At 44.3% G+C, this 60948-nt stretch overlaps 1 protein-coding gene across 2 annotated transcripts; it reads left to right on the top strand.

Annotated features, from left to right (window-relative positions):
• The first annotated feature begins 1116 nt into the window (after positions 1 to 1116).
• Positions 1117 to 33277, top strand: Ly96 (lymphocyte antigen 96). 2 transcript variants are annotated; one of them, XM_052718200.1, is made up of 6 exons: positions 1117 to 2406; positions 2527 to 2592; positions 7935 to 8024; positions 20855 to 20983; positions 31437 to 31489; positions 33147 to 33277. In XM_052718200.1, the coding sequence occupies exons 1-6, from the start codon at positions 2400 to 2402 to the stop codon at positions 33243 to 33245; spliced, it is 444 nt and encodes a 147-aa protein (XP_052574160.1). In that variant the 5' UTR covers positions 1117 to 2399; the 3' UTR covers positions 33246 to 33277. The 2 variants fall into 2 exon arrangements, with proteins under 2 accessions (XP_052574160.1, XP_052574159.1); XM_052718199.1 differs by lacking the exon at positions 1117 to 2406 and having other exon boundaries at positions 2417 to 2592.
• The last annotated feature ends 27671 nt before the right edge of the window (positions 33278 to 60948 follow it).

Raw genomic sequence — 60948 nt, 5'->3', positions numbered from 1 at the left:
TTTTTTTCAAGACAGTTTCTCTGTATAGCTTTGGAGCCTGTCCTGAATCCCGCTTTGTAGACCAGATCCACCTGCCTCTGCCTCCCGAATGCCGGGATTAAAAGTGTGCGCCTCCACTACCCAGCACTGCTTTTCTTTGTATTGAGGGTTCACACCCATAAAAGTAGAAGGGTACAATGAACCTGCAGGCTCTGCCATCCAGATTTGTAATAATATCCTGGCTGTTCTGGAACTCACTATGTAGACCAGGGGCTGGAATTTGCCTCTGCCCCATACCTGGCTCAAGTGATAATATTTTTAGACAGAATCTCACCATGTAGCTCTGACTAGCCTGGAACTCACATTGATCTGTCTGCCTCTGCCTCATTAGTGCTTGGATTATGGCATGTGACACTCTTAGCTCTCTAGTGACAAATTTGTAGCTGATATTGTTTCTTCTAGACCCAGGCCACTTACTCTACTATGTTATTTTATTTTTTTACTATGTTATTTTAAAGCAAATCCCAGTCAGAGTATTTCCTTCTTAAAATTTTAATTTTTTTTAATTACAATTTTTTTTTGTGGGGCTGGAGAGATGGCTCAGGGGTTAAGAGCACTGGCTGCTCTTCCAGAGGTCCTGAGTTCAATTCCCAGCAACTACATCATGGCTCACAACCATCTATAATGAGATCTGGTGCCCTCTTCTGTCATGCAGGCATACATGCAGACAGAACACTGTATACATAATAAATAAATAAATCTTTAAAAAAATTTTTTTTGTGTGCCGGGCGGTGGTGGCACACGCCTTTAATCCCAGCACTCGGGAGGCAGAGCCAGGCAGATCTCTGTGAGTTTGAGGCCAGCCTGGTCTACAGAGCGAGCTCCAGGAAAGGCGCAAAGCTACACAGAGAAACCCTGTCTTGAAAAAAAATTTTTTTAAATTCATTTTACATACCAACCACAGATCCCCTCTCATCCCTCCTCCCACTCCCCCCAGCCCCCTCCCCCCCAATCTCCTCTTCCAAAAGGGTAAAGCCTCCCATGGGGAGTCAGCAAAGCTTGGTACATTCAGTCTTGAGACAGGGCCCAGCCTTTCCCCCCTGCATCAATGGTGAGCAACAGTTGGTAATGGGCTACGGAAAGCCAGCTCATGCACCAGGGGTAGATCCTGGTCCCACTGTGAGGGGCCCCTCAAGCAGACCAAGCTACACAACTGTCTCCCGTATGCAGATGGCCTCATTAGATGGCCATGCATATTCCACAGGTGTTGGTCTAAAGTTCATGAGTTCCTACCAGCTTGGTTCAGTTGTCTCTGTAGATTTCCCCATCATGATCTTGACCCCCCTTGTGCCTGTATGGACAGTTGTGAGCTGCCATGTGGATGCTGGGAATTGAACCCGGGTCCGCTGGAGGAGCAGTCAGCGCTCTTAACCGCTGAGCCATCTCTCTTTTCTATTGCTCTGCTTTCAATAAAGTTTCCTTGCTACTTTTACAGATCTGTGTGGGCTGTTCAGTGTTACCACCAGAACAAGATTGTAGGCCACAATTCCAAGCCATTTTGGTTGCTAATCCTAAACTGGTATTCTCTGAAGTAGCAACACAGCTGAAGGAAGAGGCATTTTTTCTAAAACTGAATTTTGACATGATATGCATCCCAGAACAAAGCAATCCCATTTTATTATTGGGATTCAAACTTTTACCTCAAAGTGTTACTCAGTGGGGGAGCACTTATTGGCAGGCAAGCACCAATCCGAATCCAACCCACCCCAGCTTAACACCACTGCCTCAAACTCAACTTCCTTTTGAGTGTATTCTCAAGACTGATGAGGTCCCAGCTGGGAACTGCAGCTGACATCCCTGTGGGGGGGTATCATCTAGCCTGTCTATTTTGTGGTTGAACCTGCTTGTTTTTGGGTAGAAATCTTTTTCAAGAGACCAATCAGCTCAGATAGCTAGATGCAGCTTTCTAGGTCTGGAGAAACCACTGTATGAGCCTGCAGGAGAGAATAGCGTGTACACAGAAAAGTAGTGAGAACCACGGACCTTCTTTCTTGAGATTGGGTCTCACCATGTAGTTCTGGCTGCCCTGGAACTCACTCTGTAGACCAGGTTGGCCTGGAACTCACAGAGATCCACCTGCCTCTGCCTCCCAAGTGCTGGGTTTAAAGTCATGCACCAATACACCCAGCAGACTTTCTTTTTAAGACAGGGTTTCCTGTAAGGCTTTGGTCTCACTGAAAACTTGCTGTGTTTTAAGTGCTAATTACTCTAATTTACACTAAGTGTTCAGAAACAGTGTATTCTAGGTCATTTTTTTCTCTCTTGCCTTGCAGCAGGAAGTGCTCAGATATTGAAAACACACACACCGTCACACGTGCGAATAAAATGAGGAAACAGTTTGATGGGAACTTGGAAATCACATGACTGGTGACTAAGTTCAATCTTTCCTCCTTACTGTCTAGTCCGAAGATCTTCCTCGAGTGAAGTGTTGGCAATATTAAATCATGCTGCCATTTATCCTCTTTTCTACGCTGCTTTCTCCCATAGTTACTGAATCTGAGCAACAGTGGATCTGCAACTCCTCCGACGCAACTCTTTCCTACAGTTACTGTGGTAAGTGACGATGCAACACCACCTTAGCTGCCCACTACTGAACCCGAAGCTGGAGGGCGGGGGAGAATGCCTCTGCGGCTCGGCTGTGGGGGCTGCTGAGGTCTGGGGTGGGGGTGGGGGTGGGGCGGTGGGGGTGGAGCCATGCCGATCACTTCCGGATGTGGAGCTAACCCCCCTCCGCCCTTACAGATCTCTGAACTGTTTGTTTTTACCTCCTTGTGTTCCTGTTGCTGCTGTGCTCAGCCCCCTCGACTCCAAGCCCCGTTTCAAGCTCTCAGTTCCAGCAGAACTGTTTGCTTCTGAGTCCCGGCCCCGGCACAAACTGGTTCCTTCTGAGCAGGTGGCTGCTTCCTGATCGGGTTTTCTGCTCCAGCCGGTGGTCCTAGAGGGCTCCTGGGAGCATCTCTGTTCTTGGGGTGTTAGCCTGCTCTCTCTCATCCATTGTATGACCTTGAGCAAAGTACTTAGACATTCTCGGCCTCATTTTTTTTTTTTTTTTTTTTAGTTGCAAAATGAAAGTGAATTTAGAGTTCACTTCATGAGGCTTGCTAGAGTGAAGAATTTTACCGCAGAGACACTTAGAAAAAGTAATGTTGATTTTGGATTTAGGTAGCAATTATTACTCTATTATTTGTTTTGAGACAGGATCTCACTATGTAGCCATGGTTGGCTTGGAACCAGGCTGGCTTAGAAATCACGGAGATCTGCCTGCCTGTACTTACTGGGATTAAATGCATTCATCACCACACCCTGCATATTTTATTATTTTTTAGACAGGGTATCAGTATATAGCCCTGGGGTGGCCTGGAACTTGCTATATAGACCAGACTGGCCTGGAACTTGAAGAGATTTCCCCCTTCCTCTGCCTCTTGAGTTATTTGCTTATTTTTGCCTGGAACTCACTATATACACTGTGCTGGCCTCAAACTCAAGCTCCCTGTAGCCTCAGGCTCTTCAGAGCTGGACCTGCAAATACTTTTCGGTTGAGCTAAACTCCGCTGCTAATGGTTCATAACCAATGCTATTGTCACTGCTCAGCTGCACATGAGCAGATGCCTGGATCTGAAGACCTAGCACAGAGGACTTGAGAGCTGTTCCAGTTCGTTTTCTCTTTCCTTGATCACTGGGTTGGTTGTCCATTTTTTGCCCTGTCCTGAAATATCTGGATGGTTGCAGTGATGCCTTCCAAAGTGCCAGTTCCTTGAAAAGCAGGATCTGCCGCCTAGTTGTCCGGAAGTGGAGCAGGGACCCTACAGATGCACTCTGAGAACCCCTGCAGTACTGAGGGCTTCCGTGGTAAAGAAGCCTGCCTAGTAACAGCATTTCCAGCTTGATTATTTTGGGGGACTGACTTGTGAAGCCCTCTGACAAAGGCTAGTGTCTAATCTCTTCTGGGGTATTAGGAAGGTCCCCAGTCTGCCAATCTCTGTTTTCCTTTCCTTTTTGGCCCCCTACTTTGTCAATTTACGTGTGTGTGTGTGTGTGTGTGTGTGTGTGTGTGTGTGTGTGTGTGTACCCAGAAGTCGGAAGAAGACATCAGACTCCCTGCAACTGGAGTTACAGGCTACTTTGAGCTGACTGATGTGGGTGTTGGGAATTGAACCTGGGTCCTCTGCCAGTGCTCTTAACCACTGAGGCACCTGTGCAGTCCCTAATCTCCCTCTTTTGGTACTACACAGTGACTCTTCATATGCCTATTAGTAATGTATAATAAATATTATTCAACTTTACTCTTTTAGTTACAATTTAGCTCCCCTTTTCTTTGGTTGCTTGGTTGTTTTTTTTTGACATAGAGTCTCTCTATGTAGCACAAGCTGTTCTGGAACTTGGTATGTAGACTAGGCTGGTCTCAAACTCAGAGACCTGCCTGATTCTGCCTCCTAGGACTAAAGGCGTGGGCTACCGCACCTGGCTTCTTTTGCTTTTGACGAGACTTTCTGAGGTGCAACCTTAACCCCTTTCTTCTGTAACACCAACAAATCCGGTGGGCTTTCCCTGGAGCACCCTGATCCAAGGCTGGGAGAGAGCAACAAGGGTCTCTACCCTGTGACCCCGCAGGTTACCACTCCTCTGTCTGGGAGAGTCCACTAAGACAAAACAACTCCCTTTGAGAAGCATTAATTCCTCTAGAATCGGTAGGCAAGTATTAGTAACAGGGCCATCTGATTCAGTCTTGACTGTGAGGACAATTTCCAAGAAAGAGGAGATACATTTTAATCTGGGCAGGCTTACTTATTTTGGCTTGCCTGAACAAATCACGATAGAGCCAGGTGTGGTGGTACATGCCTTTAATCACAGCACACTGAGGCAGAGGCAGGCAGATCTCTTCGAGTTCGAGTCCAGCCTGGTCTACAGAATGAGCTCCAGGACAGCCAGGGCTACACAGAGAAACCCTGTCTGGAAAAACCAAAAACCAAAACCAAAAAAACAAAACAAAAAAACAACCAGCTAATAAAACAAACAGACACCCAAATCACTATAGTTTGGGAGGCTTAAACAAGAAACATTTATTTTTGAACTGATCTGGAATTCAATATCAAGATTTTGGCACATTTGGATTCTCCTTGGCTTGCTGATGGGGTGCTGTGGTTTTTGAAAGTGTAAGCTCTGCCAAACACATGTCAAATCTATTTGTCCTTGTAATAGCAGTAAGAAGTGGAGCCTAGCCGGGTGGCAGTGGCGCACGCCTTTAATCCCAGCACTCGGCGGGAGGCAGAGCCAGGCGAATCTGTGTGAATTTGAGGCCAGCCTGGTCTACAGAGCGAGATACAGGACAGGCACCAAAACTACACAGAGAAACCCTGTCTCGAACTGCCCCCCCCACAAAAAAAAGAAGTGGGTCGTGCGGTGGTGGCGCACGCCTTTAATCCCAGCACTCGGGAGGCAGAGCCAGGCGGATCTCTGTGAGTTCGAGGCCAGCCTGGGCTACCAAGTGAATTCCAGGAAAGGCGTAAAGCTACACAGGGAAACCCTGTCTCGGGGGAAAAAAAGAAGGAGGAGGAGGAGGAGGAGGAGGAGGAGGAGGAGGAGGAGAAGAAAGAAGAAGAAGAAGAAGAAGAAGAAGAAGAAGAAGAAGAAGAAGAAGAAGAAGAAGAAGAAGAAGAAGAAGTGGAACCTTACGTTTTTTGTTTTTTGAAGCAGGGTTTCACTGTAACCCAAGATGACCTAGAACTCACTCGGTAGTGCTGGCTAGCCCAGACTAGCCTTAAAATTCATGGATATTCTCCTAGCTCAGGCTCTGGAGTGCTAAGATTAAAGTGTATGCCATCACATCTGGCTTACACAGTAACCTTTTAAGGTCTACGAAAAATCCTACTTGGATTGGGCATGGTGTCTCATGCTTCTAATTCTAGCATTCATGAGGTCAAGGCAGGAAGATTGTTGCAGTTTTGAGGCCAGCCTGGTGTGGTGATATATTGTGTACCCTAATAAATTTGCTTGGGGATTGGAGGACAGGGCCAGCCGCTAGATTAGACATAGAGGTCAGGCAGTGGTGGCACACACCCTTAATCCTATCACTTGGGAGGCAGAGATTGTCTGGATCTCTGTGAGTTCAAAACCACTCTGGGAACAGAGCCAGGCATGGTGGCACACACCTTTAATCCCAGCACTTGAGATCTCATGTCTTTGCTTGGGAAGGACACATGCCTTAATCCCAGGAAGTAATATGGCAGGAGACAGAATGGTATATAAGGTGAGGAAACAGGAACTCACACTCTTGAGACTGAAGATTTTGTAGAGGTAAGAACATGGCTGGCTTGCTCTCTGATCTTTTAGCTTTCACCCCAATACCTGGCTCCAAGTTTTTTTTTTTTTTTAAATTAATAAGACCTTTTAAGATTCATGTTACAATCTGGTCTACATAGTGAGTCCTAGGCTAGCCTGGGCTAGAGAGTAAGATCCTGTCTCACAGAACAAAAATGAATATATAAAATAGTTTGTCCTAAAGAGTCTGCCTGAGTAACTTGAATTTACTGACTTATTTTTCATAGATTTATTTGTTTAGTGGTGCTGGGCCTGAACTACATGGCTAGGCGTGCATTTTTATTTTGAACTTACATTCTTCACCCAACCTGAATTTATTTGGGACAACATCCACCCATTCTAGCAACATCTGTTCTACCCCAGGTAGATAGATTGTGCTTTTACACCCAGTCCATTGTGCACCACGAGGAAGAGGAGAGACAGCACTTATGGGTTCCAAAGATTTTAATAAATCACTACGTAAGCAGGTCACTGATGGATCAGGGCTGCAGGACAAGGACTCGGGAGTTTTGTTTCTCCTGGCAGCCCTGAGCAGGGGCAGAAGTGGGGTTCATAAGCATAAAATCCACAAACATTTGTTGCCAAGTTACAGTTACATTTTTCACCAATCAGAAGTCAAAGATTAGGGACTTTCCTTGTGTGTTCCATCATTGTGAACCGACACAAAAATGGGAGCTTTTCAGTCCAACCAATCAGATTCATTTGTTCTTTCTGTGTTGGGAACAGCCATAATGTTTTAGAGAACTAAGGGGCATAGCAGACTATTTCTATTGTTTAAGGAAGAGGTTGGTCACCCAATGGAAAGTTCTCAGCTCCCCTAGGGCTTGGGAACTTGAACTGTGTATCACCCTACAGGTAAAATGGAGTCTGAAGTCAAAATGACAGTACTCAGGCCAAGTGCTTGTGCCTGTTCCCTTCAGTGTCACCCACATTCGTCAGAGTTCCAGGACTAGTGAGATGGATCCCTGGAGAACTGGAGGTGCTAGGAGACTATCAGTTCTTTCCCTTACCATGGAAACACTAAGAGCTGGGAGTTTCGGTCTTCGCACATGCTGAGCAGAGGGGAGAACCAGGAAGTAGTGTCTGCCAGCTCAGATGCTGTGTTGCTAGACTGCACCAGATTATTAGAACTCCAAGATGCAAGGCCTGGAAGTCAGTCCTTTGGGGAGCTGAACTGGAAGAGCTAGGGTACTGAGCATGCAGGTGAAACCAGGGGGTCTGGAAGCCGCTTCCTAATTGTATGGTGGTACTGTGGTCAGGGTCTCTGAAGAGAGGATGTCCTGAATCTTTGTAGGGAAACTGGGGAATACAGTTTGTGTGTTTGCAGGTACTGGAGACTTCTTTCGTTTCTGGCTTTTTACACGTGGAGTTTGTACTTGAGGGGAAACCCAGGTCCTCTTATTCAACTGTGCTACAAGTGCCGGTCTTCTAGAGAGAGAGATTTTCTAATGATCTTCAGTTGTTCTCATTATATAATTTTAACACAAAAAGCATCTTTTGGGGGCTGATATTCAGAATGCTATATTTATTGGAAGTTATTTACAGTAATGTGCTAACATTTTCCTTATTCCTTTTAGATAACATGAAATTCCCTGTTACGATTACTGTTGAACCGTGTATAACATTGAAGGGAACCAGTGGATTTATATATATCAAGTTTATTCCAAGTAAGTACAAATAGAAACTTTCACTTTTATAATCAGCTGAAGGGCTTTAGAAATTCAACCAGAATAATTCTGTTCCAAATATATTTGTGTTTGTTATCTACTGCTATACTATAAGTTACCACATTCTAAGTCTATTGGCTTAACACAGCACATATCTGTAGGTGGAATTTTCCTGTCCCGGCAGCCATTTCCAAATCACCACACAGAGGCTTATATTAATTGTAAATGCTCAGCCGATAGTTCAGGCTTGTTATTAGCTAACTCTTACACTTAAATTAACCCATTTTTAAAAAAATATATTTTATTTTATTTTAATGTGCATTTGTGTTTCTGCCATGGGTGTCAGGGTCCCCTGAAACTGGAGTTACAGATAGGCGTGAGCTGCCATGTGGGTCCTGGGAATTGAACTCGGGTCCTCTGGAAGAAGAGTCAGCACTCTTAACCCCTGAGCTATCTCTCCAGACCTAACCCATATTTTTTATTTACACTCTGCTATGTGGCTCATGGCTTGTTACCTCATTTTCTACACATCCTGTTTCCTTGGTGGATAGCTGGCATCTCCTCTGACTCCAAGCAAGCTTTATTTGTCAGAACATGATCAAAGTATCAAACAACACATATCTATTGTCTCTATGGGATGGTAGTCTGGGCATGACTTACACCATGTTGTTCAGAGCCCCCCATGAACCTATAATCAAGATATTGACAAGGTTTGGGGTCAGCTATGGACGGAACTACTGCTAAGCTCATGTTGGCAGTATTCAGTTTCTGAATTCTGGCTATTGGCTTGCATGAACCTTATTACCATAGCTGCTTGCTTCATCAAAGCTGGCAAAAGATAACAAGATGAAAGAGTATTATATGGCTTGATCAAAGAAGTGATACTCTGTCATTTTTGCTGTATTCTAGACCAATTCACAGTCATATGGAGGGTTTTACAAGGACATAGGGTAGAAATGGAAATAAGTTCAGCCTTTCAATAATGGTGGCCTTTGTCAATCATTAGCTATTCAGAGTTTCAATTAGAAAATCTGTGTGTGAACAAACCAGGATTTTTTTTTTCTGAGACAGGGTTTATCTGTATAACAACTTTGGCTATCCTGGAACTCAATCTGTAGACCAGCCTGGCCTTGAACTCACAGAGATCTGCCCACCTCTGCCTCTCAAGTGCTGGGATTAAAGTATTCACCACCACATCTGGCTCCCAGGAAATGAATTCTAATCTTTAGCACTATGGTCTCTGTTCTCAGCACAGACTTGGAGCACATTTTATACTTTACAGAATGCTATCATGTGAATAACAAGCTTTTATAAAAGACATATTTTTTTATTTTATTTATTGGATGTGTGTATATATCTGTATGTTTGCCATATGTGTGAGTTCCTGTGGAGTCTAGAGCAGAACATTAGATTCTATGGAACTGGAGTTACAGATGGTTGGGTGTGAGTTGCCCAATATGGATGCTGGGAACTGAATTTGGGTCTTTTTGAAGAGCATTCTTAACTACCGAGCCGTCTCTCTAGTGGATTAGGCGTCTCCCTAATAACAATACTTTGTTGTTGCTGCTGTTTTCTCTTTCCTTCTGCTTTATGAGTCAAGGTGTCACTCTGTAGTCCAGCACAAACTGGCCTAGGAATTGTGGCAACCTTCCCATCTCTGCCTCCCCAGCGCTGGGTTTACATGTCTGTCCCACTATGTCCAATATCATGTAGATAAGCTTAAAGAAACATTCCTCTTCCTCACATTGTAGCTTAGAAGATAAACGGCAGCTGAGAAAGAAGCTCGGTGTGGTGTTGTAGGCCTTTAATCCCAGAACTTGGGCAGAAGCAGTTCAAGACCAACCTCATGTATATAGTGTGTTCCAGGACAGCCGACGTTACGTAGTGAGACCCTGTTTCAGTCAGAGACGGAGGCAGGCCGGTGGGCAGGGGTGGGGTGGGGAGAACTTGAGAATGATAAATGAAATTGGCTGTTAGTTTTCCTGAATCTAATTGTTGAATTTTGACTTTAATGCATTGACTCTGCATTCATTTACTCATTAGGAGGAATCATACAGGATGTAGGGCAACTGGAAAAGGGTGGTAGCAGCAGCCCTGAAGCTGGGCAGAAAGAAGAGTCTAGAGGTTTGATTAAGTAGAACGAAATTCAACTCATGGGGCTAGTGTTGTTGCACAAACGTTAATAGGTCTTTTAATAAAAAACCTGGTGCCAGATATTGGGGTAAATGCTGAAAGATCAGAGAGACAAAGGAACAAGCTACTTCTTACCTCTAGGGCTCCTCAGCCTGAAAAGCCTGAGCCAATAGGCCTCTAGCCAAATGAGCTTCCTCAGCTGAAAAGGCTTTAGTTCCTGTCTCCTCATGCCTTATATACCTTTCTCCACCCAGCCATCACTTCCTGGGATTAAAGGCGTGTGTGCTTAAGCAAAGGCATGAGATCTCAAGTGCTGGGATTAAAGGTGTGTGCCACCACTGCCTGTTTCTCTCCTAGACTGAGTCAATCTCATGTAGCCCAGGGTGGCTTTGAACTCACAGAGATCCAGATGGATCTCTGCCTCCCAAGTGCTAGCACTAAAGGCATGTGCCACCACTGCCTGGCTTCTGTGTTTAATCTAGTGGCTTGTTCTGTGAACTCCCCTGCAAGAAGCTGTCGGTACAGCAGAGGAGGCATATCTCACCAAAACTTGTTGGACAGGTAAAATGACAGACAGAAGCCTTCATGGCAGCAAAGCAATGCTTCAACCCTACTTGACCAAGGGTAAAAGAAATAGTAGAAATTTTGACCTAGTTAAGGCTCTGCGATTTCTTTTTTATTGTCCCCAGGCTCTGGTGTGCCTTATCCTTAGGCGTTAGCATGTGATGATTTGTACAGTGAGGGATCTCACTTTCAGGTGAATTCTTTACTGGTTGTTGTTTATATTTTACTCTTTTTTGGGGGGGCCAGTTACCCACCTCCCAAATAAATCACACACAGAGGTTTATTCTTAGTTATAAATGTCCAGCCTTAGCTTGGCTTGTTGCTAGCCAGTTTTACTTAACTTATCCCAGTCTACCTTTTGCCTCTGGGCTTTTTCCTTTTCTTACTTCTGTAATCTTACTTTCACTCTTACTCCATGTCGTGTGGCTGCGTGGCTGCGTGGCTGTGTGGCTGTGTGGCTGTGTGGCTGTGTGGCTGTGTGGCTGCGTGGCTGTGTGGCTGGTCCCTGATGTCCTCCTCTCCTTGTTCTCTTGTTCTTTCTTCCCTTTTCTCCCAGATTTCTCCTTCCATATATTCTCTCTGCCTGCCAGCCCCGCTTATCCTTTCTTCTGACTTGCTATTGGCCGTTCAGTTTTTTACTACACCATCAGGTGTTTTAGACAGGCACAGGAACACAGTTTCACAGAGTTAAACAAATGTATTATAAGCAAAAGTAACACCTTAAAATAATATTCCCCCAAATTTCTCCTTAAAAAATATGTTGTATTTCCAGTCCCAAATAATAAAAAATACATGTCGTCAGCACTTAGGAGTTCTCTGAGAGGCAAAGCCAAAGAAGGAGTTAAACAAACTAGATGATTTGGGGATGGCATTGAGGGACATAGGCTTGTGAGAGGATAGTAGAAAAGACATGCAGGGACTGAGCCTGGGGTGCAGACCTGATCCCTTTGAAAAGCAAAAGAGGCCAGCATGGTGCTAAGTCCTTGTAGTCATATGGGACAGAAGCAGGAAGATTGCTTGAGTTCATGATTGCTGAGGCCATGTTTCAAACTCAAAGAGAGTCATAAAAACATGCCCATCCACTCAACCTATTAACCAACCAACCAAAAAGAAAAAGGAAAAGGAAGAGAGTTAGAATGATCATCATCAATCTGAAATTCACCATTGAGGGCAAGTCATTGAGGACCCCCAGTATAAAGATCGCCTGTCATAAGAGTTCCAAGGCATGCCGGGCAGTCGTGGCGCACACCTTTAATCCCACTCGGGAGGCAGAGGCAGGTGGATCTTTGTGAGTTCAAGGTCAGCCTGGGCTACAGAGTGATTTCCAGGAAAGGCACCAAAACTACACAGAGAAACCCTGTCTCAAAAAACAAAACAAAACAAAACAAAAGAGTTCCAAGGCAGTCACACCTGGGGATATGGTATAGCAATTATGAGGACTTGCTGCTCTTCTAGAGACCAAAGTTCAGTTCCCAACATGCATATGGAACAGCTCACAACTTCTTGTAACTCCAGCTCCAGGGGATCTGATGTGATCTGACTTCTGTAAGCAACTATATACACATACAAATAGTCTCACACAGACCCACATATACAGAACAAAAAATAAATCAATAGGAACTGGAGAGATGACTCAATGGTTAAGAACATTAGCTGCTCTTGCAGAGGACCTAGGTTCGAGTCCCAGAACCCATATGGTGGATCACAGCTGTCTGTAACTCCAGTTCCAGGAGATCCGATGACCTTTTCTGGCCTCTGCAGCACCAGGCAGGCAAATGATTCACAAACATGGGCAAGACATCCAAAACACATAGAAAAATAAAATAAAATGAAATAATTTTTTAATTAAAAAAATCAGGAGCTGGGTGTGGTGCATTGTGGTAATACATTGTATCCTCCAATATATTATGTACCCTAATAAAACTTATCTGGGGTCAGAGGACAGAAGAGCCACTAGATTAGACATAGAGGCCAGACAGTGGTGGCACACATGCCTTTAATCCTAGCATTTGGGAGGCAGAGATCCATCTGGATCTCTGAGTTCAAGGCCACACTGGAAATAGAGCCAGGCATGGTGGCATACACCTTTAATCCCAGCACTTGAGATCTCATGTCTTGCTTGGGAAAGACACACCCAGGAAGTGATGGTAGGGAGCAGAAAAGTATATAAGGCATGAAGACCAGGAACCAGAGGCTTTTAAGCTTTTAAGCTTTTTAGCAGCAGTTCAGCTGAGATCCATTTGGATGAGGACTCAGAGGCTTCCAGTCTGAGGAAACAGTATTAGCTGAGAAGGTGGTGAGGTGAGGTTAGCTGTGGCTTGTTGTATTTCTCTGCTCTCTCAGTTTTCACCCCAATATCTGGCTCTGGGTTTTATTTTTTATTAATAAGACTGTTTAGCAATTCGTGTTACATTTGGTGTCCAACTTGTGGGGCAGGAACTCACAAAAAAACCACTTGCCTTTGGCTTTGCAGTCCCTAGCTTAGGCCTGAGCTACATGTTGCCGGTTGTGGTGGTGCACACTGGTCAGATTTGCTGAAGGAGGCAGAGGCAGGAGGATCCAGAGTTCGAGGCCAGCTTGGGAGGCTTACTGAGGAGAAGCTGCGACTGAGGCCTGGATGGACCACAAACGGTGGCAGTGGGACCATGGAGTTGCCGGCTGTTTTTCACTGTGTTGGTGGCGGTGGTGACACCGATACTGGGGACGAAGGGTTTACTGCTGCTTGTTCAGAGAACAATTGCCAGGACCACTGTGTTACAAGAAAATAACAGCAAAGGTTCGTTTGGAGAAGTTTGGCAAGGCAAGTGGTGGGGAGAAGAAGTTGCTTGAAGATATTCTCCTCTAGGGAAGAACATTCGTGGTTCTGAGAGGCAGAGATTTATCAGACTGTGATGTTACACCATGAAAACACCATGAAAGGATTTATAGCAGCAGACAACAAAGACAAAGGCACATGGACTCAGCTGTGGCTGGTGTCCATTACCATGAGTGTGGATCCCTTTCTGATTACTTGGATAGATACACTGTTACAGTGGAAGGGTTGATCAAACTTGCCCTGTCCATCTTCACATGGAGATTGTTGGTACCCAAGGAAAGCCAGCTATTGCGCACAGAGATTTGAAATCAAAGAGTATCTTGGTGAAGAAGAATGGAACCTGTTGTATTGCAGACTTGGGACTGGCTGTGAGACATGATTCTGCCACAGATGTAATTGATATTGCTCCAAACCACAGAGTAGGCACACAAAAAAAAAATTCTGCAAGGAACCATGACCACACCTAACAACGACTTTGAAATCTCCAAAAAGAGGATGGGACCCCACAACAATGATTAATTAGGACAGTGATAATGCCATTAAGCTGACAAACAGCACCCAAAGATTGGCTTTGGACTATAAACTTCTCAGGACAATTTTGAGATGGTTAGCTGAGATGATCCAGATTCACAGACTACTAGAGCAAGGACAAGCCCTTCAGACAAGCCCTGCATTTTCCCATTATGCAGAGACTGGACAACTGATATAGTTAACTCTCGCAGGACTTGACAATTAACCCCAAAATTTTCTTTTCAGGATCCCCTAAAGATGCCTTCACCCCCAGAAAGCAGGAAGTAATTTAAGAAAGTGATGCCCACATTCCCAAAAGGTGGGGTGGGTGGTTTTTGGTCATTTAATGGGTTATGGATAATTGTCATTGTTTAGGATGGTTAGTTACAAGTTGTTAATTGATAATGGTCAGGACAAAAAGCTAAACAAGGAGATTAGATTCAGGGTTTTTGTTTAAAAAAAAAGAAAAAATATTTAGATAAGAGGCAGATTATTGAATCTACTCTAAAAAAAGATATAGAAATAATAGGATAAAAGGGTAGATTATTGAATCTACTCTGAAAAGAAAAAAGGGAAGATATAGAAATGATAAAAAGGTAGATTATTGAGTCTACTATGAAAAGAAAAAAGAGAGAATATGGATATGATAAGATAAAAAGGTAGATTAGTGAACCTACTTTTATAAAGGAACTACTTGTTTTAAATATTTTACATTGGATTGGACTGTATACAAATTAGACTCACCAAAATAGGATAAATAGTGAATTTTTTTGTCTGAATTTGTCAAATGTTAATGGACTGGACATTGTTAATGTATATAATGGAGTTTTTTTGCCTAAATTTGTTAAATGTTAATGGATTAGACATTCTTAATGTAATTATTGACTGTATATATTGTATATACTTATTGTACTTATTTGGTATAGCTTTTTTATATTAGTTATAACCTTTTATTATTTTGGACAAAAAGGGGAAATGTGGTGATACATTGTGTCCTCCAATATTTTGTGTATCCTAATAAAACTTATCTGGGGTCAGAGAATAGAAGAGCCACTAGATTTGACATAGAGGCCAGACAGTGGTGGCACACACCTTTAATTCTAGCATTCGGGAGGCAGAGATCCATCTGGATCTCTGTGACTTCAAGGCCACACTGGAAATAGAGCCAGGCATGGTGGCACACACCTTTAATCCCAGCACTTGAGATCTCACGTCTTGCTTGGGAAAGAAACACATCTTTCATCCCAACAGGTGAGGTAGGAAGCAGAAAAGTATATAAGGCGTGAGGACCAGGAACCAGAGGCTTTTAAGCTTTTAGGCTTTTTAGCAGCAGTTCAGCTGAGATCCATTTGGATGAGGATTCAGAGGCTTTCAGTCTGAGGAAACAGAATCAGCTAAGAAGTTGGCAAGGTGAGGTTGGCTGTGGCTTGTTGTGTTTCTCTGATCTTTCAGCGTTCACCCCAATACCTGGTTCTGGGCTTTTTTAATTAATAAGACCTTTTAAGATTCATGTTACAGTGTACACACCTTTAATTCCAGCACTTGGGAAGCAGAGGGAGGAGGATGTCTGTGAGTCTGAGGCCAGCCTGGTCTACACAGAGTTCTAGGACAGCCAGAGCTACATAGTGAGACCCTGTCTCAAAATCAAACAATCAACCAGCCATGTCAGGACTTTTAAGAACAGCTTGCATCAAGGGTGCTTGAGGAGTTTGACCATTTCAGGGTAAGCTGGTCCAAGTGTAAGGCCTGTAACTGAGTGCTAAATAGATCTAAGGTCCTGCAGCAATAGCCTGTCAGCTAACTACCCTCCTACAACAGTTTCTTTAGCAGGAAATATGAGTGGTATATCTTCATTGCCACCACAAATATGTTATTATTCACTTGATATCACATAATAAACTATACTGATCCAGTAGCAAAATAATTATTTAGTCATCTTTTATAGTACTTCACAATTATGATCCCTAGAATTTATTATTATCTCTATAAAGCCTGGAGCCCATTCATAAAACCAGGCTTATTTTTATGGTTCTATTTCTACCTAAATTTAATAAGAGCTATAATTATAAGCTTGAGTCAAAAATTGAGTGGGAATGGGAATGGTATCTTTTGGTTCTTTCCAGGCTTACTAGCCAGTCTTTGTATAAAAGAAACAAGTCGACAAACCAACTCTTGGGGACTATTGGCGTCCAGCCCCTTGAGAGTCCCCTCCCAGGGTCCAGGAAGAATCTACAACCAGCTGATAATTAATCTTTGATGAAAAGAAATGAATCTATGTACACGAAACTCCTTAGTCAATACATTTTATTATTCTGTCAGTTTTCTCTCTACAAGCTTATACTCTGCTTTCTTTCTTTCTTTTTTTCTTTTTTTTTTTTTTGGTTTTTCGAGACAGGGCTTCTCTGTGTAGCTTTGTGCCTTTCCTGGATCTCGTTCTGTAGACCAGGCTGGCCTCCAACTCACAAAGATCCTCCTGGCTCTGCCTCCCAAGTGCTGGGACTAAAGGTGTGCACCACCACCACCCGGCTCTCTGCTTTCATTTTTAGCTCCTTTCTTGACCAATATCTCTTTACGTTTATCTGTTGTCCCCTCCAGGTTCTATCTTAATGCCTTCATCTAGTTCTGCCCCTTCTAGGTTCTCATCCCTCTAGTTCTTTCCCCTCTCAGCTCCTCTCCCATCTCCTTCTCTCTCATCTGGTTCTTCCTCATCTTGTTCTTCCCCATCTGGCTCTTCCTCATCGTCCATCTCGTTCCTCTAGTCCTCTCTTCTTGCCCTTCAACCTAGTTCTTCCCTGTCTCAGTTTGTTTCTCTCAAGTTCTTACCCATCTAGTTCTTCCATTCTCTTTTTTCTTCTCCCTTCTCCGTTCTGTGCCCTGGAAGTCCTGGTATAAGCAGGGAGGGTCCGAGCTAAATTGTGTAAAGCTATTACTTAACGTTCACCTGACCTAGGCGGTGTCTCCTTGAGGAATTTACCTTAAGTCAGGAGACTTGCATGTGGGCTGTTATCACTGTTAGTCCTTGAAAGTTGCGCGTCAACCTAGGTGGTGTCTCCTGTTAGTCCTTGAAAATGGCTAAGGGAGATATCTGATTCCAGAGAAAGCCTTTCCTGAGGCTGTTCTCCAAACAACTGGAATGTGTATGTCCAGAGAGTGATCAGTCCACACTGTTAGCCCTTCTTAGGGAAAAGTCAATTGGGAAAACTATGAAGGCACACATGATTTTCATAACAGAATACAGCTGACATATGACAAGCCAAATAACACCAAAAACCCCTTGGGATTTGGCTTCCTCTGGAGAAATTCCCTGATCCCTCCAGGTAGTGACTTTGCCATAACCAGCTGAGTTCTTATGATATATTCCTGTGGCCTACAGCAACAAACCATGTAATAAGTCCCTTCAGTGTTATTTCTGGCAGTTCCTGGAGTTGTCCTAGGCAAACTCAAAAATATTTCCCTTTGTTCCGTCATGATGGCCACTGTGCTTCTTATCTCCCACTCCAAGACTCAACTCACATTGCTGCCCTTGACCAGCTAAGCCTCAGAAGTGATATGTCGCTATAAACCATTGTTTGTAAGTATGACCGGAGTCATGTCCAAGACCAAAGGCTTCTCAAGACGTAAGGGACTAAGATGTCACAGCAGGACTTTCTTTCCTGGAGTCGCTGGAGACTGGAATCGTGCTGGGCCTCTGGGGGGTCTAGAAAGAGGCCCTTTGCTTTGCGTTGTCATACTGTCTGCCATGTGTACTGCACAGAGCACTAGCTCTGTGTCTCACAAATTCCTTGTGGAATCATCTCTTCCACTCATACACATACACACTCCTGCTTTTAGAGAGTCCATGGGACCAGCTTTTTTTTTTTTTTTTTAAGATTTTTAACTGGTCCCATAATAATCTTTTCCACACCTGACCCAGGAAGTATCGATGTGGAGAAAATGTAGGCCGTTTGGTGGTCTTCAGGCTTGGAGTATTACGTACCTCTGCTGACACTGTGGTAGAAGGGATAGAAAGGGCACTAGTAAGATTTAGTTGGACAGTAGGGTTCTACTGTCAGTGAAGTAGAATAAAGTAGAAAAGATCAATTATTAGATGCTGATTTGTGGTGGTATTGTGTTCCCCAAAATATTGTGCACGCTAATAAACTTATCTGGGGTCAGAGAAGAGAACAGCCACAATAGTAAACATAGAGGATAGGCAGTGGTAGCACACACCTTTAATCCTAGCATTCCAGAGGCAGAAATCCATGTGGATCTCTGTGAGTTCAAGGCCACATTGGAAACAGCCAGGCATGGTGACACACGCCTTTAATCGCAAGAAGTGAGCCTTTAATCCCAGGGAGTGATGGCAGATAGCAGAAAGGTATATAAGGTGTGAAGACCAGGAACTAGAAGCATTTGGCTGGTTAAGCTTTTGGCTGGTTAAACATTCAGGCTTTCGAGCAGCAGTTTAGCTGAGAGCCATTGGGATGAGGACACAGAAGCTTCCAGTCTAAGGAAACAGGATCAGCTGAGGAACTGTCGAGGTGAGGAAGCTGTGGCTTGTTCTGCTTCTCTGATCTTCCAGCATTCACCCCAATACCTGGATTCAGGTTTGTTTTTTATTAATAAGACCTTTAAGATTCCAGCAACACCGATTTGTTGATTTATTTAGTGATTTGCATAAACCACTGCTTGTACTGCCTGTTTGCCGAGCATGACTCCACCGCTACCTGAAACAGGAAGACCTGGGGAATCGCTGGAGCAATTGGTTGCTGCCCTCAACCTTCTGACTGCCACACATTCTTCTTGCTTGCCCACCTTGGTTTGTACTTTTAAGGTATGAAACGAGGATGCAAACTGGAACCAGGATCAAAGCCTTTCTGGAGCTGTCCTGGCTTCAGTCCACTGGTGACATCCCTCTTCTACTCTCAGTGGTATCAGAGTACTTTTTCCAGAAACATTCCTGATAACACCAGTTTGATGTTCATAATGGGGACATCGCTTTTGAGTTTGTTGTATGAGGGAAATGAGAAACATTTGACTAAAGATGTAGAATAAGTATATGGTCATGTGGTATTGAAAGCCGGGGAGAAAGTTCAGGGTGAACTGAACTGAACTGAAGATGAACCTTGTAACACAAATTGTTAAATGGTCTTATTAATAAAAAACCCGGAGCCAGGTATTGGGGTAAAAACCTGACAGATCAGAGGAATAGGAAAAGCCACAGCCAACCTTATCTTACAGAAGTGTCAGTCTCTAAAGAATGCTACTTCCTGTATACCCACACCTATATACCTTTCTTTTTGTCTTTTTTTTTTTTTGAGCTGAGGACCGAATCCAGGGCCTTGTGCTTGCTAGGCAAGTGTTCTACCATTGAGCTAAATCCCAACCCCTCCTATATACCTTTCTGTTCTGCAATCTCACTTCCTCTCTCCGCCCAGTTACATCACTTCCTGTCTGTCTGTACAGACCTCCAGACCTTTATGGTTAGTGCTGGGATTAAAGGCATGAGTCACCATGCCTGGCTCTGTTCCCAATGTGGTCTTGAACTTACAGAGATCCAGGTGACTCTGCCTCCCGAATGCTAGGATAAAATGCGTATGCTACCACTGCCTGACTTCTATGTTTAGTATAGTGGCTGGCTTTCCCCCCTGATCTTCAGATAAGCTTTATTGGGGTGCACAAATAAGATATCACCACAGAACCGTATGAAAAAAGGCCCAATGACATAGAGTGAAGAGGAGTCAGAGATTCGGGGGACAATGGAAGAAGGTGGTAGAACCAGCCTCAGAGAGGGGCCAGGAGAAGGGTCTGACAGTTCTGTCAAGCATAGCCGAGTTCAATTTGAAAATGGAAAAGCTGCTTGTTATTGACCTACAGTGATTTATGATGAATTTGTCACGCCTTTAACCCCAGCTTTCAGAGGCAGAGGCAGCTGGACCTCTGCGAATTCAAGGCTAACCTGATCTACCTAGTGGTTTCTGGGCTAGCCAAGGGTACACAATGAGACCCTGTCTTACAAAAAAGTTTTCATTATATATAACATTATACATGTTTTCCTTTTGGGACAAATGAATAATTCTGGAGAGTCAGAAAAATGTGTGTTTTAAAATCACGTCTTCCTACTTGCTATGGCAAGTGCTGTACCTCTCATCTATGTAGTAACGCCTGTCCTTTTGACTTTTTATTTTGTGACAAGGTCTGAGTTGTCAAGGGTTTGCCTTGAACTTACTCTGTGGCCCAGACAGGTTTTGAGCTTGTGAGCCTCCTGCTTCAATTGTCTTCTTTTTATTATTTTATTTTATTCAAGCCAGGGTCTCTATATGTAGATCAGGCTGGCCTCGAACTCAGAGAGATGGATCTGCCTCTGCCTCATGAGTGCTGGAATTAAAGGTGTGCACCACCACACTTGGTCTTCAATTATATTCTTAGGCAACATTCATTCAAACTCCCAAAGCTTCCTTTCCTTTGAATTTTCTGGTGAGCTTACCAAAACTAAAAATCTTACATCTTTGGTAGTTGTCATGACCTGAGTATTTCAGGTGTGTGTATGTGTGTGTGTGTGTGTGTGTGTGTGTGTGTGTGTGTGTGTGTGTGTGTGTGTTTGGCATATTTTACATAGCTGTCACTGTGGAACATTCAATTTTTCTACAAAATCGCCTTGTTAGAACTTCAGTTTTATTATTGGAATAAGGATACTAGTACCTCACAGACAGCCGTGATGAAGCAATGTAGGGAAAAAAGCACAGGGCCCACACTAAGGACGCAGCAAACACTCTGTACAAAGAATGTCTTCCTGGAGGGACTAATGGGATTTTTTTTTCTTTCTAAGGGAGAGACTTAAAAAAATTATATTTCAACCTCTCCATCAATGTCAACTCTGTAGAGGTGCCAACGCGCAAAGAAGTCATTTGCCATGGATATGATGATGATTATTCTTTTTGCAGAGCTCTGAAAGGAGGTAAGCATTCGACTTGTGCTACTTACAGAGTAGACCATAATTCTTTGCGAGGCTGTTAGGACAAGGAAACACTGGAGACATGAAGCTCCTTTACTGATAATAATGCTCGGGTTCCCTCTAAAGCTTCACTCTTTGAAGCATACATATTTTACAGTAGTGTTCCCATGTCATTACTAAAATGGTGCAGCATGAATGTGTTGGAAGGTATATTAAATTGTCACCTTTCAGATGAAGATCTCACATTTACTTTTGGCTACTGATGTCTTTTTCTAAAAATTGCATGTCTGGCTTTCTGTAGGCACTTGTCTGGTTTTGCTCTACACTTGTATTGGTTTCTTTAATGATCTCCTCTTTATTTAAATCCTGGAATTGTTGTTATTATTATTACCGCCATCATTGACTTTTGAAGGCAGAGTGTCATTTGAGCCCTATATGGTATCAGACTCTTTATGTAGTCAAGGCTGACTTTGAACTTCCTAATCTTCATGCCTCCATCTCCCCCTCCCACCCCCCCACCCCCTTTTTTTGTTGCTGATGTTTTTCAGACAGGGTCTTTCTATGTGACCCCGACTGTCCTGGAACTCACTCTGTAGACCAGGCTGGCCTCTAACTTGGAGATCTACCTTCCTCTGCCTCCTGAGTGTTGGGATTAAAGATGTGTGTCACCACAGCCCTGATTGTTGTGGTTTTCTGTAATTGTCTCCATGTGTTGCAAGGAGACTTTTCTTTAATTAGGGATGAGTTCTTGTTTTTGAATGAATGAATGCTGTTTATGTAGTTGCAAGTATATTGTGCTGCAAGTTTTTATTTTCTTTTCAAGAAATTAAATTTACTCCTTGAATAGATACTTTACTTGTTCAAAAAATCAAGACATAGCCGGGCGGTGGCGGGGCATGCCTTTAATCCCAGCCCTTGGGAGGCAGAGCCAGGCGGATCTCTGTAAGTTTGAGGCCAGCCTGGTGTACAGAGTGAGATCCAGGACAGGCACCAAAATTACAGAAAAACCCAGTCTCAAACCAAAACAACAACAACAACAACAACAACAAAAAACCAGGACATAAATATTAGAGAGAGATGTCTCACTTAGTGGGTGTTTTAGTTTGTTTTTGTTAACTTACCACACATTAGAGTCACCATGGAAGAGTGGACCTCAACTGAACAACAGCCTACATTAAATTGGCCTGTGGGCTTGTCTGTGGGACATTGTCTTGATTAATGATTAATGTGGCTGGTGTCACCTCTGGGAAGGTAGTTTTGGGTTGTTAAGAAAAGTTGAGATGAATTCAGTAAGTACCATTCATCAGTGGTCTCTGCTTTAGTTCCTGCCTCCAGGTCCCTACCTTGAGTTCCTGTCCTGGCTTCTGTAATTTGTAAGCCAAATAAACCCTTTCTTCTCTAAGATGGTTTTGGTCATACGGCAGGGTCCAGCCTCTTCTTGAGTTCAGGTCCTGAGATGGGGAAGGGATGTTGGTGCAAGGAAACATTCTGACCACCAGGTGGGTTGCACTCAAGCGGCACCTAATAGCTAACGCTGTCTTTATTTATATATTATATTTTAACAGAGTTTTTTTTCCTACCAGGCTTACATGAAACAGCTTTATTATTGTCTTCTTTTTTTTGTCTTTTAAGAAATACATCACAATCATTATAAAAGCCCCCATTGTTCCCTTTTATGCTTCCCCAAATACACCTTCCCATCCCCTACATAACCTTATTCTAGACACAGTTCAGCATTTTTGCAGGCTTAACTAAATATCGAGCCAGACACATCCTGCTCTCACAGCACTGTGTCAGCTGGCAGCTACTTGTGGTTACAAAGTTAAAAAGTAACAGACATGGGTACAGTGCTTTAAGGACAACAATATCCAAAGCCAAACTCTTTGTTGATGTCTGCAAGATATGCTTTTATACAGTTCCCTTTTCTACAAGAGGTCCCGCTTCTCAATCTCTCTGTAAAAGGCAGACTTTGATAAGGCACTCTTTTCCTTTCCTACTATACCATACTTCTTCCACCAATATAAGCTCCTATGTGTGGCAAAGATGATCTATCCATCCCACATTTTACATTGCATTTTCCCTCTTGGAGCATATCAGATCCTATATGCTCGGTGTCCAGGGAACTTACTCTTAACAGTTGGCACTGTGTGTATTCCTGAGGCTTTTTCCCTATTCTGAGTGTGTATGTCTTACTCTCCTTTCCAGAACCGTGAGACATGGTTAATGTTTCAAATGTTGTTTTCTTATGTCTACCTAACTGTCTCTATTGAGTGAGAAAAGGTCCCAGGATTAGGAATTGTAGTTAAGAGTTCCAGATAAGAGATTTGAGAAGCATTAGTCTTCTGCTGAATCTTAGGGGAAAATATTTGAGAAAGAACAGGATTTCCAGAGAACATTACAGCTTTTGCTTGTGTGACTAACAAAATAAAACTAAAAACTGGGGGCTGGGGAGATGGCTCAGAGGTTAAGAGCACTACTTGCTCTTCCAAAGGTCCTGAGTTCAATTCCCAGCAACCACATGGTGGCTTACAACCATCTGTAATGAGATCTGGTGCCCTCTTCTGGCCTGTAGGGATATGTGCAGACAGAACACTGTATACATAATAAATAAATAAATCTTTGAAAAAAAAAAACAAAAAACAAACTAAAAACTGCCGGAAGAATCAATAATAATAATGAAAGAGAAAAGAGCCTGCAAGATGCATGAATTCAGCAAAGTCCTGTGCTGCTCTACAGTCCACTAGTTCTTGTCAAGTGAGAGACCATCTTCCGCGGGCATTGCCTTGTTGAAACCCATTGGACAGGCATTCATATGCTGATCCAAGACTAGGCTGCATGGCTCCCCACAGTCATGATGTTTATCACAGTAACAGAAGCCAAACTGAAACGTTGGATATGCTCTCTTTTTACTTAATATTTGGATAATATATTCATTTCCTTCTACAGCTTCCCATATTATGAAGAATTGAATTAGCTACTTTTCTCATGTTGAGACCAAATCCTGACAAAAAGCAATGTAAGAGAAGAAATATTGGGGCTGGAGAGACTCAGTGGTTAAGAGCACCTTCTGCTCCTCTAGGAGACCCAGGTTTGGTTCTCAGAAGTCACGACTCACAACTGTCTGCAATTCCGATTCCAGGGGATTCCACACCCTCTTCTGACCTGCTTGGACACCATTCAAGCATGTGGTACACGATAGACATGCAGGCAAAACATTCATGCACATAAAGTAAATTATTACAAAAAAAGAAAGAAAGAGAGAAAGCAGGCAGTGGTGGCGCACACCTTTGACCCCCGCACTCAGGAGGCAGAGGCAGGTGAATCTCTGTGAGTTTGAGGCCAGCCTGGTCTACAGAGCCAGTTCCAGGATAGCCAGGGCAGTTACACAGAGAAGCCCTATTTCAAAAACCCAAAGAGAGGGTGGGGAGGGGTTTATTTTGTCTCACGATCTGAGGGCACGTTCTTCATGCTGAGGAGGAATGAGCAGGAGGGCCCTCAAGTGCTTGTTCATATGTAGGCAGATTAGCAAGCAGAGATCAGACAGGAAGTGGGGTATGGATGTAAAACTTGAGGCCTGTACCCAAGAGATCCTCCAGCTAGGTACCACCTCCCCAAACACCATCAGCAACTGGGAACCAAGACTTCAAACACACAAGCCTGTGTAGGGACATTTGACATTCAAACCCTAATAATAATGTAATGAATATATTTCCATGTATAGTTTTTCTTACATTTTAGATTTGAATATTCTTAAACTTGGGAGAAGGAGTGACGGATAACTGCCAGAGATTTCTGGGTTAAATCATTTGAACATATTTACAGTTTTTGTTTGTATAACCCAAGCTGCTTTTCTTTCTTTCTTCCTTCCTTCCTTCCTTCCTTTCTTTCTTTCTTTCTTTCTTTCTTTCTTTCTTTCTTTCTTTCTTTCTTTCTTTCTTTCTTTCTTTCTTTTTTCTCTCTTTCTTTCCTTTTTCTTTCTAAACTTAAAAAAAACCGATTTATTTATTTTTATTTTTATTTTATGTGCATTGGTATCTTACCTGCATATATATGTCTATGTGGGGATGTTGGATACCCTGGAGGTAGAGTTACAGGCAGTTATAAGCTGCCATGTGAGTGCTGGAATTGAACCCAGGTCTTCTGGAAGAACAGCTGAGCCATCTCTCTAGTCCCTGAATATCCACTTCTACAATTTCTACAATGCTTTTTTTTTTGGTTTCTCAAGACAGGCAAGCTGCTTTTCAAACCAATTTGTGTCTCGTGCTGTCTTAAATCAGTATTACACCAGTCAGTTTAATCTGTCTGTGTTAGCATCCCTCTTTATAACTTTAACAATGAAGTTGAAGACTTTTTGTTTTGTTTTGAGACAGGGTCTCTCTATGTATCCTTGTCTGTCCTGGAACTCTCTATGTTGAGGAAGCTGGCTGTGAACTCTTAAGAGATCTGCTTGTCTTGCCTCTAGAGTGCTGGGATTAAAGGAGTGTACCACTGTGTGTGGGGAACCAGCCCCCACTTTTATGACCAGGGTACTCTTGAGCAGGGATAAGTGGGAAATATTTAGAAAGAGATACCTAGACGACAAGAGGAAAGACAGAAACACAGGATAACCTAGAGAGGGCCTGGGTCAAAACCCACCAGCCCAGAATTTTATTCAAAAGGGCTTTTTAGCTGGGCAGTGGTGGCATACACCTTTAATCCCAGCACTCGGGAGGCAGAGACAGGCAGATCTCTGTGAGTTCGAGGCCAGCCTGGTCTACAGAGGAGATCCAGGAAAAAAAAAAACCCCAAAAAAACCAAAAACAACAAACAGGGCTTTTTATAACAATACCAAGGGGCAAGGCAAAATGACCTCCCCTTGCTAGATACAACCAAGTGTAGACCCTTCCAAACATCTGGTACTCAGGCCCATGGCCCAATCATCCTTTATGCAGTCCTGCTGAGTAAAGCCACCAGGAAACCTTGGTGGGCTCCAACAACCATGCCCAGCATGAAGACTTTTTAAAATTAGCACAACAGCTCACAACTGTCTGTAACTCCTGCCCCGGGGGCCCCGACACCCTCACACAGACATACATGCAGGCAAAGCACTGTATATAAAATATATGTATATTGTATATAAAATACAAATAAATAAATTATTAAAATTTTTTATTGACTTTAAAAACTTACTCTTGAAATTTGTTTTTCTCATAATTATTTACCACTATTCTGAGACCTGTCTTTTTTTAAAAGAGGATGCAAGGTAGTTTACAAGCATGCAATTAAGTTAGCAGCATGACATGAATTAGGAATAGATGGGACGAAAGTGGAGGACAAGGATATAGAATTCATGAAATTAGAGAAGTATAAAAGTTCCTGACAAAAAGGCGTAAACTTTGCTCTATGACAATGATTCTCATCCTTCCTAAGGCTTCATCACAGTTCCTCATGCTGTGGTGACCTCCAACCATAAAATCATTTTCATTGCTACTTCATAACTGTAATTTCGCTACTGTTATGAATCGTAATGTAAATATTTGACAGTCAGGATGTCTGCTATAGCAACCAAAGGGGTCACGGTCCACAGGTTGGGAACCACTGCTCTAATGAGGATAACAACTGAAAAAAAAAACCAACAACAAACCCGGTTTCTAAGAAGACCAGGGGGCTTGCTACGTAAGTGAAGCTCGCAGCTTGCCAGCCTGTCTCTTCACCCCATTTCTAAGTTGCCTGCTACATATCGAGTTAGAGCAGGGCCTTACGTGTGTGGCTCGGGGCACAGGGGCCTGGGTGTGTGCCTCAGCTTTTGTGCCTGTCAGCAGCACGGTCTCGGACAGGTGACTGCTGTCTCAGCCTCATTTCCTTCAGTGGTAAAATGGGGACAGTGGGACTCACGTGTCCACAGAAGCCCACCATCATGCTGAGACCAGAAGTCCTCTCGTGGTCCTGATTTTACAGTCCCGCCATTTTGCAGTTAAGGGACATGACGTCTGTGGTTCAGTGATGAGTCAGCAGCAGCTTGGGGAAGTAGCAGCAGGGTGGCCCCCTGCCTCTCAGTGTGGAATCCTCCACTCTGCCTAATTTTCCCTTAAAGAAAACATCTTCCTTTCCATTCCCGTTTCTTTTTTTTAAGTTGTCCACCTTTTTTTAAAGTCATCTCTTCAGCCCCTTGTGCATTTCTCTAGACAACTATTTTACAATGATTTTACAGAATCTCTGTGGGACTGTGCTGACAGTCTATCAGAATCTTCACTTTCATTGTCTTGATATCTGAGATGTACCAGAATCAACAGGGCCTGCCTGATTACTCTCTCTCCATCCTTTCCAAAAAATACATGCTGAACATCATCTGATTTTGGTCCTGGAGGCGTGAAGTTGGATGGTCTGGGATCCTTCTTTAAAAAGCCACTGTGTCCTAGAAAAGACAAAATGTGCAGGGGAAGGCCACAAATATGAATAGAATTATACACTATTAGTTCTGTCTATGCAGTCATCTAATGCTTGTGACAGGAAAACACATGTGAATCTTCAGAGGATTTACTAGTGTGTTCAGTCTGAGAACATGAGAGGCTGAGGTGAGGAGGAAGCACATTCTGGGAGAGGGAATAATGTCTGCAAGCCCCTCCAGCCACATTTGGAGAGTGGTTTCTGTTCCTTTTTTTCTCTTTGCTCTTTTGGAGCGAAATATGCTCATGAGGGATTGCTCCAGATGAGCTGAGCAAAGTGGGTGGGGGTGAGGATGTAAGTGATGTCCAGAATGTTGGCCTGCACCCCACGGTAAGTAGGAAGTGATGGCCCACGGAGATCGCCATTTTTGTAAATAAGTAATGTCCTTATGGAAGGAGGTGGCTTTCGCAGGCAACTTGCAGCTTGCCCTGAAGGAAGAACAGCCAGACCATTAGGGATGAAAAGATGGCATCAGTGGGCTCTGAGAAGAGGCTGTGGAAGGTCGTACTAAGGCCTTTGCTGCAGCAGTCAAAGATTAGGTAAAACCTTGACCCACTTGAAGGCTGGTGGTTGGACATCTCAAAGTGTGTTATCTGTGTATCAAGGACGGGACAAGCTGGGCGTGGTGGTGCTCACCTTTGGTCGCAGCGCCCAGGAGGCAGAGGCAGGAGAATCTCTTGAGTGTGAGGCAGACTGGTCTGCAGAGTGAGTTCCAGGACAGCCAGGGATACACAGAGAAACTGTGTAGTCTCAAAAAAGCAAACAAATGCCAGGCGGCGGCGGTGGTGGCGGCGGCGGCGGCGGCGGCGTTGCACGACTTTAATTCCAGCACTCAGGAGCAGAGGCAGGCAGATGTCTGTGAGTTCGAGGCCAGCTTGGGCTACAGAGTGAGTTCCAGGAAAGGCTTCAAAGCTACACAGAGAAACCAAAAAAAAAAAAAAAAAAAAAGAGAAGCAAACAAACAAAAAATCAAAGTAGGGGCCGATTTGAAAAGAGAAAGATAAGGAGCTCTGGTTCAGGCATGCTGAGCACAAGGTAATTTTGGAACACTCAGATAAACACGTCCATCTGGCATCTGAGCATGTGGGCTCAGAGCTTAGGACATTTTGGTTTAGGAAGCACTGATGTATCAGGAGACCCCAGAAGTCAGAGAATCTTATTATTTTTTGTTATTGTTGCATGACATCTTTAGGCCATGATATTTAGAGAATATGGCAAGTAAAAATAAAATAAAAATTACTCACAATCATCGCTTTTTATATCTCCCCCCTCTTTTTTTTTTCCAAAACACATTAACACATAAATAAATGTTTCTTTCAGGGCATCTTAAACTCAATAAATCTTTCAGCCTTGCTACTGTACTCTTGTAGAAGGATGGTATAGCTAAGTGCCATTAATTGGTAGCTTAGAATGATAGAGATTTAGAGGACAGAAGTCCAGAAGTCTGCTGTCAGGTGCCAGCAGGTCAAGCTCCCTCTGAAGGTTCCAGGGAAAGGATCCTTTCTGGCTCACACCTCACATTTCTAGTGTTCTTTGGCACTTCCTGTTTCACGGGTTCCATTTTCTTCTTGTCTCTTCAAATGGTCTCCATTTGTCTGCTTCGGCATCCACACCCCTGCTCCCACCCCTCTTAAAATAAGGACACGAGCCTAGGAGCCTTTGGGCCCACCTTCACTTGATTCGCAGACACCCTGCTCTGAATAAGGTTAAGCTCATGGTCTCTTGGAACTAAATTTACCACACATCTTTTGGGGAGATGTTATTCACTTTACAACACGGTCGTGGGTCCTACAACCTGCAGTGTTGCCAAGAAATCTGGTCTGGGACCCCCGGTCATCTGTGTGGACACCTTTCGGAAGAGTAGAGAAGGGCCAGAGAGGGCGTCTGTCTTTCTTTTCTCTGGTCCAGCTTGACACTTTCTGGCTTCTTCAGTGTACTCAGAGGCTTCCAGCTAATGCCCCATCAAACCAGAGAGGGACAGCTGACCACGACAGGTGCTTCCCAAGACAGACAGACAGACCCTTGACAGAGAGGCCTGCCCAGCAGGAGAGGCTGGGGTTCTTGTCTGACCTGCTGAGTGCTTGTGCAGCTTCCAGGACAGAAACCTGGCTGCTCCTTCCGATTTCCTTCCCAAGTCCCGAAGTCTTAGCCTTTTCCTTCTCCTTTCCTCTACACGTGGGCGGCGCTTGGCTTCCCAGTGAGACCCTGTGCTCAGAAGTGCTTTATGGTTGGGGCTTAGTGGCTCGTGATTGTAGTCTTGAAATTTCTAATAATTTTACCAGGGTATGCTTTGTAAGTGAAACTTGATGAGACGATGGTGTGTTTGCCTCTTTCCCTGCTCCACAGGTTTTTCGTTTCCCACAGTCCACTCCTCTTCTGGCACCTGGAGACCTGCAGGACACTTCTCATTCCCACGTGCTGCCACCTGTCACCTCTGTCTCTGGTGGTTTCTGGGTGCAGGGAGAGTCAGAATCAGGGATGGATGCTCTGGAGTGTCAGGAGTGGGGTACTGCTCAGTGAGCAACCATGTGGGGTGAACCCCCCCTGAAAAAAGATAGTGCATGGAGGGTACAACCCGGCACCCTGTGACAAGAATAGGTTGGGAGGGAGAGATGCTAAGGGCCGTCACCCTGACCACAACCTTGCACTGTATCTTTCTCACTGCTTTTTTTTTTCTTTTTTGGAGACAGTCTTACTATGTAGCCCTGGCTAGCCTAAGGCTCAATTAGTAGACTGAGCTGGCCTCAAACTTATAGAGATCCACCTGCCTCTGCTCCCGGGTACTGAGTGCAAAGGTGTGAACCACCACACCCAGCTTCCATTGCACATTGTATGTTTCTTGACATATTTATGTTCTGAATAAATTAACTTGTTTTCAGGAAGAGACAATTACGTGCTAACCACCATTGTCTCATTATTCCCTGGTACAAAGTGGGCTTTTAGTTAATATTCTTTGAATTGTTGTTAAAATTTTAGATTAAGGGACTAGAGAGATGGCCAAGAGCACTGAGGACCCAGGTTCTGTTCCCAGCACCCACCCATCTGACCCAGGGAATCAGGTGTTGTATTGTGGACTCCCTTGGTACCAGGGACAAGTACACACTTACGTAGTTAAATACTTGATTTGATGAGATGGTTCATTAGGTAAAGATGCTTGCCACCATGCAGAGTCTGATGGCTTGAGCTCCACTTCTGGAACCCAAATGGTAGAGGGGGAGAGGTGACTACTACAAGTTGTCTTATGACCCCCATTTTTGTGCCATGTTGTACACATGCAGTGTACACACACACACACACACACACACACACACACACACACACACACACACACGCTTTTGCTTTTTAAAGACCACTATTTCTTTTGTTTGACATTCAAAACATTTCTACCTTTCTGACCTTACCTCTACCTCAAGTTCACTATTTTGTTGTCTGGCTTTTCCTGCTTGTCTGCCTCTATGCTCTGTGGCTTGTGCAGGGCTAGTCTCAGGGCTGCTTATTTAAACAGAGGCTGAATCCTTAGGCTTCTTGGTGGTGTGATTGGAAAGATTGTAAGTATTCTGGCTGTGTTTGGACCACCTCATGGGGAATATAGCTCAGATGACATTGTGCCCCAGATGCATGAGGCCACAGGGTCAATCCTCAATGTTGCAAAAAGAAACATTTCTTCTGCCTTTAGGGAGATTCTTATCTGTTATATCCAGCTAAAGGTGCAGTAATATAGCTAAAAGTTAAGTATGCACATATATAATCTAGTTTAATGCATATATTCACCAATTCACTGATACTGATAGGTCTTAAAAATTCAGATGCCCTAGGAGATGAGATATGGGCTGGTACAGGGAGGCTCTGGTGCACCAGGGTGGAGCACTGAGAACGCTGTAGGAGGTTAGTAGATAGGATATAGGAGTCATTTCTCTACATTTTTTCCTTAGAAATGCTTCTGATGTTAGTAAGAGCACTCCATAAACTACACTCCGTTTTTTTGAAAAGTCACCTAAGATGACTAATAATGTTTGTGCTTGTTTTTCAGAGACTGTGAATACAGCAGTATCATTTTCCTTCAGGGGAATATTATTTTCTAAGGTACTGTATAAGAAATGATTTGTGCTTTCTTAATCTTCTGTAGTAATATATTGTAAGAAAGGCAACATTCAGGCAGGCTGGTGCTGGAGGAGGAGCCAAGGGTTCTACATCTGGATTGGCAGGAAGTAGGAAGAGAGAGAGACAATGGACCTGGCTTGAGCATCTGAAACATCAAAGCCCACTCCCCGTGATGTACTTTCTCCAACAAGGCCACACCTCCTAATAGTGCCACTCCCTGGTGACTAAGCATTCAATCTATGAGTCTGTGAGGGCCATTCTTTTTTATTTTATTTTTTTATAATTTATTTTTATTTTATATGCATTGGTGTTTTGCTGTATTATACATAGACTGTGTGAGGGTGTCAGATCTTGGAGTTACAGACAGTTGTGAGCTGCCATGTGGGTGCTGGGACTTGAACCCAGGTCCTCTGGAAGAACAGTCAGTGCTCTTAACCACTGAGCCATCTCTCCAGTCCCATGTGAGGGCCATTCTTATTCAAACCACAGGTGGTAAGAATTGAAGCAAGCAATTCACCACTTTTAAGAACAGTCATTCAATGGAGACTGGGCATGTTCCGGGTAGTATGGCCACAGCCCTGAGTAGTTATCTAAATTAAGATGGTCAAGAGTTTTGGTTTTAGCTATTTTGTTATTTTTTATGCCGATTCTGGGGATTTGAACTCAGGAGCTCACACTCGTACAGCAAGTGCCCTTCCTTTCTGAGCCATCTCCTCTGGACTCTTGTAGGCTATTTTAAAGAAATTATAAAAATCCTCATTTTCTAATTGAGAAAGAAATGGACTCTCTGCTCACTGAATTAAAAGGCATGCAGTAAGAAGAGACCAGTAAGATGGCTGTGGATAAAGGTGCTTAACTTCCAAGATGAAGGGAATTCTCCTGCTGAGATTCACATGGCAGGAGGAGAGACTTGACTCTCATTAATTGTCCCCTGACCACCACCTGAATGATGTGGCATGTTCAGCCACCCCCCACCACCACACATGCACACACTCACACACAGGCATGCACATGCATGCACACATACACACATACATAATTTTAAAAGGCATGCAGATTTTTGTCTTACTGGAAAACTAAGAAAATGAAATTGGGCTTGGGAATTTAGCTCTGTGCTAGAATATTGACAGGCAGGCGTCAAGCTCTGGGTTTGATTCTTCTCACCACAAAATATTAACCAATTCAATTTCAATGTTACATACTGATAAGAAAAAGTTCTTGCCGGGCTCATGCCTTCAATCTCTCTTTTTTAAAAAAAGATTTATTTATTATATATACAGTGTTCTGTCTGCAGGTATGCTTGCAGGCCAGAAGAGGGCACCAGATCTCATTACAGATGGTTGTGAGCCACCATGTAGTTGCTGGGAATTGAACTCAGGACCCCTGGAAGAGCAGCCAGTGCTTTTAACCACTGAGCCATCTCTCCAGCCCCTTATGCCTTCAATCTCAACACTCAGGAGACAGAGGCTGATTGATCTCTGTGAGTTTGAGGACAGTCTGGGCTACATAGTGAGAGCCTGTCTCCAAAACAAAACAAAACAAAACAAGGAAAGAAAAGAAAAAAATGTTCTTACAGAGGCCTTTGAAATAGCTACACCTAACATTTTATATTGCTTGTCTTTATTATTCCTCATTTTAGGGCCAGTACAGATGTGTTGCAGAAGCCATTGCAGGGGATAATGAAGAGAAGCTATTTTGTTTGAATTTTACTGTCATTCACCACCCTAATGTCAATTAGAATAAATTGTGAATATATATGTATTTATTTTTGAAAAATGGTGTTCTGTCTTTCTTTAAAAAAACTTTCACATTTACTATTTATTTTAGCGTGTGTGTGTGTGTGTGTGTGTGTGTGTGTGTGTGTGTGTGTGTGTCCCTGGTTGGCCTGGAACTCTGTGTAGACCAGGCTGGTCTGGAACTCAGATCTGACTGCTTCTGTTTCCCAAGTGATGGAATTAAAGGTGTATACCCTGACGCCTCGCTGCTGCTGCTTGTCCTGCTCCTCCTGCTGTTTCTCCTTTTTCTGTTCCTCCTGCTCCCTCTACTCCTCCTCCTGTTCTTCCTCCTCCTGTTCCTCCTCCTCCTGCTCCTCCTCCTCCTGTTCCTCCTGCTCCTCCTCCTCCTGTTCTTCCTCCTCCTGTTCCTTCTGCTCCTGCTCTTCCTGCTCCTCCTCCTCTTCCTGCTCCCGCTCCTCCTCCTCTTCCTCCTTTTTCTTCTTTGAGTCAGGTTCTCACTGTGTAGCCTGTGGTGGCCTTGACTTGCTTACCTTTCTGCCCCAGCCTCTTTGGTGCTGAGATTACAAATCAGAAGTATTGCTTGTATTTTAAAGATCTTAGTGTCTATTTTAAGCAGATATTGGGAAATATAAGGACACAGATATAACATCAGGGAAGATTTTCATACTTATGGACCCCTAGAAACAGGTGGCATAATGTACCCCTCGGAACCACACCCTGGAGACTGGAGGAGAAGAGAAAAATGTGGACAAGAACATTTATTTTGTCTTCTGAGAAAGGGAAGGGAAGGCTTGGTAAGCAGGCTTTCCACGTACTAGTTCGGATAATTTCAGGAGGCTCCGAGGCTTTCCCTAGTTGTCTAGTCCTTAGTCTGGAGTGATTAGGGGTAAGCAGTGGTGTAGAGTATGAGATCCTTGTAGAGGACGCAGTGGCTCTCGATTGGCTGGTTTGCATAAAGAAGCTGAGTTCACAAATGAGCCATTCACTGTCCCTAAGGACTGAGAATCTTGGAAGGGGTGTTTCTTTCAGGGTCAGCGGGGACCCCCTCCCCCATGTAGTCCCCGACAACTGGCTTTGGATGGAAATTTCTGGAGGGATTGCTCTCTGGTCCCCATAGCTCAGGAATTTACTGGCTTGGTTTTTTAAGTTCGGAGGCTTTGAGAACTAGAGGTTGTTGGCATATACAGACAAAACATCCATATAGATAAAATTATCTAAACAGAAAACAACTAGAGGCTTTCAGGGTCAGATGCCTGCAGCCTGAGATAGAGGAGTCAGATGCTTATTTCATCGGGCCTGGGTACTGGGGTCCAGCTGCCCACAGCCATGTCACAGCTCCAGGGCTGTTTAAGGCTAGTGCCCCCTCGTCTTGCTCTCTGCTGCATCTCCTCAGTGTCTGTGCAAGTGAATCCCTTAGTGCCTCCCCCTTTCTGCTCCTGGATGCTTTATAGAGATCTTGACTACCTTCGTGCTGAAGCTGACAAGTATGTGTAGACGAATTTCTAAACAGTCTTATTAATAGAAAACACGGAGCCAGATATAGGGGTGAAAACCTGAGAGAGATCAGAGGAATAGGAACAGCCACACGCTAACCTCACCTCACCAATTCTGCAGCTTCCAAAAGTGATATACTTCTTGTCTCTCCATGCCTATATGCCTTGCTGTTCTGCCATCTGATGTGCTCTCTCTGTCCAGCTACATCACTTCCTCTTCCTGCCCAGCTCTGTCACTTCCTGTCTGTCTGTACAGACCTCCAGACCTCCATGGTTAACTAATGTTGGAATTTAAGGTATGTGCCACCATGCCTGGCTCTGTTCCCAGTGTGGCCTTGAACTCACATAGATCCAGACAGATCGCTGCCTCCCAACTGATAGGATTAAAGTTGTGTGCTTAACATTGCATTACTTTTGTGTTTACTTATAATGGCTGGCTTTTTCCTCTGATCTCCAGGCAAGTTTTATTTATTAGAGCACAAACAAAATATCACCACAGGTATGCGGCTAAAAGTCTTAGGAGCTTTTGTGCTCTTGGCACAAACCAGCTTAGCCCACTGTCTTAGGGTTTTTACTGCTGTGAAGAGACACCATGACCATGGCAATTCTTATAAAGGAAAACATTTAATTGGGGTGACTCACTTACAGTTTCAGAGGTTTAGGCCATTATCATGGCGGGGAGCATGGTGGCATGCAGGCAGACATGGTGCTGTAGTAGCTGAGAGTCCTCCATCTTGTAGGCAACAGGAAGTTGACTGAGACACTGGGCTGAGCATAGGAAACCTTAAAGCCCACAGGGAGCATGGCAGCATGCAGGCAGATGTGGTGCCAGAGAATTATGAGAGTCCAACATCTTGCAGGCAACAGGAAGTCGACTGACAGTCATACTGAGCAAAGCTTGAGCAAAAGAGACCTCAAAGCCCACACACAGTGACACACTTTCTCCAACAAGGCAATACCCACTAAACCAAAGCCACAGCTCCTAAAAATGCCACTCCCTATGAGACTATGGGGGCCAATTGCATTCAAACTACCACACCATAAGTTCATTATGTTCTATTCCTCTGGAGAATCCTGACTGATACACCTAGTGGGCCTGACAATTCAAGTTTGATCCCTGGAATGCACATAAAAAGTGGGATGTGAAGGTCCCAATATGAAGTAGAGAGATCCTGCCCCAAAAGATGGAAGGTGAGAACTGACTCCTAAAAGTTGTCTTCTGACCTCTGTCCCTCCCTCCAAATAAGTAATAAAAGAAAGAGGGGGAAAAGAGCATTTAGGAGAAGCATTTTATTGCATGGATAAATACCCAGGGGGTGGTACACAGAAGGGAAGTCTCTCAGAAGGATTGTATATAGACCACTTACTTATACAGTGAAGAGAGTATGGCATGATTGTGCACAGCATCACAACCTTGCATATGCATGGCTTCTAGGTCTAACAGTTGCAAGGCTTGCATGTGCACAGAATCATGAGCCTCCCATGTACACAGGTGTGGGTAGCCTTCTTCCTGTCAACTGGATTTTCATTGTCTCTAGAGGAAGTGCTTCTCTCTTACTAGGTGGGGCAGTTGCTACGTGGTCATCTGTGATTATCTGTCTGGAGGTCATCAGTACTTGTCTTGGGTGAAGCGAAGTTTTGTATAGCAGGTCCAAGCTGTGTACAGTGGGTGTGACTGGAGCCAAGCCTCTAGAAGCAGAAGTGCCTTCAGAAGAAGCAGCTGTGGTTGCAATGGTGTTCACAGCTGGACTGGAATTTCCCTGGGACATCTGTAAATTTTTCAGAGCAGCTAGACTCCCATGATGACAATGTAGATGGTTTCCACGGAAGGGGCTGGTTGATGGATTGCTTCCCATGCAAGGCAGTCAGGCACAGGTGTCTGTCAAATGCCGCACAGCCATGAGAGCTAAGCTCGGACAGCGTCCATCATTTAAAAAGGAAAACTTGAAAAGGAGATTATAACAAAAGGCTGTCCCGGAATTAACACTGCCTACAGTTCTTAGCAATGCTCAGCCCCTAATTACTCTTAATGACCCATGGGGCCCAGTTGAATGTCTCACTGTCAAAGCATCAGAAATACATAGTTTTAAAAAAGGACGTGATTTCTGGCTGGTAGTGGCACACACCTTTAATCCCAGCACTCAGGAGGCAGAGGTAGGTGAATCTCTGTGAGTTCAAAGCCAGTCTGGTCTACAGAGTGAGTTCCAGGAGAGCCAGGGCTACACAGAGAAACCCTGTTTTGAAACAAGCAAGCAAACAAATGAACAAACAAAGAAACAAAACCGAAGCAGGACATGATACTCTTTCTCATGGTTTTTGCACAAGTAGAGAAACTTTTTGAATTCATTGACATTTTTTTTTTTTTTTTTTTTTTTTTTTTTTTTTTTTTTTTTTTGGTTTTTCGAGACAGGGTTTCTCTGTGTAGCTTTGCACCTTTCCTGGAACTCACTTGGTAGTCCAGGCTGGCCTCGAACTCACAGAGATCCGCCTGGCTCTGCCTCCCGAGTGCTGGGATTAAAGGCGTGCGCCACCACCGCCCGGCTCATTGACATCTTTTATTTTCAGCCACTACTTTGGGACAGATCTATGTTGCTGCCCTTCTGTACTTCTCCGGATGCCTCCAGGGCTGAACTTCCTGCAACTTCACAGATACTTCTCAAGCTTTTCTCTGCAAAGCTCTGCTGCTGCTACAATGCAACCCCCAAAAAGGGAAAGGAAAAAGGAAAAGGCCCTCATTGTGGCTTCCCGTTCTTTTTGTCAGTCTTTGCCTGTCAGTCCTGCCTGCCTTTTTCCCTTCTCCAACTCTCACTCTCTGCTCTAGATGTGTCTCTCCAGGACCTTTGCATATTGTGCTGGCTAGTTATCTGTCAACAAGACACAAGCTAAAGTCATCTCAGAGGAAGTAACCTCAATTAAGAAAATGCCTCCGTAAGATCCTGGCTGTCGTCAAGCCTGTAGGACATTTTCTTAATTAGTAATTGATGAAATGGAAGTCCCAGTCCATTGTGAGTGGGGTCACCCCTGGGCTGGTGGCCCTGGGTTCTATAAGAAATCAAGTTGAGCAAGCCATGAAGAGCAAGCTAGTAAGCAGCACTCCTCCATGGCTCTGTATCAGCTCCTGCTTCCAGGTTCTTGCTCTGACCGAGTTCCTGCCCTGAATTCCTTTGATAATGAACTGTGATCTGGAAGCATAAGCTGAATAAGCCCTTTCCTCCCCAACTTGCTTTTGGTCATGGTGTTTCATCACAGTAATAGTAACCCTAGCTAAGACAATTTGGTACCAGGAGTGGGGTATCACTGTGACAGACCTGATCATGTTTGGGGGAGGATTGTGGAAGGGCTTTGGAACTTTGGGCTAGAAGAGCCATTGAGTGTTGAGAGCTCAGTGGACTATTCTGTCAGAGCTTTGAAGATAAGAATGTTGAGTGCAGGTGATGGAGGCCTGAATCATGAAGTTTCAGAGGGAAGCAAAGACTCTACTGGGCCATTTGTGTGAAGAATCTGTGGTGTCTGGTTAGGTGGGGGCTGAAGAGTCAGCTGTGATTAACAAGAGACTGGCTCCATTGAAATGAAACCTTTGAATACTGGGACAATTGATGCTGGTCAACTGGGGTTGAGAAATTAGTAGTGATTAAGAGGAGACCAGTATCATTGAGATGAAATCTTCTGAGAACTGTTTCCTGAGGGCACACAGAAGCTGTGTCTCAGAGGTGTCCAAGGTTGTACCTCATGCTGGCAGCAGAACTTGTTAGTGTAAGAGTCACCCATGTGTATTGGTTTTGAAGACATGAAGGGGTCATGGAAAGCAGCTGAGACTTGGCACTGTGAGAGGTCAGGAGAAGCCATTGGTGAAGGTACAGCCTCAGTGGTAGTTGAAGGCCCAGGATTGAAGGGGTCATGCAGAGAATTTGAGGCTTGACACATTGATGAGAGCCTATAAGAGGATATTGGTAAAAGTATAGACCAGTTACAGCAGAAGATCCCAGTGTTTTGGATATGCCAGCACCATGGGACAACCACCAAGAACGGTAGCAGCAGTGGAGTGGAGTCAGCTGGAGCCTAGAAGATGAGCTGTGTGTGTTGAAGAGGGTGGAGCCAGAGAAGTTACCCAAGCCTCTTGGAGGAGCCCAGAAGATCATGAGTGATTCCCAGATAACTGAACATGGAGTTGTTTACAGTGTGGGAGTCTGGTTTTGATTTTGGATATTGTAGAGACTGAATTTTTAATGTGTTTGAATTTGTAAAGACTGTGGGACTTTTATAGTTATTTATGTTTTTAATGTGAGATCATCTTGGGGATGAACAAGAAAGGAGAGGTTGTGACCAATGGTGATGTGTTAGTGTGTCAAGTTGAAAAGGGGTCAATTGTGCTGGATAGTTTTATGTCAACTTGACACCAGCTGAAGTCTCACCATAACTAAGACACATCCATAACCCCCTCTAGCTCAGCCCCACTTTACTCCACCTTACCTCTCCGTAACGGATGTTGATCTTTCTCAGCCCCATGCTACTGACAGCAGATTAGCTAGAAACACACTTTGATACTGGGTGGAAGCAATCCCAGGTGAAACTGTGACCCTCCTACCACTCTGCTGTGGCTTCTCCACCTCCAGACCACCTGCTGTTTCACTCAGGTAAAGCCCAGCTTCTGTGTTCCTATGTGACCACCCTCTATCACTCAAATGCTTGTCATCATTTGATCATCCATTATGGGACTAAATTCCCTGAGCCTGGCAGGATGGTCAGTCTGTTTGCTCACCTCTATTGACAAACCGTCAGGAGAAGCTCAGGACTTCATTTGCTCTGAATCTACCTTTATTGGACAAATTACCTTGTTTTATTGTAAAAATTCAAGTAATGCGAGCGTCATTTTTGGATTAATGCTTAGTGGTTACCTGCCGTATGTCCATCTCTGTTTTAAGCATCTCAGTTACAGCATTTAACAACAGAAAACCATAAAAAACAAATAAAACCTCTGCCTTCATAGAACCATGTGTTTGTGGAGAAAGCCTGAGTGACAGTATTTCACAAGCAAACATGCCGTGTAAGTGCCACACTTACAGGGATGGGAGGCAGGGCAGCAGGGAAGGAGGTGACATTTGTGGTTTTATATAGGGTACCCCAGAAGGAGGAGTGTGCACGGTGTTCTTGAGGAAGGAGAAGGGGGTGCTTAAGTGACGTGTGTAAGGCGAGGTAAGGTCGGAGGTGTGGAGGGAGTTGGTCAGCACATGCCAGAGTTTGACAAGCCACCCTCAGGACTTGAGCTGCTGCTCCAAAAGAGATGGGAAACCGCTAGAGGGTTTTTGTAGGGAATGACGTCACTTACACTTGAAAAAGTCATGGTCTGGCATCCATCTGCTGACATGGAAAGAAGCTACATGAGTTTTGGCAGCATTTCAGGTCAGGAAGGAAGGAGGCAGTTGAGAGACTTGAAGTGCTCCAGGTATAAGATGGAGGAGATGTAAGAGTGATCTATGCCGGATTTATTCTGAAGATGGAACTAACTGCAGAATTATTTTTGCTGTTGCCTGCATGCAAGATATCCTGGGATGACTTCATTGCTTTTGTTTGAGCAAATGAAAAGATGGAGCTGTTATTGCTTGAGGTGGGGAAGTCTGGGAGGAACAGGGTTTAGGAGGAAAGGATTTAGGAATTTGGAAATATATATGAGCCATCTAAGTGGAGACTGAAAAGGCAAAAACTGTTTGAGTCTGAAGTTCAGGAATGAGTTCTGGACTGGAGAAAAACATTTGGAAGTTGTCAACTAACAGAGGTAATGAATATACACAGCGGAAGTAAGAGGCCCTGGGACTGAGGTCTAGAGTACTCTTCCGGCAAAGGGTGTGGGGCTTAGGAGGAACTTCGAAAAGACTGCGCTGGAAGTGGGACCAGGTGACTCCAGGCTGAGTGAGGTAGGAGGATCACAAGTTCAAGGCCTGCCTGGGCAACTTATTAGGACCATTTCAAAATAATAGGCAAAGGCTTGAGAAAGGTTCAATAGTTAAGAAAAGAATGTCCTGCTCTTCCAGAGGATGAGAGTTTGGTTCCTAGCACCCATGTCAGGTGGCTTTCAAACACCTGGAACTCGAGCTCCAGCTCCACAGGATCCAACTCCACACTCATACACACATTATTAAAAACGAAAGAAAATCTTCAAAACAACAATGAAAAGAGAGGGCTAGGGATATAATACCATAGTAAAGCACTTGTGTAGGAGGGAGACTTGAATTCAATACCCAGTACCAGGCAGAGGGAGGAGAGAGAGAGACAGAGAAAGAGAGAGACAGAGGGAGAGGGGGAGGAGGGGGAGAGGGAGGGGAGGAGGGAGGAGGCCAGTAAGCAGGTCTATTGGAAGTCAGATGCTTTTGAGTTGCTTTGGTATGCTGTTGTGTTAACTAAGATGGAAACCGAATGTTGACCTTCATACTTAGCATGTGAAGGTCATTTTGGGATTTGATGATGTCAAAGGGAGCTACTATATTTTTTTAGGCACCAATTCTGGTTCTGTGCCTCTCAAGTGTGGGCTCACATAGTAAGCTTTGTGAACAGTCTGTGGTAATCCACTAAGGTTTGAAGTAGGGCATATCCTTACTCATCCCCATATTATTACTAAAGACTGGGGAGTGGAGAGGGATCTCATAACACAGCTTTCCCTCAGAATATTCTCTACAAATCTTCTCATTCAAGAGTCTCCCTTGTATTAAAAGTTCCTGGAGGGCTGGATGTGGTGGCTCATGCCTTTATTCCAGCACTTGGGAGGCAGAGGCAGGCAGATCTCTGAGTTTGAGATCAGCCTGGTCTATATAGAGATTTCCAGAATAACCAGAGCTACCTATTAAGACCCTGTCTCAAAAAAAAAAAAAAAAAAAAAAAAAACAACTCAAAAAAAAAAAAAAAAAAAGAATCGAGGAGAGTGTCCCTGACCTATACTTAATGTGGTGAGGAGTTCTCAGGACTATGGAATGGGCTGCCAGATTTCTGTTCCCTGATTTTGCTGTGGTTGTATGGCTTCTCTGCTCTGGGGTTGACCTGGATTCACCAGGACAGCCCGTATGAGGCATTCCCCAGGTTGGGCATGCAGCAGGCACTGGCTTGTCAGAGGGAAGGGTAGAAATTCCTTGTCTGTGTAACCAGAGGTGAACCAGGAGGCTTAATGCCCCTTTTCTGCTCACACATATCAGATGACCGCAACGGAACTGACCTCTGGATGACTCTGATGCTCCTTATAAGAGGATAGTCAATCCAAAAGAACATGAACACTGCTAAAACCCGTGAATGAGCCCAGCCCGCATCCGGCAGGCTCTGGACTTAACACTTCCTGGCTTAGTCCGTGGAGGAGCTCTAGTGTTTGTACGGACAGCATTCTAGGTGTTTCGAAGCTACATTGCCACACCCTCCCCCAAGTCAGGCTAATTTCAGCATCTAGTCCTCTCTGCTCTGTTCCCGCCTAGTGCTTTTAACTCTTCTCTCTCATTCTCTGTCTTTCTCTGCCTCTCTTATCTGCTGGGTATCAAACTCAGGGCCCGTAGCATGCTAAAGAAGTTCTTTATCACTGAATTATGCCCTCATCCCCACTTTAAATGTTTCTATTGCTGATGTTGGCAGGGCTAATGTACACACCAGGCACCTTAGGTATAGGGGCCTATGCTTTATTTTACTTTATTAGTTATTTGTTTATTTTGGAAATAAAGTCTTGCTCTGGCTCTGACTGGCTTGGCCCTCATTTTATATAGTCCAGACTGCCCTTAATCTCATAGCAATTCTCCTGCTTCAGCCTCCTGAGGGCTGAGATTACAGGTATATGTAGTGGGTAACCATTCCAACTTTGATCTGGAAGTTCCAACCCCCATTGAGACTTCGGCAACTGTCACGCCTACAAGGCGGGGCCAAGGGAGGCGCCTGGGGACCCGAGATCTGGATGGCGGGCACTCTCTCCGTTCTGGGACCCTGGATAGTGGAGGTGGACCAAACAGAGCTCCAGAGAACACCGCTGGACTGTGATACACCTTCCCCAGACCCCGCGACCTACCTATCCCTTAATTTGTAAGTTACGCCATTAAATAAATCTCCTTTTAACTACGTGGAGTGACCTTAATAATTTCACCAATATCTGGCGCTCACGTGGGGCAAATTCCAAAGGCCTGGGTGACTCCCACCCTCAGCCTCCTCCCTGGCTAGCGGGTACCTAAACCCATCTGCAAAGTTCCATATAACCAGAATTCTGTTGATGTGAGACACAATTGCTCCTGGCTGCACCAATTTTTTTTTTTTTTTTTTTTTTTTTTTTTTTTGGTTTTTCGAGACAGGGTTTCTCTGTGTAGCTTTGCGCCTTTCCTGGAACTCACTTGGTAGCCCAGGCTGGCCTCGAACTCACAGAGATCCGCCTGGCTCTGCCTCCCGAGTGCTGGGATTAAAGGCGTGCGCCACCACCGCCCGGCCTGGCTGCACCAATTTGATCCCGAGAGAATGTTGGGCTTCTAAGACATTTCCATTTGGAAGTTTGTCTTCTTGATACAAAATGGCCTACTGGGCAAAGAACTGCCCTTGCCTCGACGGCTGACAGTACAAATGCAATGCTATCCTTTCTGGACAAGCAGGACACCAGGAAAGCGACCACTGTACTCTGCCAAGACAGGGTAAGATGGTCTTTCAGAATTCCTGCTTCTAAAAATCGTCTGTCAGATACTTTAGGTCTGTAGCCAATTTGAATGCACCAACAATGCTAAAAAACATTAGGTGACTGTCCAGGCTGCCAGCTGTCTCGGTCTACTCTTGCAAGATTCCCAAAAGTTGCTTGCATCCATCTACCATTTCTCAGGTACCATTATACTCCTTCTCAGGTCTTTGATGGGATTGAAGACTAACAGTTATAGTTACAACTTAATAGATAAAACATATTAAGTATTAGATTCAGGTTCTTTAGGATAGGACACCTTTTGGAATGATCTTTGTAACATGCCATTTACCTATGTTCTATACTTCTCTGGATTTTAGTATGTGTTTCTTGCTTGATATTGTTTGCATTGGTTGTAGTTCCATCTTATCTAGGTCATTATTCCTCATTATTCCTGGACAATATTTGATAACCATTCCTTTATATATAGTCTTGTATTAGGTTAAAACTTTCTTATTTAGACAAAAAGGGGGAGATGTAGTGGGTAGCCATTCCAGCTTTGATCTGGAAGTTCCAACCCCCATTGAGACTTCGGCAACTGTCACGCCTACAAGGCGGGGCCAAGGGAGGCGCCTGGGGACCCGAGATCTGGATCGGCGGGTGCTCTCTCTGTTCCTGGACCCTGGATAGTGGAGGTGGACCAAACAGAGCTCCAGAGAACACCGCTGGACTGTGATACACCTTCCCCAGACCCCGCGACCTACCTATCCCTTAATTTGTAAGTTGCGCCATTAAATAAATCTCCTTTTAACTACGTGGAATGGCCTTAATAATTTCACCAATAGGTATATGTTGTCATATCCAGTTTTACAGATGTTTAATTTTAATTTCTTTTAAACTGAGAATTAAAAATTATATGATAACATAGCCTCCTCGGAAGGCTGACGTGAGAGCATCTCTTTAGCTCAGGAGTTACTTGGGCAACAGTGAGAGCCTATCTAAAAAGAGTAAAATAAGGGGGCTGGAGAGATGGCTCAGTGGTTAAGAGCACTGGCTGATTTTCCAAACGACCTGGGTTTGATTCCCAGCACCCACATAAAGCTCACAACTGTCTGTAATTCCAGTTCCAGGGGATTTGACACCCTCACACAGACATACATGCAGGTAGAACACCAAAGTACATAAAATAAAATAAATAAATCATTTAAAAACAAAGAGTAAAAAAAATAAAATAAAGCGGGATATTCACACACAAAGTAAAAGCAATAAAAATATAAAAAAACAAATTCATTTATCACTGTACCAAGGTAGTTATAAAATACATTTTTCTTATAAAATATGTTTGTCTTTGTTTTTGGTGAAAGAAGGGAGTTCACAAAGGTCAAGGAGGTTCGAGCCCTATGAAGTCACAATGTGGCCATAGGATTAGTGATCACTATGGTGATATTTTATTTGTACTGAAATGTGATTTTATTTGTATGTTAATAAATAAAGTTGCCTGGGGGTCAGAGCTAATAGCAAGCCATAGCAGAGCTGGGCGTTCGTGGCGCACGCCTTTAACCCCAGCACTTGGTAGGCAGAGCCAGGTAGATCTCTGTGTGTTCAAGGATACAGCCAGCATTGGAGACACAGGCTCCAATGTGTGTCTGGAGGTCTGTACAGACAGGCAGTGACGAGGCAGTCACATGGTTGGGTTTACAACCAATGAGAAGGCAGAACAGAAAGTGTATATAAAGACAAACAGACAGAAAGTAGGTCTCTTTTGGAGAGGTCTCTTGGCTGAAGAGGCTAGCTGCAGCAGGCGGGTAAGGCTCTTAGCTCTGATCTCTTGGCTTTCATCTTTGCATTGGTTCTGTGTTTCTTATTTAATAAGACGATTGGTTACATCTACAGATCACGTTGTCCACTGTGAGGAATTTTCCAGTATCAAAGGCTGCTAGGTAAACAGACTTCAACATATACACAGTGCACAGTATTTTTTTAGGAACTGCATTAAGACTTGAGGCTACAGGGCGACAAGACTTGAACAGTCTCTCTCCCATCACAGGACTCGAATCTAGCCGGCAAAGCCAGCCGCGAAACAATGTGGTGGAAGCCATCGCTGGAGAGGAAGACAGTAGAGGAGACACTCGTGGGGACATGGGACACATGTGCCCTTCGTCCACAGAAGACATCAGACACCCAGTTTCTCTCCTTCCTTCTAAACAATGTGTGGACTGGATCATACTTGTCCCTGTATCCCGCTGTCACAAGAGAAGAACTTACCAGGAACTCACCTGCAGGATGTCGCTCAGGACAAACTGTCCATTGCACAACTTCTTACCTGGGAAAACCCCCTTCAATCACAAGGAAGAGATTTTTAAAAAAGGAGCCAATTTTCATGAGTAACACCTTCAGACCCTTCCGCAAACCCTGTACAATGTCTGCTCTTGTGCCATCAGTGGACAGCTCCAGCTTCCCTGAAACCAGTACTATTCTTTTCTTCAATCCCCTTTCTTTCCCTGTTATCCTTTTTCTGGTAATTTATGTTCGGTCTGAATTTGTATTTCTGTGATTTCTGGGACCCGTGCCCTTGTGTCTGGCATCAGTGCGAGGGGAGACGAGAGAGATGGGATCTAGAACAGGCACTGAGGAGGGCATGCTGGGCAGGGATAAAGTGAAGGGCCATCCTGGGTAATTTTCTTGTTCTGGCAGAAGCAGTTTACAGCCTGAGAGGAGACAACCCATTACAGAAAGGAAGCCATGGCCCTCTTGCTGTCAGGAACATGTAGCTGGGACTCCTTAATCCCCTCCATTTGGAAGAAGGCTGAACAGAGTGGACAGAAAGTGCCGTTGGGCTATAAAATCTCAAGATCTGTCCCCAGTGATGTATTTCCCCCAGCAATGCTCCCCCTTCTCAAATAGCTCAGTGTCAAGTGAAGTGTCCCTATGGGGAACATTTCACATTCAAACCACAGCAGTGGGAAAGTACTTGCCTAGCATCCCTGGCATCAAGAGTGAGAGGGAGAAAGAGAAAAATGAGTCAGCAGGAGGCAGTGACATCGGAGCTGAGGACTGAAGGGTGAATCTCAGATTAGTTCAGTGGGGTATAGTCCAGGCCTAGGAAGAGCTGATGTCAAGGTCTAGAGCTGGGAACCAGAGTGTTAAAGATACCGACAGCCGATGACTGTGTTAGGAGCCGTTACTGAGCCCGTCAGATGGTAGGCTCTTTTCTAGGGATTTGCATTTGATCCTCACAACAACAATGAAGAGATAGATATTAACTTTCCAATACTATAGATGAGATGATCAAGCATAGATAATTAAAGCAGCAAGTTACACTTTTTAGTAGTATCCCTGAATGAGGTTAGCACCCTGCAGTTTGGCTCCTGGTTGATGTCTCATCTTGCTTTCTAAGAACAGCCAGGCAAGGTCAGAGACACCACGATCAAATTGTTGTTGGAAATATTCTAATAGATATACCCAGCTTTACCAACCTGAGCAGCTCTCAATCCATGTCAATCATGAACCGTCAGGTCCCCTATGCCCAGTGTTGTCTTTTTGCAGCGCACTTACCCTGCCAGGAGGAGTCACAGGCACGGCAAACCCACTAACAAGAGTTTTACTAAAAAAAGAGAGAGGGAAACAAAAGAAGATGGGCTCAGGCTTGTGGAAAACACGTAAAAAAGAGAGAGGGCAAGGTATGCGGGACCACCTTTTAAGGACCAGCCTGCGCATGCGCACTCGGGGTCCACGCGGCTACTCCACGCATGCACATAGATTACATGGTCACGCTATGCGATTATACGACCACGTAGTGCATAGGTTTACGTACCCGAAAAGCATATGCGATCACTGAGGTGTGACATCACCCAAGTCTACCGGTCCAATTCCGTTACCGATTTCTCTTGCCACCTTTAATTCGGTTCTAGTACCTTCAGTATATTCTTACAGTTCAGACATTTGCAGTCATCTTTCCCTGGGCATGGGACACTTTTTCCATCTATTCACACCACATACTCCCCTTTCCCCAAGATGGTATGTATGTTAATGCATCCATCTCTGACTAGTGTTATGAGATCATACACAAGGAAGGTGCCAGGGAGAAGTTTATTTTTTTCTCTCATCCAGGAGGGTTGTGATGCTTGGCAACTCAGGAAACTTCTCTCTGGATCTGGCCTACACAGTCTGAAGTGGTTCCTTATCAAATCTGTGACCCAGATGGCACCTTCCATTTATAATACCACTCCAAAGACAATTATGAAGTAGCCAACATTATTTTACACTTTACTTACTATTGTAGTCTTGTTACCAATAGCTGATGACTTGTAAAAATAGATGTTGGCTATGGTCTTTCTCTTGTCGTTTTGTGCTTTTTCAGAACAAATGTTCTGAATTTCCTCACTGTTCTTCACAGTGTTCTGACTGGTTTAGTTGATTTCACGTTTCAATTCACTCTATAAGTCCAACTAAAGAAAGAAGTTTCTGGAACTCAGCTTTGTTATGTATCTAAACAATTTCATGATCTCACATTTCTCTTGCCCGTCTTACTTCCTCTTCACTTCAAACAAATGGTTTCACCTTTCAGTGAGATCAGTGAGATCAGTTCGTAGGAATTTCTGGGGATTCTCATGTTGTCCAAGGAAGAAGGATTTTCTTCTGTGAGGCTTTCTTTCTTTCTTCTTCTTTTTAATAGTTATTTTTTCCCTTTATTTATTTTAAGATTTACTTATTATGTATACAGTATTCTGGTATGTATACTTACACACCAGAACAGGACCCCAAGGGCTCCAAATCTCATTATAGATGGTTGAAAGCCACCATGTGGTTGCTGGGAATTGAACTCAGGACCTCTGGAAGAGCAGCCAGTGCTCTTAACCTCTGAGCCATCTCTCCAGTCCCGTGCCTGGTTCTCTTGTGCTGGCTTTCCGAACTATTTAAAGTCACTTATGTTACCTTTTCAGTCCTCACCTCTCATGCATAAATAGATTTTTTTTAGGAACTTCTTTGTTTGCAGACATAATTCATCTAAATCCCAAAAGTATTTTTTTAATTTAATTTATGGCATCATCTCAAGCACGTTATGAAAAATCCCATGGTTGGTGGCAATTGCCTTCCCCACAATGGTTGATTTCCTGAAGGAATTAGAAAAAGACCAGACCATGATCATAAAGCTTTCCTTGTGTGCCGCTGGTAGCCCAGGCTGACAACTCGACATGAATTGTTACTCTGCATAGAGAAAGCTCATGTGGTTAATCTTCCCTTTCTTCTTCTCTTGTATAATATTAGCGGGACCAGCCTTAATATTACACATCCCAGGGGCTCAGGACAGAGAACTACGAATGGAGAGGAATATCTTCGGGAAATAGAATCTCAGCACACAGAGCTCTTAGTCCAGTCATTTATTCTTCCAAATCTTCTTCTTCCTCCTGTGCCCTGGGAGTCCTGGTATACATACACTTACAAACAGTAATTCCTTGACAGTGCAAAACCAGGCTTCCAGGGTCAAACAGAGGGGTGATAAGGATCATATAGAGGGGCAGTAATTGTTAATTATCATTTGAACCCCAAAGGGAAGTGACCAATGGGGAAATGAATTAACTAAAGGCTAAATTGGAGTAATATCTAAGAAGAGGGATCTTATGTGTTCCACTATAGTCTTAAACATGATTGGTAGAAAATGTTAAGAATCTGTAAGTTGCTAGGTCAGTGGGAGAAAATAAAACTGCCTTCTTTTTTCCTGTGGCTCCTATCTGTCCAAGCTATCTGCCGTTTTTTCTGCAGGATGGGGGAAAGTGTGCTCAGTTGCTAGGCAACCTGTGTACAGCTAGGTGCCTCTGGTGATAGTTAAAGAGAGATCTGGAACTAGAGGAAAGATTTGGGAAAGGAGGTAGTTAAGCTTAATTGACACATCCATTAGGCCTTCTCAAACAGGTAGTCTGGACACTCAAGTCTGTTCTTAGAGAGTACAGAGGTATCTCTGATAAGGTACTTTCCTCCATCTGGGGATGGACCTGGCCTGATGCTGCCAATGATGATAATTACAGGGAGGCTTGAACTGGGGTTCTGGCTGTGCATAGCTGTCAGTGCAGAAGGTTATCTAAATATTCCTTTAGTAGAGGGGAAATGGTGCCCAAATAATGATGGAAAAGCTACACTAGCACACAAGAAACTCATAGCAGGAAATGGCTGATAATCAAAAGCCAAATATCACCAAGGCTCCTTGAGCCTCAGCATGACCTATGGAAGGCCCTTGGCTTCTTCCAGGTATTAGCTCTGTCATAATCACCTGAGATCCTGCTTTGTATATTTCTGCGGCTTGTCACATTCTTCTTTTTGTTGTTTGTTTGTGTGTGTGTGTGTGTGTGTGTGTGTGTGTGTGTGTGTGTGTATGTGTGTGTGTGTGTGTGTGTGTGTGTTCATTCGGGTGTGCATGCACATGCGCCTGAATGTGTGCACGGATATGCATCTGACTGTGTGCATGCATATGTGTGGAGGTCCGAGGTCAATGCCCGTGTTGGGTTTCTTCTTCTGCCACTCTCTGTGCTGAATAGCTTGTGTCGACTTGGCACAAGCTCAAGTCATCTGAGAGGAGGGCACCTCCATTAAGAAAATGCTTCTCTCGGCCTGTAATGGGGATGCATGGGTCTCCCTGGGAAGGGGAACTAGAATAGAATTTGTGGGTGAACTGGGGGTGGGTGGGTAAGGGAACAGGAGGGATCAGGTGGAGGGATGGGATGGAGGGAGAGAGTATGGGGACAGAAGACTGGAATTGGAGGGCTTTTGGCGGTGGGTGGGGCAATGAAGAAACCAAGTGCAGTAGAAACTCCCAGGGTTCTATGAGGGTGACCCTCACAAGGACTCCTAGTAATGGAGGATATGGAGCCTAAATTGGCCATCTCCTGTAACCAGGCAACTTCCAGCAGTAGGACTGGCACACCAACCCAGCCACAAAACCTTTAACCTATATTCTATCAGCGGGCAAGATGTGCTGGGACAATGGAGGTGCAAAACTTGTGGGAGTGGCCAACCAATGATGGTCTAATTTGAGGCTCATACCACTAGAGGGAGCCCGTGCCTGACATTGCCTGGATGACTAGGCACCAGAGGCTGGATAGCCCAAAGACCTGGGATAGAAAAAAAATCAATTAAAATGATTCTTTTTTTTTAAAAGATTTATTTATTTATTATGTATACAGAAGAGGGTGCCAGATCTCATTACAGATGGTTGTGAGCCATCATGTGGTTGCTGGGAATTGAACTCAGGACCTCTGGAAGGCCAGTCAGTGCTCTTAAACTCTGAGCCATCTCTCCAGCCCTTAAAATGATTCTTAATGATATTCTACTATACTCACAGATTGGTTCCTAGCCCAATCATCATCAGAGAGGCTTCATCCAGCAGCTGATGGGAGCAGATGCAGAGACCCACAGCCAAACATTAGGTAAAGAGAGAACCCAAATCTGACACCTCCATCCAGTCACTCCCCTCTGAGTTCCAGGAACCCCTCAGAAGAGGGAAAGGAAGGATTGTAGGAGCGAGAAGGGTCGAGGACACCAGGAGAACACAATCCACAGAGTCAACTAAGCAGAGTTCATAGGGCTTAAAGAGACTGAAGTGGCAAGCACGGAGCCTGCATGGGTCTGTGCTAGGTCCTGTATACTTTATGGTTGTGTAGCTTGGTGTTTTTGTGAGACTCCTAACTGCGGGAGTGGGAGTATCTCTGACTCTTTGCCTGCTCTTGGGACACTTTTCCTCCTGCTGGGTTGCCTCATCCAGCCTTGATATGAGGATTTGTGCCTAGTCTTAATCGTATCTTGTTATGATGTATTTGGTTGATATCCCTGGGATGCCTGCCCTCTGAAAGGAAATGGAGGAGGAGAAGATCTGGGAGAGAGTGGAAGGAAGGTTGGGAGGAGTAGAGGGAGGGAAAACTGCGGGCAGGATGTATTGTATGATAAAAGCATAAAAAAGAAAGGAAGGAAGGAAGGAAGGAAGAAAGAAAGAAAGAAAGAAAGAAAGAAAGAAAGAAAGAAAGAAAGAAAGAAAGAAAGAAAGAAAGAAAATGCTTCCATAAGATCAGGTTGTAGGCAGGCCTGTAATTGAAATTAGTGATTGATGGGGAGAGCCCAATCCACTGTGGGCAGTGCTACCCCTGGGCAGGTGGTCCTGGGCTCTATAAGAAAGCAGGGTGAGCAGACCATGGGGAGCAAGCCAGTAAGCTGTGACCTCTGTGACCTCTGCATCAGCTCCTGCCTCCAGGTTCCTGCCCTGCTTGAGTTCCTGTCCTGACTTCCTTTGATGATGAACAGTGATGTGGAAGTGTAAGCTGAATAAACCATCCCCCCCCCCCCCCCCACTTGCTCTTTGGCCATGGTGTTTCATTGTAGCAATAGCAACTCTAACTAACACACCCTCCATCCTACTTTGGAATGAGCTCTAGGAGTCCACCTGTTGCCAATCCCCTCACATACACAAAGGATCCCGTGGAGCTATAGTAATTGTAGTCACTTTTCATTGCTGTCACCAAGTGCCAGACAAAAAGCAATTGAAGATAGACATGTTTATGTTGGCTCAGATCGAGGGTAGGAATTTTGGTGTGAGGAGCTTTTGGCTGTGGCTGCAGGAATGTGAGGTCATCCACTCACACCTGCACAGTTCAGGAAGTGGAGAGCTGAGGAAAATGAGGTTAGACTATAAGCCCTCAGGACTCACCCCTGTATTAGTTACTTGTCTTGTGCAAAATGTCTGTCAAAAGCATTCATTTTGTCTCGAAGTGTGAGGGTGCTGACTTCCAGGGCGGGAACATTACGGCGTCCCAAGCATGAGGTAGCTGGGCACTTTGTGTTCAAAGTCAGAAAGCAAGAGAGGCGAACGCTACAGCTCAGAGTAGGACCCCAATCCACGAATGGTGCTGCCCACATTTAGGGTAACATTAGGTAACCTAATCTACTAACCTAGAAAGACCCTCCCAGATACACGGAGAGATTTGTCTCTATGGTGATTCTAAATTCTGCCGACAGTCAAGATTAACCACACACACACACACACACACACACACACACACACACACACACACACACGCTTCTTAAAGGCTCCAGAATTTCCCCAAGTGGGGCCACCAACGAGGGTCAAGTGTTGAAACAAATGGTATGAAATATGTGAATCCACGGGGGACCTTTCATGTTCAAACTCTAGCGATGATCAAGGAAGCGTGGTGCTGGCATGAAGACAGACAAACCAAGTAAACGACACGGATGGCCCGGGCAGCAATGCCTCTTTAACGAGACAGTGTTCTTACATGCCACAGAAGCCAGCCCCTCTGTATCGTCACTGGCCGATTTTCACTATGAAGTCTGCTTATTATTCTGGCTTCTAACTCAAAATGTGCAGCTTTTCTCCCCTGCCTTTGGTATCATCTTTGAAGACAAGTCAACTTTCATCATCTGAGAGGCTGAGGCAGAAGGATTGGAATTCTTGGCCAGTCTTGACTACTCAGTTTCAGGCCAGTGCGAGCTGTACACTTCATACCCACCACTTCCTAAACTGTTGTTTGCTTGTTCTTTAAAGTAAAATTTAATAGGGAAGATAAAGTAGCTCAATTCCAAGCCAGAGGAAGATATTAAAACTGCCTTTGAGCAGTCTGAAGTTTAAAAGACCCACTGTGGGAATAGACACGAGAAAATGACACGCCCCTCTGTGAGCAAGGCGTGTGTCTGGGAGAGTGCAGGGCAAACCACAGCTTAGCTAAGGGCAGTGAGAGGCTGAGGTAGCTGGTTCTCATTGTTTTGTAATTTTCTCGTTCCTCACTTTTGCTTTTTTATTTATTTTGAGACCGGATCCCACTATGTAGCTTAGTCTGGCCTTAAGATTTATATATTTTTATTTTATGTGTCTGAGTGTTTTGCCTGCATGTATATACATATACCATATGTGTGCCTGATGCCTGCAGAGGTCGAAAGAGGTGACCGGATCCCCTGGAGTTACAGGCAGTTGTAAGACATCCTGTGGGTGATGAGAACTGAATGTGGATCCTTCTCAAGAGCAGCAAGTGCTCTTAACTGCTGAGCCATTTCTCCAGCCCCATCATCTCAAATTTTGATCCTCCGGCTTCTGTCTCCCGACTGCTGGCTTTATAGGTGTCCCCCCTCTATGCCCCAATTCTTCTTAAAAACTTCTAAGATTAGCATCTTTCTTCTTCTGAGCCTATTATCTTATTTAAAAATTCATGAATTAACTACATTAACTTATTTCCAGTGCCAAGAAAAATGGCTCAGTCTCCTACATCTCGACTGCCTTGTCAGTTGGTTGGCAAGTCGAAGGATTCCTGTTACGTTCCTCCTAAATCCTTGTTCTCTATGAATACAGATTTCCTTCAAAGCGGAAAGTGGAGACTGGGCTCATTTCTCATTTTTGACTAACATTATCCAACCTCTGTCACTAAGCTGTGGGGCGTCTCATCTCCCTGGAAGTCACTGTCACTAAGCTGTGGGGCGTCTCACCTCCCTGGAAGTCACTGTCACTAAGCTGTGGGGCGTCTCACCTCCCTGGAAGTCACTGTCACTAAGCTGTGGGGCGTCTCACCTCCCTGGAAGTCACTGTCACTAAGCTGTGGGGCGTCTCACCTCCCTGGAAGTCACTGTCACTAAGCTGTGGGGCATCTCACCTCCCTGGCTGTCACTGTTAGGCTTCCGAGAATTGAAGGAAAATCCAGTCCTTGACTGAACTAACCCATTTTTGTTCTCTCCAATTCATTCTCTTCTGTTACTCTTTTCCTTTATTTATCTTAGATTCCAGGATCACAGGTCTGAGAGAGCCATATTCTGTGACAGAAACCAAACCTGCACTTTGGCAGCGGAGACTTTTTGGTTCCCATAAGACTTTGTGTGGCCAGTCCTAGGATTATAAGCCAGACTATCGCCTGGATCTGCTTGATTCTTGCCATTATTCTTTGCCTATATTACCCCAAAACTATTGTTGATACCCCAAAGTTTGCACTCTGGTGTTATCCTAGTCCAGTTGCACGACAAAGAAATTCCTTTCATGCTTCATTGCTGAGCATCCTGTTTGACCAGCTGGGACAAGAGCTGAGACTGTTCCACTAGGTCTCCCAGAACTAAGCCTTAGGTCTAAGACTCCAGTAACAAAACAGCTGGCCTATGCCCAGATGAGCAGACCACTGTGTGGTGATCTTTGCTCTCTAGCTGATGGCATTTATAATGACCATTCTCTAGGCATTCAACGTGTGTGTTCTGAGTTCTAGTCCATGCCAAGCACTATGCTTGATGAAGAGGATACAGAGAGCTTACACGCACAATCCTACTTGAAATATACTAATGTAGGGCCAGGGGTAAAATGGTGCACACCTTTAATTCCAGCACGCAGGTGGCAGAGGCAGGTGAATCTCTATAAGTTCATAGCCCATCTGCCTGCTCTACATAGAGAATTCCAGGATAGCTAGGGCTACATAGAGAGATCCTGTCTCAAAAAAGGAGGTGGGGGACTGGGGACTGGAGAGATGTCTCAGAATTTAAGAGCACTAGCTGTTCTTTCAGAGGATCCAAGTTTGAATCCTGCTTGGCACCCACATTGTGGTTAACAAGTATTTGTAACTCCAGTTGCAATAGATCTGATGCCCTCTTCTGGTCTCCATGGGTGCTAGGCACACATACAAGAGTTTAAATCGCTGGTTCCAACTGATCTGAACTGACCCAAATAATAAACAGTATTGTAAATGTCATTGTTTATCAGCCAATATCCATGAATATATGGATGGACCTTTATATATATGTCGGACCTTTATGGTGGATTCTAGAAGATTCTTTTCAACCCCTGTATCTGCAGCCTTCAGAAAATGGTATATATGCAGTCTTCTGGATCAGGGACATGTAAGAGTGAATAATTTAAGATTACAGTCATGCATTAATTTAGGTTGTAAAAGTTGATGAGAAATCCAAGGCAAGTAAGGATGATTGTTATATTGTTCTGTTAAAAGTAGGGCAAACAAATGGACCGAGTACACAGTAGAATAGCAGTCTCAAGTCCTAAGTGACCTCAAGACATATTATTAACTATTGCTGTGAGGTCCAGCAAAAGTTCTAGTCTCTTAGAATGTAAGAGATGTTTTTATAATATTGCATCACCACAGTCTTGATGCTCACAAAGACTGTAACACCAGACAAAAGCACCATCATTTCTTTTGACTTCTGCAACACAATCTGGCCCAACCCTACTTAGTCCCAGCTAGGAAAATTTATCTGAAACATAAATCTGATGAACTCATTACTCTGCTTAAAATACTTTAATGGCTTCCCAGTGGCTCATCCAATGTCCAACTCCTTAGGAAAGGATATATATATATATCCTTTACATGTCCTTTTTGCAAACCTCTCTTCTATCTGATTTGAGACACTGTCTCATCCCAGAATGGCCTTAATCTCACTGTGTACCTGAGGATGAATGACCTTGACTTCTGATCTTTCTGTCTCAGTCTCTTAAGTGCTGGGATTATAGGCATGTGCCACCATGTGGTACTGGGGATCAAAACCAGGGCTTTGTGTGTGCTGGACAAGCATCTACAGCATTCCTAGTCTCCAGAACTCCGTTCTTTGTAGTTAAGAGGTAGATCTGTGGATGAAACAGAAACAGAAACTAGTGTGACTTTAATAAGAGAGATGTTTCTTTATGGCTTTCAACCGCACAGAGCTAAGCAGCTCAGGGCTTGTCTGAAGGCTGTGTCTTTAGGAACGGTTTACTTTTGGGTACAATCATCCGTATGGACCTCACCAGTACACTCAGGGAAGACTCCATATTGCACACACCTACTCCTTATGAGAGCATGACCTGAGAAAGCTTGCACTAAATACTTTTATTCACTTCTTACTTATCAAAAGTTGGTTATGTGGCTATAGGAGGTTGTAAAGGAGGTTAGGAAATGTCCTTACTTGGGCCCAGATATGAACTTGGAGGTCTGAATAGATAATGGGGACACCTAGTGGTCTCTTTCAGAATGACTAATTTAGATTAACTAGTGTGATTAATTATTATCTAAATACCTTATTAGCCTGCAGTCTCTACAAGAGCATGGGCTTTATCTGTTTCTGATCATCACAGGGTCCTTTCCATCTATCCCAGTGCCCAGTACATAATAGGACCTTAACAAATACTTGATGAAAATATGAATGCATGGGTCTGGTTTCTTACTATATCTTGCATTTCTCCATCTTAGACTTGAAATCCAGCTAGACCAAACCTCTGTGGTTACCTTGAAATTTATTCATTACCAATCAATGTAAAATACTTTTCTAATCTGGTAAGCAAAAACAGTTGCCTTGGACTGAGTGCGTAGCTCAGTGATAGAATGAATGCTTTGTATAGAGTGAGGTGATGCATTCAGTCTCCAGGATATGCTTGTGTGTATGTACACACACACACACACACACACACACACACACACACACACACACACACACCATTTTGCTGTTACTTAAATTTCTTTGGTGAATTTTCAAATTGCATAACTTTTTTTTTTTGTCTTTCTTGAGACAGGGTCTCATGTATCTCAGGATGGCCTAAAATTCTCTACGGTAGTCAATGCTGGATTTGAACCCATAGTCTTCCTGCCTCAACCTCCTCAGTGCTGTGATCGCAGGCATGTACCACCACACCCGGCTCACTAATCCTCTTTTAAAAGTATCTACAACCCATAAGATGTTATTGGTGATAGAGAAAAGGAGAGGGGAACTGTTCTAAATATAGACACAAATGTGGCTAATGTGCGGAAACACGTTTTCCTGTATAAGATTCAATTATGATTCTGAAAGCCAAGAAAGGAAGCAATAATTTAAGGCAAAGGAAGTGAGAGGCTTCTGTTTCTTCCATGCTCACGAGCCTGCGAGGGGTCTGAGGAGATGGATTGCTAAGGAGAGCAGTGTGCTTTCAGTCAAGAGGGGAACACCTGGCTTCTGCGTGTAGAGAAACGCAGAGAAACAGGGGTCAGTAATTAGGAAGCCAGGGCTGGAACCTGGCGGCAGGGACCTAAGCAGAGCCGCCGGAGGCACGCTGCTCACTGGCTTGTACTTGATGGTTGGCTCAGCCTGCTCTGTTTGCAACCCAGGACCACCAGCCCAGGGTGGCACTGCCCACAGCGGGCTGGATACTCTCACATCAACCTTTAACCAAGAAAATGCCCCACGGACTTGCCTACAGGCCATTCTGAGGGAGACTTTTTTCAGTTAAGGTTCCTGCATGAGCCTAGCTTGTGTCGAGCTGACAGAAAACTAACCATCACAGCGTCCATGCCCTACTCTTGATCTGTCCGAAATGCGTTTGGCCACAGGCTCCCCAGGGCACGTACGGTTCTCATTCATCATCCTACTCAGCAAGCTTCTCTCGCATAAGGCTAAAATCCTTAGAAGATTCACCCCCCCCTAATGTTTCTGTAGCCCCCACCCCGAAGCATCTGTGCAAGCCGGAATCTCCAGGGGGGCGGAATTAGGAAGTGGGGCCTTTAGGGCGTGATCAGTCAAGAGATACCAGAAAGTTTCCACCGTTTTTTTTTTTTTTTTTTTTTTTTTTTTTGCTATGTGAAGACAAACAGCTGTTTAAAAATTTAAGAAATGTCTTTTAAAAACCTTTTGAGATTGGATCTTGCTCTGTCGCCCGGGACACAAACTCCGGCCTGCAGTGACTCTTGGAGCACAAGCATGCCACCATGTCTGGCCTGCTTGCTTTTACGGGAGCCCCAGTGGACGAAGGCAGTGAGGTTCAATTTTACTCACATCAATATTTCAGTTCCAAGTGAGTTTTCAAATTTAGCTACTTTACGCATCAAGCTCCTTCCTTTAGATTTTTGGTGTTGCTGAATGTGAAAAAAAAAAAAAAAGCAGGGAAAAGAAAAGTAAAAGAAATGAGTGGGGAGGGAAGAGGCTACTTTGCGGGGGTGGTTTGGGTAGCTGGGAAACTGGCCTGTGAGAGGGCGACTGCTTGAAGAGCATGTGCTATGTGTGCAGGGGTGTGTGTGGAGGAGGCTGGCAGGGGTTGGTGGAGCTGGAAGATAACGGGCTAAGAAAAGAATGCAGCCGGGTGGTGGTGGCGCACGCCTTTAATCCAGCACTTGGGAGGCAGAGCCAGGCGGATCTCTGTGAGTTCGAGGCCAGCCTGGGCTACAGAGGGAGGTCCAGGAAAGGCGCAAAGCTACACAGAGAAACCCTGTCTCAAAAAAAAAAAAAAAAAAAAAAAAAAAAAAAAAAAAAAAAAAAAAAAAAAAGAAAAGAAAAGAATGCAGAAGTGAGACCTAACGTCCTCCACTCTGGTTTGCTGGTGTGCCCTGACAGTCTTCTGTAAGCGTGTGCATCTCCCTGGAAGGCTGCAACCTTCAGCTTCTCCCAGGGTAACCCAGTTGGCAGTATCCAGGCTGACATTTCTTTTCCTCATTTGACCCAGGGCTACTGTTCTTGTATAAGAAGGAAGAGAGTCGAAAAAGACACAAAAGGAGGAAAATGTGGTATGGGAGCTGAGAGGTTATGGGCTGAGAGATGCAAGTCTGATAATCCCTTTGGAGCAGGGTTGTAGCAACCAACGTCGTGGCAGGAGAAAGGAACTGTGATGAGGCTGGTGGCGGGGGCTTCAGATGCCACTGGAAATGGACCTAGAATGTGTTAGACCTGGCAGTGATGGAAACTTGGTTCAGGAGTGATACACCAAGGGCATCAGTTGCATGGCTCTGTGTGTGTGTGTGTGTGTGTGTGTGTGTGTGTGTGTGTTACGGATTCAGATAGAAGGAAATCATATTAGAGCATATTAACTGGGTGTGGGTTAATAGAGAGGGCACAGTTAAGATGAATAAAGGGCACATGCATGATTTGAGTTGACCATTTAGGGTTGGAGCCATAGCTCAGCCTGTAAGGTACTTATCATACAAGCAAGAGGACCTGAGTTCAACCCTCTGGAGCTCATGTGATAGAGCTGGGTACGGGAGCTGGGAAGACAGCTCAGCGTATAAGAACACTTACTGCTCAAGCGCGAGGACCTAAGTGTGGACTCTTAGTATCCATGCAAAAATCTGGGCATGACCACATGGGCCCGTAATCATAGAGGTGGTGGGGGATGGGAACAGGATTGCTGGGTTCATTGGCCGGCCAGTCATGCTGGAAACCAGGGAATTCCAGGTTCAGTAGGCGACCCCTTCTCAAGGGCATAGAAAAGAGTAATAGAGCAAGACACCCAATATCCTCCTTAGGTCTCCAGGTGTGAGCACCCACATACACATATGTACACACATGCACATCTCTCTCTCTCACATACACATGTGTACCTGCACACATGTGTACCCTCCTATGCACACATACACACACACACACACACACACACACACACACACACACACACACGCATACCTGCACACGTGTCTACCCTCCTACACATACACACACATGCATACTTGCACACCTGTATACCCTCCTCCCCCACCACATGCATACCTATACATATGTATACCCTCCTCCTACACACATACACACACACACACACACACACACACACACACACACATGCATACCTGAACACATGTATAACCTCTTACACACACACACAAATACACTTACCATATGGAATAGTGGTCAAATACGATCAGATATTATGATTTTTCAAGAAAAGAAGACTTTTCTTGAAATTAGACTTTTATGTAAAATATAAGTCCCCCAACTCTGGCAATTGATTTGAAAAGTTGGAGAACACTCTCTGTATCAATTCCCTCTGACAACCGTTCACCTCACACCTCAACATCAGTGGGGCCCAGTCAAGGGGGTGAGCAGTTGTTCCTGCCAGGTGGGGTCGTGACATAGCGACATAGCATGCTATGACTTTTAACTCTAGAGTTCCAGAGCTCAATTCCCCGACTACAGCCCAACTCATCCCCACCCCCCCAAATCTGCCTTGCCAAATGGCAATAGAAATTCCATTAATTAGCTCTAATTTAAATATCTCACTAGATCAGCTCACTGCCCATTCCCTTTCTGAGGAGCACCGACAGATGCACAGTTCATTGCGTGCACCAGCACAGTACACCAGCCACTCCCTAGTACATCGGCCCCTTTTGCTCCCTCGAGCAGAACTAGTTGGATGCTCACTCCAACCCTTGTGTTTGTTCCCAAACCTGCACATGCCTTGTGATCTGAATGGGGACTGTGCTAGGCAGAAAAATCCCACCCCAGATATCCACATCCAAATCTCCAAAGTGTGTGGATATGTCATCTTACATGGTAACAGGGACCTAGAAAGTATAACCAAGGTAAAGGGCCTTGAGATGGAGACCACAGCCTGCGTTAACCAGCACAATTTAACTCTGTAAATATGGATGTAGTTGGAAATACGGGTAGGAAAGGTGAGAAGGTTGCTGACTTGGAAGGTGGAGGAAGGGAACTGTGAGTCAAGAGTACAGAGTCTCTAGATGGACTCGGAAAGGAAAGGAAAGAGACTCTTCAGACAGTGGTCAGCACGGTGAGACCCGAGCCAGGCTCCTGACCTACACGCTGCATCATCACAAGCTTGTGTTATTTTAAATTCACTAAAAAACAGTTTAAAAGCACCATGTGGGACATGGCTGTACCTGCCAAACAACC

This window comes from Peromyscus californicus, unplaced genomic scaffold (genome assembly GCF_007827085.1).
Source record: "Peromyscus californicus insignis strain IS unplaced genomic scaffold, ASM782708v3 Scaffold_5__1_contigs__length_169319896, whole genome shotgun sequence".
NCBI lineage: Eukaryota > Metazoa > Chordata > Mammalia > Rodentia > Cricetidae > Peromyscus > Peromyscus californicus.
Note: the sequence above shows the minus strand (reverse complement) of the source record. Positions and strands in the feature narration are given on the sequence as shown.

What these genes read in the sequence shown, in the direction of transcription:
- Ly96 (XM_052718199.1), top strand. Translation starts at nt 2,484, where the DNA reads ATGCTGCCATTTATCCTCTTTTCTACGCTGCTTTCTCCCATAGTTACT. An exon ending in TCTTTCCTACAGTTACTGTG is followed by an intron (nt 2,593 to 7,934) that starts GTAAGTGACGAT and finishes TATTCCTTTTAG; the next exon opens with ATAACATGAAATTCCCTGTT. An exon ending in TTGCAGAGCTCTGAAAGGAG is followed by an intron (nt 20,984 to 31,436) that starts GTAAGCATTCGA and finishes CTTGTTTTTCAG; the next exon opens with AGACTGTGAATACAGCAGTA.